This window comes from Spinacia oleracea, chromosome 4 (genome assembly GCF_020520425.1).
Source record: "Spinacia oleracea cultivar Varoflay chromosome 4, BTI_SOV_V1, whole genome shotgun sequence".
Classification (NCBI taxonomy): domain Eukaryota; kingdom Viridiplantae; phylum Streptophyta; class Magnoliopsida; order Caryophyllales; family Amaranthaceae; genus Spinacia; species Spinacia oleracea.
Window position 1 is genome coordinate 154305520 of NC_079490.1, and position 72089 is coordinate 154377608.

At 35.7% G+C, this 72089-nt stretch overlaps 1 protein-coding gene across 4 annotated transcripts; it reads right to left on the reverse strand.

Annotated features, from left to right (window-relative positions):
* Positions 1 to 9385: 9385 nt before the first annotated feature.
* LOC110784675 (serine/threonine-protein kinase STY46) lies at positions 9386 to 33845 on the reverse strand. Of its 4 annotated transcripts, none has more exons than XM_021989131.2 (17): positions 33631 to 33843; positions 33291 to 33519; positions 32474 to 32588; positions 29156 to 29226; positions 28938 to 29024; positions 26229 to 26304; positions 24628 to 24738; positions 23426 to 23476; positions 20184 to 20323; positions 20003 to 20110; positions 18616 to 18689; positions 17271 to 17446; positions 14430 to 14525; positions 10944 to 11024; positions 10798 to 10848; positions 9761 to 9901; positions 9386 to 9677 (listed from the first exon to the last, which is right to left on the reverse strand). In XM_021989131.2, the coding sequence occupies exons 2-17, from the start codon at positions 33485 to 33487 to the stop codon at positions 9627 to 9629; spliced, it is 1626 nt and encodes a 541-aa protein (XP_021844823.1). In that variant the 5' UTR covers positions 33488 to 33519; positions 33631 to 33843; the 3' UTR covers positions 9386 to 9626. The 4 variants fall into 4 exon arrangements, with proteins under 4 accessions (XP_021844823.1, XP_021844822.1, XP_056683696.1 ...); XM_021989130.2 differs by having other exon boundaries at positions 28938 to 29027; XM_056827718.1 differs by lacking the exon at positions 23426 to 23476 and having other exon boundaries at positions 33631 to 33845.
* Between the last annotated feature and the right edge of the window lie 38244 nt (positions 33846 to 72089).

The following is a 72089-nucleotide window of genomic DNA, read 5'->3' on the forward strand; positions in this document are numbered from 1 at the left end:
TACTGTGTTATCTGCGAATATTTGGAGACATTATCTTTCTAGGGCAACTTGTAAGATCCTTACCAAGCACAAAAGTCTGAAATTTTGGCAATAAGGTCCAGTTGAATCTTGGGGACAACATTGAAAAAGAGTATTTCTTTCCACCCTGCAATTGAAGGTCAGCCTGAGAGGACTAACCAAACTATGGAATATATGTTGAAAACCTGTGTTATTGACCACCTAGAGTCGATTGAATTTCTTGCAACAATAGTTACTATGCGAGCTTTAAGATGGCACCTTTTGAGGCATTGTATAGAAAGAAGTGTAGAAATCGCTCTTACTGGAATGACTTTCATGAAGATGTTGTATTGGGAACAGGATTCGTTGAATAAGAAATATCCAGAATTATTCCCTGAGATGAGTTACGAGGGCGTAACTCGTTTTCTTTAAGGGGGGTAGAATGCGATAGAAATTCGCGCTTTTTACCTATTTTTATAGCAATTTTATGCATTTTATGCTCATTTTTAGCAACTTATACATGTTGAGGCAAAGCAAATAGATTCTCCGCATAAGAAAAATGTGTTCATGAGTAACACAAGAAACTCTAAGTTGGCAAAAGAGTGCACATTAGTGGCACAAGTACTTCTCCGGTAACAATAAGTTGAAAACTTTTGAGAAATGGGTGAATTTTCGTGTCAAGTTTTGGGACGAAACTTATTCTAAGAGGGGTAGATTATAATCCCCTGTAATTTTATACATTTTATTAATATATTTTAACGTATAGTTAATTATATTTAAATAGAATTTACGAATTTTAGAAATAAATATATATAATTAACGTATATTTGTTTTATTACTTTTGAATGTTTTAACGATTTATGAAATCAAAAGTAATTTTAGAATTTTACGTTGAAAAGAAATCGAATTACGAAAACTGATTGAATTTAGAAAACGATCCTATTCGGTTTTGGATTCAAATCCTAAAACTAAATCCTAATCCTAGCCCAATTTGGTGAAGCCCAAAACAATAAACCCGCAACTCTCCCCTCCTCACCTCTCTTTCAATTTCACGTACAAACCAAAAAAAAAAAAACAAAACCAAAACCCTCTCCTTGCTCAATTTCACGTGAAGTGTTGATGCCCCTCTCCTTGCTTCAGCACCGCCGTCAACCACCATCGCCTGACCGCCGCCTGCACCACCCTCGCCGTCGGCGCCTCCTCCTTCGTCCGGTAATCCTCCCTCCTCTCTTATCTCTTTCGTTCTTCTTTCCCTTCTATCCCTGTTTCGTTCCTCATCCTTAACCGTTACTTTGGTTTTCGCACAGCAACCACCGCGAGTCTTCCTCGCCGCCAACACAGCCGCCGTGAAATGCACGGTAGTCTCCTCTCTTCTTTTCTCAATCGTTTTTCTTTTTCTTTTTCTCATTCGTTTTCTTCTTCTCACGTTATTCGTTTCTTGCCCACCTCCTCTTTCGGTTTTTGCACAGCCGCCACCAAGCCGCGCAACCACTCCCTCGCTGCCGCCGAGCAGTTCTTCCGCCGCCGGACGCACCTCACTGCCACCTCCGTCATCCCTTCTTTGTTGGTTAATTCTTGAAAACCTAAATCTAATCTAATTTTAATTATATGTTATTAATTTAATCTATGTTGGATTGAATTAAATTTATGACTTTTATGACTTGTTTATGAATTTTAAATTGTAACGTTGCATAATTAAATTATTGATTTTCAGATTTCACAAATTGATTGAAACGAGATTTTGAATTTATTAAAGCGGGAATTTTATGTTTTAATGGTTTTAAATTATAGTAAGAATGATTAGGAATGATTAAAACTATTATTTTTATGCTCTAAGCATGATAATTTGATCTTGGCAAAGTTTTTAAACGAGTTTATATTGCTGGAAATATAAGTATGATATTTGCGAAAAGTTTTCAACGAATTTCAAACATCGAATTCAATAATTATTATGCTAGGAAATCAAATACTCAAGTTTTGATATTGGCGAAGGTTCTAAATATGTTTAGGGTGTATTTAGAATGCTTTATTTTGGTTGCGAATGATTAGGAATTGATTGGGAATATTTGTTGGTTGTTTTAGGCGGAGAATTCTCTTTAGGCGACTTTTAAAAGTGTTAAATTGGCCTATCAGTTTGTTTACACAAGGTACGTACATACCTGTGAGTTTGGAGATGTGTGTTAGTTGTTGAAACCATGTTGAAATTGTTGATGAACTTGGTTATGTTGAAATTTACATGTTTAATATTGTTGGATGGACATGTTGAACATATATTTCGTTATGAGAATTATAACATGTTAGCATGGATGATTGATGCAAACATGTTGGTTGGGAACACTAGATTATATTATATTATATATATATATATATATATATATATATATATATATATATATATATATATATATATATATATATATATATATTGATTCAGATCTATTGATCGTTGTTCCCTTTTAGATTTTCACTACTTTATGAGGGCCGAGGACCTTGTTTAGTAAGTTGAAACCTTATACCCATATAGAGGGGTTGATCATTATTAAAGGAAAGGTTTAATTAATTGGAACGAGTCTTGACTGATACCTTTGTGATCACTTACTTAATTCCAAGATAAAAACAGTTGTGATTAATTGTTGATTGTATGGCTTATGTGATTGTTGAGTCATAACAAAGTATTAATCTGTAAATCATGTAAAGTGAAACTGAGTAGCAATAGCTTTAGACTGTGCACGTCTGAAGTGACGGACAATCAGGAGTTGGGGTCATAGGTCGCCTATGGCTTTTCCCGGGGCCGGATTGATCACTGGTTCTATTTCAGTCAAAAGTTCCTCGATATCGCAGGTCATTGGGGTTACGGAGTCGCGCCCGTACCTCGTCTTCCTTAGTGAAGGCTTCTAGTAGCAACTCGGTCCATTGACTATTTCAATTAAAATAATGTTAATGATACAAAGGTTTAGTTCAGTCAGTCATAGTCTTCAAGTCAATATGTTTTGGTTATCCTTACTTACGTTTATTAGTATCATGTTAGGGATGTTCGTTTAATAGAATCATGTTAGGATTATTATTGTTTTAGTATGTAGTACTCAGCTTTGCTGATTACGTGCTTTGTTTGTGTGTGTTGATCATGGCTATGCCTTATTGATCCTGTGATGACCCATTTTGGTGAGCAGTCTCTAAGGATCAATAAGCGTTGTCCATCTACATGTTTGAAGATGATGCATCATTGGGATCGGGATTAGAGAGCTTGTATTTATTTTGTTTTGCTAAGTGACTTGAGTTCGTTAATTTGGACTTTAAACTTGTCGTACTATTTACATTTCCTTATTTTCGTTAATTGGTTTTTGGGACTAAATCTGTAATCGTTAATTTATAAACCTAAAGTTAGTTTTATGTTTTCCGCTGCAAAATTCTGAATAAGCCGTTACGTTTTCACACAGGCGATAATACTTTGATAATTCTCTATAGTTATATTTATAAAAAGGTTATTTTAGAAAAAGGAGAATTGACGGGGTTTTACAGATTTAGTGCTGGTTGTATTATATGAGACCTTAAGCTATACTTTTATCATGTTATGGCTGATTCTCGATTGATCTGCTACTGCTCTACTTAATCTACTGATCTGTTGTGGCAGAGCCGTACAACAACAATAGCAGAGCCAACTACAGCAGCAACAACATCAGTTGTACAGAGCCAATTGCAGCAGCCACAACAGCAACAACAATATAGCAGAAGCAGTACAGAAGCAGTAGCAAAGAAACAACAGCAGCAAGACAGAAGCAGGGCCAACAACAGCAGCAGTACAGAAGCAGAGCCAACAACAACAGCAGAGCCATGGGTTGTTGCCGCTTCTACTGTTGTTGCTGCACGATGTTGTTGTTGTTGCATGATGTTTAAGGTGGAGGCATGGAATTACCATTGTATGCTTACCATTAATTGATTAAAAAAAATACAAGCTACAAGTTAATCGATTAAAAAAATATCTAAAGCTCGTTTGGGTCGTTATAGGTCATATGTAGCCTAAAATGACATTTACACTCTCAACTTTCACAATACGAACCTAAGTAAACATTCTAGACCATTTACATGTTTACTATGATTATTTTAAGGTTTTTTATACTCATTCCAAGCTATTTATGCACATCTAAGGCTCGTTTTGGTCGTTATAGGTCATATGTAGCCTAAAAAGGCATTTTTGCTCCTAACTTTCACAAAACGAACTTAAATAAACATTCTAAACCATTTACATGTTACATATGATTAGTTTAAGGTTTCTCGTACTCATTCCAAGCTAAGGTTTCTAAGACTCATTTCTACCTATTTATCCACATCTAAGGCTCGTTTTGGTCGTTATAGGTCATATGTAGCCTAAAATAGCATTTTCGCTCCCAACTTTCACAAAACGAACTTAAATAAACATTCTAAACCACTTACATGTTAAATATGATTATTTTAAGGTTTCTCATACTCATTCCAAGCTACTTATGCACATATAAAGCTCGTTTATGGTCGCTATAGGTCATATGTAGCCTAAAATGGTATTTTCGCTCCCAAGTTTCACAAAATGAACCTAAGTAAACATTCTAAACCATTAACATGTTAAATATGATTAGTTTAAGGTTTCTAAGACTCATTGCTACCTATTTATGCACATTTAAGGCTCACTTTGGTTGTTATAGGTCATATGTAGCCTAAAATGGCATTTTCGCTCCCAACTTTCACAAAACGAACTTAAATAAACATTCTAAACCACTTACATGTTAAATATGATTAGTTTAAGGTTTCTTATACTCATTCCAAGCTATTTATGCACATCTAAAGCTCGTTTATGGTCGTTATAGGTCCTATGTAGCCTAAAAAGGCATTTTCGCTCCCAACTTTCACAAAACGAACCTAAGTAAACATTCTAAACCATGTACATGTCAAATATGATTATTTTAAGGTTTTTAAGACTCACTCCAAGATATTTATGTGTGTAGGTGAGAGAATCGTGGTCCGGGATCGAGTTTCTAGGAGCAAGAAAAGTCAAATAAGACTTGGAGAACATTAAAACACACACATTAATTTTAGCCTACACCGCTCTATTATCCTATCCTACACCACAATACTACACCACCTCCATCCACCGAAGTCCCAACACTCCTGCTCCACACAACCACCGTCGAGTACAATACTTTTGATTTCCTAGTACGTGTTGCCAAACCAGAGTTCTTAGTTAGTACAAAGTATGTCAGATATGCTACAGTCGACCACAATCAAATCAAGGGGTCCATAGGAAGGACTGGTTGTACCACCACCTCAAAATCACTAAAGGTACAAGTTTCGAAGTAGCACGAAAATAATCCAACCCTGCCACTTCCAGTTCTGTAATCGATTTTACCCAAGTAAACTCAACATATGCATATTAAAATATAGAAAATTAAACCCTTGATGAAATGTTAACCATATGTCTCCCAACCAATAGGATTAACCTTAACCCTTCCTAGTTTATTTAATTATTTCATCACCATTTACTTGTACACAAGTTTAATCCAAAATTCAACACAATTCTAACACTCCGTAATTAGCAGTAATATCTCGTAGAATCATAAATCAAGCAGTGTTGCAGCTGGAAATAAAGGGCTTCACAAATTGTACAAAGTCAGATGCAGCAACATTTTTCTCCATTTAATAATGTCAGATTTAAAACATAACTTAACAGTAAGAGAGTATAATTAAACATGGTTGGTTCGTGTTCATCTGCATTTCACCAGGAAATAGGAAACCACAATTTAAACATAACTAACAACACAATTCGCCTGGATTTAACCCAGATTTTTCATTTATCATACTGGAGATGACTGGAGAGGTTGAAGAGAGAAGGAGTGCGGTGATCGAAGGTGGTTCAACGAGCGTTGAGTTCACCTCCGGCGGTCGGTCACTGGGCGAGTAAGAACATACACATTAGTTACCTGATAATTAGTTAATTTAACTAAAATTATGAAGCACTTAAACCTTAACCTTGGGACAGGAGACGAACTTAATTGAAGTCATTGTCGGTCGAGTGGAGAGTTGCACAGTGGCGGTTCTTGTCGAGGTCGTCATCGGTGGAGTGGAGTGAATTGTGAGGTCGATGCGAGTGTGTGACTTTGAATTGAAGAGAAAGTGAAGAGTGACCACAACAGAGAAGTGGAGAAGATGAAGAAGAAGATGGAGACGAAGATGGAGAGCTCGCGTGTTGCCGGTGAAGTTTAACAATTCTGGTGAAGTGAAGAAGTGAAGGGAAGCAGAGAGAGCAGCAAGAAGAAAGGAAGGGGGGAAACAAAAAATTTTGGTTTTAGGTTAAAAGATGCACTGGGAGGGAAGAGATTTTAGTTTTGAATTTTGTGTTTTTCTTTCATCAAAGGATGCACTTATTGTATAAGCGCCACCTTTGACTAGCCACCCTCGATGATTTTTTGTACTAGTGATACAAGAGATCGTTGATAGAAAGGAAATCGAGATATGCAAGGTTGGACGGACGACAACGTCGCACATCCATTGACTAAACTGTTTCCATAAGTAACACAACACACATGTAGCAACTATGGAAAACAAGCATGTTGGAAGCTAGTTTTGATATATTGTTCATACTATTTTAGAACATTTGTTAGACATAATATTTGAAACATTGGTTACCCATTTATATTTATGAAATAAAAAATTCATATTCATTTAGTTATGGTTTAGTATTAAATGATAAAGTCCAATCGATTCAAATCATTCAAATGGAATGTTAAGATTAGATTTTTTTTATTTTTATAAAGAAACACCCATAAGTGAATTTGAACATTGAATCGCAAAATGATCCATAATTCAGGTTGGACGAATAATGACTAAGGAAGATGAGATTGTAAGATGATTTATAGTTCAGTTTCTTGAACAAAACTGAACTAAATGGGACTTTAATGTCAGAAAATCTTTTGCATAGTTACTTATTGGAATTCGTATCGAATTGACCATGAGAACACTTTAAGAGATTAAAGTCACGTCATAAGTGGTTTTCATTAATAGGGATTAGAACCAATTCCTCAATACATGAGTATTTAAGATTGCTTGTTTGAGAATTAGTAATTTCTTTGAAGCTCGTCAAACGTCAAACTGTACAAAGAGACGATAAAAGCAGTATTCAGGCAACTATGAATCAAAGTAAGTGAATCATAAGTTACAAGAAGGGATTGTCTTCCTATCTATGTTGTTGTTTATACAAGGCTTCTCGTAGAGTTATATATTGTGAAAATGCATGACCATTCTCAGATGGATTATGGATTAATCATCTGTTATTTCACATTTGAACTAGTAATTCGAGAAACACTTCTCGACCTAATAAGGATGATAGGATCTTACCTTATTTTCAGTAAGTAACACTAAGTGACAAAGAAATGGGAATGCACACTTATCAAAAGCACAAGGTGGAGGCTAAAGGGAATGTGTCCTTCGGCCAAGGTACGTTTGTCTAATACTAAGGTTTCGATTAGTTACCAGAATAATTTATTCAGTAAGATCAAGTGATTGGAACAGCTTGCTAAAACAATGTTTCCGATCAGTGAGAACTCATCTTATTTGTCTGACAACTTACTTTTGACTGAACCTACAAAGTCACACACCAATAACATAAAAATGGATCGCTAGATTAAATGAATGAAAATTCATTTAATAGCTAACCGGAAAGTTTAGATCGTAAAATGATGAACGATGGACCTCGGAGCATCATCGTACAACGTAGCATCATAGCCATGGGCCATCGACCATGGGGATAAACGAGGCATGATGGCAACATGCGCGCTACAAACACCCACGAGGCATCGTTGCCAACCCACGAGCAAGCACGCAAGGCTAGCAACATGCCTACGCACAACATCGACCTATGACATGGGTGTGCGCACGGTGCAGCAACAACAACACAACAATGCTAGGCAGCGAGCATGGCTAGGCCCATGGCATGCTGGCCCATGCGCCTATGTTGTATGTAGGTGTGTGGCCGACCACAAGGGCCTTGTCCCTTGTCTGTTCTCTCCTTTGAGGTTCTAATCACCAAATTTTATTTCACCTCTCAATTTATTCATTTGTACTCAAATTTTATTCATCTAAATGTTATTCTTTATTTCACTTTTTTCTTCTCTTTTATATTTCACCTTCTTTTTCTTCCTTTGGCCTTTAATTACGAAAATGTCATGCAATTTACACTGGTCTCAAATCATTGTTATTAATCTAGACTTTCCCTTTTCAGTCTACTGAAACCTCGACTTTACAAAGATCAAATCTAAAGAAAACTTGAAACTATTAGGATGACTCAAACCATCTTATTGGGTTAGCTTTGTTGACAAAGTTTAACGACAATTACAGTTGTGCCTGTTAGCCTCGTTTGAGTCTTGAGTTTGGAGAAAAACCTCTGTATAGAACACAAAGGACAATCATTATTTGACGGCCCAAAAGAAAAAATGATAATAATTTAGGTATCGGGGAATATATATATTGTTTTTGTGCTAAGTGGTCCTTTAAGAACATAATGTTTAGCAAATTACAACCAACATACTCCAAAACTAGGATGCTCGGACTCGTTCCACCACCCCGCCGTGCCGATGTCGACACGACACGACGCGGGTGCGGAAACGGAATTCGGATCGGACCCACCAAGTGAAAACCCGACTCGTCATTTAGGGTTTTGAAAACCAAGATTTAAAAATTAGGGATCCAAACCAAGAATATAGAGAATGAAAACTAGGAGCTTTTGCTCTCCTGACAAATCCGATCCCAAATCACTCGCTTGAGAAACCTAAGGCTTTTGGTCGCCGGAATCTTCCACATTAGTCACCGGAACTACCATATCTAAACTGAAAAGGCGTTTTCAGCCTTTCATTTTTTTTTAAATAAGAGATTCACGTGGAAAGAGGTGGGGCTTGGGTAGGCAGGGAGAAGTCAAATATATTTAAAGGTTTACAGTTGTACAATACTGCAACATACATACACTTTTCAATGACATCTAATTTATTTTAAGCTAAAATAGTAAATGACTTATCTTTCCCCATAAAGTTACTGTAAAAATTTTAAACTCTTTTTTCACTTCCTCTGCCATTTAAATGCAAAGTAGGAATAAAATATTTATGAATATTTATATAATAAATAAATTATATCTGCCGTGTTAGCGAGTCCATGTCCGAATTTTGCACACTTCTAAAACGTGTTCCTGAGGCCTTCATTTTAGAATGTTTCGTGTCAGACTCTTAGACCCGTACCTGAGTCGGATACCCGTACCCGAGTTCGAGCATCCTAGCTCCAAAAGACACATTTTACAGCAATGTAATCTAGATAACCTCGCTAAATGTAATCTAGAAAACCTCGCTTCAAAGCGTTGGACTAATTACAAGACAAGTTGAACATCAACATAATTCATTGAGAAGATTCGTATTACTTTCCAGGGACTACTCTGTAGTTTTTACAAGGAAACTCCAAAGTATTTTCTTCAGAAAAAACCTCGCAGTCACTCTTTTTGTGCTTGTACACAAGTATCTATTTCTAGCACACTCAATTCCCAACCCGTCCTTAAAACAAATACAAAAGGAATAACCCAAAAAGGCTCTCGCGTAGTTTATCAGCTCAGCCATCTCTGTAATTCACAATATATTTCCCGATGCTAGATTGCCAGCTACTGTTGCAGAAGTTTCCTACAAATATTTTAAATGTTACATTTTGATGAACATACAATACAAGTACAGGGATGCAGAAACACAATGCTAAAATGTATTACCTGATCATTCTCTAGGAGATCTTCAAGCTCTACTCTTATAATGGAAAACGGTGGCCGGTTACTGGGAGCTGTATCCCAACATCTCTGCATCAAATTGCAAAGCTTTGGGTGTATTTCCTGTGGAATCTCAGGTCGGAGCCCCTGATGTTTGAAAACAAAAGTTTAAACCAAGAAAATATGACTTCGAACATTATTAAAATCCACAGTACAAAGCTACAAATACAAATCTTAGAAGTTGAAAATCGAGTTTAATCGTTGATAGATGCAATTCTTAACTGACCGAACAAAGAGTCAAAGGACGCTGTGATGAGACAGAAGATCATATATAATCATGTACTAAGTGTTAGCGAACTGCTGTCTTGTACAGGTGAGGATGGTTAGATGCAACCACACTCCCTTTAACGCCAATGCCAATTGTAAAGGAGGATACCCATATCCCTCTTCTTCTTCTTTCTCAAGGCGTTAACGCCAATGACAGTTGTAAAGGAGGATAGCCATATCCCTCTTCTTCTTTTTTCTCAAGGCGTTAACGCCAAAGACAGTTGTAAAGGAGAATAGCCATATCCCTCTTCTTCTTTTTTCTCAAGGCGTCTACATCTCTCATTTACATTCAGGGCCTTTGAGCACTCTCATTTAACTGGCAAACTATGTTCATGGCTCATTTACTACACACTTATATGGTAAGGTAATTAAAGATCCAAGCAGGGTCCTCAAAACTTTAAAACCTAGCAACTACACATCCAGCTAATACAATTTATTCTTAGGAAATTCTACGGAACAGTTATTTATGCTCATTTGAGTGTGGCAAATGTTTCAAAAAACATGTTACCAAAAACAGGCTAAATCAAGTAAGTGGGTATTTAAATTACAGTTGTACAGATTAATAGCATTCACCTTCAGGCACTTTGAGCTACAAAAGTTTCAACACGCCCATTATGCAGTGTTAAAAGATTATAGTGATCACATTCAAAGACGGCTTCTGCAATACTGCATACTGGTATTAGTACATGTAATATATAACAATCTTGGGAGCATACCTGTCTTACACCTAATGCAGCTTGCAGTGGCGTCATGTTCTCATATGGAATCTGCAGACCACAAACACCAGCTTTCACAGGACTGCCTCAACACAACTCGATTTCCACATCACAAAAGTGTTCACGGACAATGCTATTAAATATACCTTTGCTGTCAAAAGCTCCCATAGTACAATAGCAAAACTAAATATATCCGCTTTCTGGTCATAGGGCTGATGATTTATCACCTTGAAATAAAAAAGATGGTTAGCAGCTGTCCACAATCTATTGGCATGATAACGGAATCTCAGGTTAGCCAAACTAAAATAAATGAAGGATCTCCCACACTACCATGACTACAGAGTATATACACTATGCAGTATGCATGCTCAAAGAAAATATCATGTTAGTCAATTTGCTAAAGCAGGTAAATGTTCAGCATTGTCAACAGAACAGCTAAAGACTCCATATTCATAACTAACAAGCAACAAAAGCCACTTATTTAAACAAATGCAACACTCCCATCCTCAAAATAATTCAAGAAAATGTCTCTCGTTTTTTTTATTATTATTTCTTTTGTAGTCTGATATTAAATACTTTCCTTTCGAAGTGAATCTTTCATGTTCATTCCTAAACCCCACTCTCCTACAGGGCTATAAGTCATTTATGCATTTCATCCCTTTAAGAGTATCCAACCAGTGTTGGCACGTTGAGTTCATACAATGGAACTAAGAATATAGGCCGAGACCTGGTAGGCTGTGTTCTTCGACGCTCCTCTTTTGGGCTCATACCCGTGTCGACCCGATGCGACACTGATCCGGGTATGGAATCTGTACCGGATCCTTGGTCAGTCAGTCAGACATGGCTGGTCAGCCCCTGCTTTAAGAAAATTTCCAATCTAGTTTTAAGTAACCCTAGATCTGTTAATTAGGAATAAAAGTCACTTTGTTTTTTCTTTAAAGCATGGGTCTTCTTTAAGAGAACTTTTTCAATTCTTTTATTTCAAAAGAAATTTAATTCTTATTTTCTTTTTCTTTGATTTATTTATTTTTCTGTACCTTTTTTCCATGTCCCCATACCCCCCGTGTCTAAATTAGGATAGGGTCCCCGTGTCTTGAAATTACTTTACCGGGTCCGACACTCGGATCCATATCCGTGTCCGACACCCGTACCCGAGTCCGAGTAACATAGCTGGTGTGACACCTAGATGTAAAGGCGGATCAAGAAAGCTTTTAATTGAGGCATTAATATAAAAATTGTGGAAAATAGTACATAAAATAAAATGCAGTGAAGTAATACATTTTCCTCAAAGGCTATATCATAATAATTCAAACAAAGCTCACTGTTGATTAAAATGAAATCTGTTTTTACAATGGACCAAAACAGCTAGGCTCATCATATTTCCTACACTCTTTATTTATTGTGAAGTAGCAAGTAATTGTTGTATTTCAGATTAAGGGTCTAAATGGAATAGTACATGTCAAAGTTGTATACATACGACCCTGTTGCTCTCTCCTTGGCACAGCCTCTAAAGAGGTATAGGGAAAATACTGATGTTGAATAATTTTTGACGTGTCTGGAACTCTGGATAGATGTGAAAAAGGCTTTCAGTAATATACGCGTGCTTAACTATCATTTTATCTTCACGCTTACAACATACATTTGTTTCCTTAAGACATACTGAAAATGCTTATACCCCAGCATGTAAATCTAACGACATTTAATAAAAATTACAATTCTCATACAAAAAGGAAAGATATTGATTATAAAGAATGGCATTAACATATAGACTAGCATGGTGCTGTTAACAGTGTTAAAAAGTCCGTCATAAAAAATACGAAGTATACTTCATATTAGCTTTCTGAAGTTTTATACTTAGCTTTTTTTTTAAAATGCACCATTTTGACTTTGACACGATTCATATACTAAGTTTGACTAGAATTCTTTTACCAATATATAAACCAAATGTTATTATGTAAAATGTTGTTGGATTAGTGAAATACATATTTTCATAATATCATTTTTTTATTATTATTATTTTGACAAATAGAAAACCAGAGATATTTAATGGAAATGATGCATTGGCAAGTGTGCCAGTGCAAGTGATGCTTTTAAAAAAGAAACAGAGGACTATAAATTTCAGAGATTTGAAATGTAAAAAATAGATTAAAAAAATTATATCACAAATAAATAAATAAATAAATAAATAAATAAGGAGTATTACAGAAACAACATATAGGCTATTTATCTCAAATATTTTCCATAGGCAAATATGCCAAAAAGGACCTTTTATAACTCAAATTTTGCGAGAAAGGACCTTATATAATTTTTTTTGTGAAAACACACCTTAAAGTAATTTTTTTTGCGAGAAAGGATGTAAGGGAAGTTTCAAGCATTAACTTAGCTTTTCCGGCCATTGACTTGCACGTGAGCAGCACGTGTTGCTTACGTTGGCTAAAGACACTGATTTTCCCGAGTCTTGAATTTTCAAACTTGATTTTATTTCGATTTTTTTTTCAACTTTAGGTTTTAAAGCTTATCATTTTGGAGGAAAATTGGGTGTGATTAGCAAAATAAAGCCACACGTGCTTCTCACGTGCAAGTCAATGACCGAAAAATCTCAGTAAATGCCGAAATTTGACTTTTGGCTGTCTTTCGCAAAATAAAAATTACATTAAGGTGTGATTTCACAAAAAATAATTATATAAGGTCCTTTCTCGCAAAAGAATTTACATTAAGGTGCGATTTCACAAAAAAAATTATATAAGGTCCTTTCTCGCAAAATTCGGGTTATAAAAGGTCCTTTTTAACAAATTTGCCTTTTCCATAATACATTAAGGTGCACATGTATGGTCATGTTTTATTCGGCATTTTTTAACTTATTTCTGAAAAAAGAAGTTCAGATGAGTTCAAACAAAAAAAGTAAAAATATTTTTTTTATAGACAGTTGAACAAAAGCTATCTTTCACACTCAAGTTTAGTTCAGATAAATAAGTATTTTTGGGATAAAATTAGTTTTATAAAATATTTATTGACACGAATCTAACAAGACCCCACACGACTATGTTTTTTCTTAAGTGTATATTACAAAAGGAAGTCAGATGAGCTTATGTGAATAGTATCCAAAACTCAATTGTGTCATGTAAATAAGAATGGAGGAAGTATAATTTACGTACTAACTCTATGTAATTTCCTTCCTCCCCCCCCCCCCCCCCCCAAACCCACAAAAAGGAATGGTTAATGAAATTCCTTTCACCTGCACTAACCCGATCCTCATATGTAGCATTTAATTAGACTTTCTTATTTGCCAGTTTTCGTCAAAGTTTGTTACACGAAATAACCTGTGTAGTTGGTGGGGACTGGCAACTCATACGGTAAATTGTGATTTTTGTTCTCGTGGACTCTACAACTATTAAAATACCATTAGTTCATTTAGTTAGTTAAATTCATTCACAAACATCAAAAATGATGAGGAACATTTTCTTGTGGTGATAACACTTTCTACAGGAAATATTTTAGGGCCTTCAGTGTTGAACAAATACGTTCCCCCACAGGATCAATCAATTTAAATAAGAAACATTTAAAATGGCACATAAAATTCTTTGTATAAAAAAAAAAAAAAAAAGATCTGTGTTCATTTAGCTTTGACTAACCTCAGGTGCCATCCATCTGTACGTTCCAGTTTCTGCTGTCATAACTCCCTCCTGATGTAGAAAGCGAGCAACACCAAAGTCTGCAACTTTAACGACCTTGAGAAAGCAAGTTGAATTCAATTATAAAAATCTAGTCCATACAGAAATAGCCCACAGAGGAGACAGAAAGAAAACTGCCACTGAATATTAGTCAAATGTCAGGAGGAGCTAATCTAACCTATACGTTTTATACTATAAAAAGTTGAAATTTCTGGACAAAAAAACTGGCTTGTGAAAACGTAGACACTTAGGTTCCCAGATAACATTCACTTATTCTGTGTTTCTTTTGTGTGTTTTTACTTGATGTTCTAGGATCTTTCATTTGTTGACATATAGTTCATGTTTTATATTGCATTTACTGGGAAAAAGAAATCTTGGCTCTCCTCTAAGTAGAATCTTAAAGAAAGCCATAACTGTGTCAACCTCCCACCCGATCTGAGAAGCAAGAAAAAAGAATGGAACATATGACTTGTATTTGGTTAGGATAGTGTTACTAGGAGAGATGGTATCCAATTACAGAAACTCGAAATCCTTGGGAAAAATCCTTAAATATTTAAGGAAAACAATGGGGGGAGGCATGAGTAAGGGAAACTAGGATTTGTAATTGTGATATCTGAGCCCCTGGAAGTCTGGAACTGATGAAGTATGTTTGTATGATTTCTGTATCTATAAACAGAGAAAACAAAAGCCTTAGCTCACTAAGTAGGCTTAGATGAAGCAACAAATCTGCATAAAATAAGCCATACTTTAGGGCTTAGATGGATCCAAATACTACCTTTATAACCTTTATCTTGGTTGCAGCACGTAGAGCTAGGTAGAGACAACATAAGGAGTAAGGCTGCATTCTATTCACCTGATTTCCACTTATTTTTCCTGAACTTATCTTATCTGAACTTCACTGAACTTATCTGAACTTATCTGAACTTAACTGAACTTATCAAAACTTATTTTAGTTATAAATTGTACTTAGCCAACCCTTATTTTTCCGAAACTTATCTTATCTGAACTTATCTGAACTTAACTGAACTTATCTGAACTTATCTAAACTAATTTTTCCTGAAATAAGTGGAAATAAGGTGAACAGAGCAGGGCCTAAGGCATACAAAGGTCGTCAGACACAGATGCTTACGTTTAGTATTGAGACTGCTAAACCGGTGTACACTATAGGATGTACGGATCTATCCCCGGAATTTTCCCAAGGTGCGCATACGATCTTATGTAATAAGATCCAAAGGTATAACCGTGTAATACTGAAGGTGCACATCATAAAAGAGGGTTAAAATTTGGTTGCAAAACTCTAATAAAACCACAAAACAGGTTCATGAAGTAGATATGGCTAGCGATTCTAAAGGCTTCTAAAGCTCATCCTGCAAAAGCCAACAGCAGGATACATAATGGGCTGGGTTGATGTTGTCCAAGCTTGATAAGGTTTGAAGTGTACTCATACATTCGAATACTAGCTGTTTTCCTTTCAAGTCGGTATGGGAGTAAAGAACAGAAGCCAAAGGCTGCATTGGTCACCCATCACCTCAAATAAAAAACATACTTATCTACTGCACTTACATGTGATTACGTGAGGAAATCACTACTTCTAAGGGCAAAGAAACCCCTTCGATTTCCTCTGTCAAAAGCCACTGGAGCTCACGAGGACATCAGCTAGTAATGAACTATTGTGATGTGTACTCTTTCCTTGCATACGATTTAGAAGAACAAGTATCATTTTGGGTGAAATTCCTAACCTTCCAAAAACTTCGCCAATTTCGGGTCATTTCATGGTGAACATGATCTGCATCCTTTCGTCGAGTGCTCTTCCCGGTTCACTGGGCTGTTACCAAGCATAGCTTTAGCGTGTAAACAACCATAAGCTTCGGGTTTTGTTTTTTTATTAAGTAAATAAATGCCAAAGGCGTGGTCTTAAATTATGCGAACAACAGTTCTTTCTTCGAGAGCCTAACATGAAGAAAGAACCCAAACAGAAGTTTTGGTCTAAGTGTGGCCATGGGCGATGCACTAATGCAACAGAAAATTGTAATGATGTCTAATCATTGTTTTACCAACTACAATATGTCTGAATCCACAAACCACTAGTACCGTTAACTCCTCAACTTCTCGAGCTTGGTTCACTGCTTTAGAACTTTAAGAATATACAGCATACAAATGGAGATGGATATTTCAAATTTGCATGGAGACAGCCACAGGCACCATTTCAAGCAAATGGAAACTAGAACTGCCAAAACAAAACCGATGATCCATTTTAGGACATATAGCAATGATAAAAGTTCCAATACGCTTCAAGTACGTACGAAATGGGCCACCACTCGTCTCTCACGTTACCATCTGGTAAAAGTTTTTTCATTAAGTCTCAGGAATCCAATCACGGACCAGTAAATAAAACCAGAAAAGACTAGTGCTCATAAGAGCCAAAACGATCATCACCGTCAATCATAATAGCTCTATACAACAATAAGATGCAACACTGAGTGATGCCCATCTCCGCCAACAGATAAAACCATTATCTAAACTGTAGTTGTACTTACAAAATTGGTAATAAGCAATTGTAATAACGCAGATAAGAAATCATGAAAATCTAGCTACCAATTTTATCTTTCCTAACAATATACTCCTAAATATATCTAAATAGAACAAGCCACAATCTAAATGCTCAATGTTTTTATTCAAAATGGACTCCTCCAATCTCACCAAAAATCAAGTTGAGAAGCCAACTTCAACACATAGAGTATGGCACTGACTGCAACATTGGACACTAAAAACAACAGCAGCAATAAAGTTTCTAGAACGTACTTGAAGCGAATCCATAAGCAAATTTGCTGATTTCAGATCCCTATGGATTATGTCATTGTGATGCAAGTATTCCATCCCTTTGGAGACATCAATTGCAAATTTCAACAGCTCTGAAAACTTCAAAGCTCTTTTATTTTTGTGCAGGTAGTTATACAGACTCCCTCCAGGCATGTACTCTGCAAAAACATTAAAGAACGGCCAGCAAGATCATCAGATGGACACAAAGAAAAATTTGCAGGTCACCATACCAGCCAACAGAGGGAAACAATCAAAAATGGTTTGTTGGCTGGCAAAGCTTGAAAAATATGTGTCAAGCTTGGAAGGCAATGGCAAAGCTTGAAAAATATGTGTCACAGGTAATGCTAATAACAATCATAGAAGGCAGGTAGACAGGCAATCCCTGTAACGTGAACCCAAAGATAATCTACATGTACAAGAATCTGAAGTGAACAACATTGCCAGACAAAACGAGATTGACTTTTTATATTCCTCTGATTCAATATATTTAAGTAAACAGTGAAAGGAGTGAATCTCCGAAACTGGTGAACTTATTTGGTCACAGTCTCCACACCAGTGGATAATATGTAAGATTGATAATAATGAGATATTGAGACGTAACAAATCCACGTGATCCACAAAGCTAGTTGCAGGTTTTTTGGGTCCACAAAAGGCACAGATGTAGACATTTGATCCTTGAGCAACAGTCCCCCGAATATTTCCAAATGAGCTAGTTGGCATCCACCATCAGCACATAATTAAACAATTGATTATAAAAGAAAGGAAAAAAAATAAGCTAAATACTCCATACTTTAAGCTCTAGGATGTTCATAAGAACTGTCTACTTCCATTGTAAGGGTTATGCTTAATTTTATCATCTTGACTTTCACTCAAGCCACGTTTTTAGTAATCAATTCAATTGTACGAGCTTTATCGTGACCAAGCAAGCATTACGTCCAATTCTCATACATCAGAACAAATAGTGTAGTAAAGATGTTATTCGACAATACAAACTTTGCCAATAATTTGTGCAAAGTAGTACCTCAATTGACCACAGTCCTCCCAAGCCTATCAGATTTTAGGAAGGACACAAACAGGCAAAAAGCTCAAGACATCTCCAGGAAGCGAGATATCAATAAAATTCTAAATAATGCCTCAAATAAATTTCGGTTGACATGCAAGTTAAACTCAGTACTCATGAAAGATTTCCGTACAGTGGCCACTACTGAGCAAGCCACATGACCCAGCAAAATTCTTGAGAAATGAGAATATTCTTTAGACTACTAGACTGTAGATTACTTATTCATATACTGACTTCTTCCAGCTATTGAACAGACAAATATGATACCTGTTACAATGCATAAATCAGGAGACTTTGTACAAGCGCCAATAAAACGAACAACATTTTCATGTCGCACCTCCCTGCATATAAAACCAACTATTATTTGTAAAAAAAATTACATAAAGAGAAACAAAGGAAGAGGGAAAATGCTCCACGTATTTAGCTTATACTTACTTTTCTTTGAGAGTTGTGCAGAAATAAGTCTTTTTAATAGGATATAGATAGTGAAACGTCAACATGCTGCTAATACAATCCCTATACTAGGAATTTGTTCTCAGCTCTAGATTGACAAAAGAAAGTAAAGACAATGTTCACAATTGTAACATTGATTCCAACAAAACCTGAAAGAGAGGATAGATTTGAATTAATCTACATTCATTATTAGTTTAGTACTGTTTCATCTCCTTTAATCAACATCGTTAGATTGTCAACAAACCAGCTCAGAATTACCATCAATCCGTCCTTCTCCCTACCCCGCAGTACATGAGATCGGTACATAATAAATGGATACAACAAATACTTGAAAAACTCAATCCCATGTAACAAAGAACCCCACAACAACATACAATAAGGCAATATAAATTCTTATACCAGTAAAGGTTCAGTTGGCTTTAAAAAAAAAAAACAGTAATGCCTACTTTTGTGTCTGCAAATTGTCCAACTGTCCAGGGTACTTTCAATTCATTGTAACCTCTAAGTATTTCAAGTGTCTTCACATTCTTAGAGAGACCTTCCTTAGGTTCTCCTCCTTCCCTATAGAGTATGAGAATACCTCATACTGTTCGAAGTAGTACACTGAAAAAAGGCTGTTCCTGGACTCTTATTACTTGAAATAAATTACAGTAACCATGTGTTTTCTTATGAGAAAAACAACCACCTTGTTCCAAATCATTCAAAATTAAAGATGTTGATAGCTTGCCTTACTTTCAGTTACCATTCAACCTCAAAATCACACAGAATTATCTATACAATAAAATCTAATAAGACACCTGAAAGTTTCCACTTATTCCTGAAAATATAGACCTAGATAGGTTATCCAGTTTAAACGAGTAGTACATTGTCACATGATTATTGCTTAAAGAGAGGTTTAGTAGAACCGATTTCCTATTACACTATGGCACACGATCAACAGGCCACAGCAAACTCAATAGCAAGCTCTTGACAAAACTTATCTTCGCGTTCTTTCCCATTCAGGTTCAGTTTGCAATGACAGCCCACTACTTCTAATGGCATTCTACTCTCTTTTACCATCACAAAGACAGAAGTGGCAATATTGCAGAGAGCTGCAATATTAACTTTTGTTTCACTTCACTTAAACCAACCCCACATTTTTGAAGATACACAACTCATCATCAAATGTGTCACTTTGATACAAGAAACGTCAATCGCTCACCTTAAAATTGCCACTTCTTGAGCAAACTCATCCTCTGACGCTTCAGTTAGATGCTCAGATCTGAGAATCTTGACAGCCACATCCTGACCAAGGTACACACCTCGATACCTTTTCCAAAAATCAAAACAAGATAAGCAACAGTAGCGAAATACAACATGGTAGAAGAAGCAGTTACACTCACAGATCGCCACAAGATCCAGATGCAACTTTGTCCCCTATCTTCAACAATCTTCTATCTATTTCCCAATTTCCAGGTTCTCCTCGAGCAGCTAGTGCCTTCTTCACCGAAAACTTTGAATGTGATGAGCCAGACCACGAGCCCTATAGTTTTACAGAACTTCATTGAACTATATTCCCCATTTAGAAAATAAACAAAAGAAACAGGTTCTAAAATAAAACCCTGAGCGCTGAATCACACTCACTCCAAGAGAACTTCAAAAAAATAAAGCTGATTCAATTTTATTTTAATGTAAGATACCATACAAACGCGGCAATATTTATTTCCTAATGGCCTATATGACATTATAAACAAACCCCCCCCCCCCCCCCCCCCCCAAAAAAAAATAACAGATGTAGCTTTAGATAACTGACACTAAAATGTGCCCAGGCAAACAATAATGTAGAGAAGATTTAACAAACACAGCTCTGAATAAACATACCACTTATGTAAAAAAAAAATGTAGTTCTCAGATAGGTCGTTAGTCATGACAATATTCAATGCACAAAGGACACCATATTTAGACCTCCTTAAAAAGCTCGCATAGATGTATTTAATATGGAAAAGTTGAAGGAGCCGACTGGGAATTGTGAATCTCTTCCTGTCTTCCACTGGGAAGTTGACGTTCTGGTTAGAATTTGAACCTAGAGGAGAAACTGGAGGAGTCGTGGAACCATAGGTGAGTCTCTGCAGAGAAGAGCACTTAATTCAATAAGACTATTCACATTCAATGCTCATTTGGTAGGCTCGACTTTAGAGAAGAAGCTTCCGAAGAAGGTTGAGGGAACAATTCCTGATGTGGAAAGGGATGATGCTCATGACTTTGGAATTTTCAGTTCCTTAATGTTAAGCTGTTTTTCTACCAGGAAGGCCATGGAGGACAAGATTATTAAGTATAGAGAGGCACCAAATGCCTTCCCGTCTCCCCATCTTTCAAGCACAAAAGTTTTTTGAAAGGCACCAACGAATTTATATTGGAGGAGTCCTATTTAAACTAGGGAGAAGACTTGTGCAAATCATGTATATCAGATAAAGAAACACCAAAAAGATCTTTGAGGCTGAGCCCAAAAAGAAGTCGAGAAAACAAGGCTATCCCATGAACTCACCATAAAGAAACTTTACACTTGAAATGCTGTCATTCTTCTTTCAGAATAAAATCCATGCAGAATGCTTTCAGAATTTCCAACCATTATTCCCTCCAATAGCAATGTAACGAGAATGCATTGAGTTAAATACAGAACTCACGTTGGCCCTCGCCATCTCACAGAGCAGATGAAGGTTGCAATTTCAAACCACACAGAAAAGAAAAGAATATTCTTAAAGGGGGGGACTTCAAACCCCACCACAACACACACATACACATGTATGCGTAGCGGCATAGTGCACAATACAAACACATGGGGCGAAATGTCTTAATTAAGTTTACCCAAAAACACCTGGTCGTATAAAAGCATACACCTGTTTGTACCCCGCAAGAAGCGGGGTAAGGGGGGGTCGGACGTATGCAACCTTACCACTGCAATTACAGAGAGGTTTCCAATTGACCCAAAAGCGATAACAGGACGACAACGGGACGACCATCTTCTACTTCATAGAAAAGAAGCGAAGAGGTATTAAGAGCCATTTTGATTTAGTCCACTACATCCCACGGCCAAAAGAACAAATGAATCTTTGGCTCCATCGGAAATAGACATCCCGCCCACATTAACCAAAGACGCTAAAATAAGTTACTTGAAACTCGTGGCAAGTTGCTTGAAATTGGCTCCTTAAAAAATGTACGTGTTCTATTCTAACCATAACTATCACATAATTGCCATAAAATGTTGCCTCGTCCGTAACTATTTCCCCTTGGCCCCTACAAACATCAAAAATCATACTTTATATCCAAGACAGTAGAAGCGCCAACTCGTGAATTCTCAGGCATATTAAATAGCCTTCTCGATGATAATGCACACCCCAACAGTTAAGAAAGACAAGCGAGTGGGACTCATGCTCCACAAAGCATTCTGCAGCAAGAAAGCCAACCTTTGGTCTTCTCTTTTGAAACATATCATTAGGATTAATCCTACCCAGCACTACTATCCACATAAAAGCTCTTACCCTTAAATTTACTTACTACATAGCCACCCAATGAAATTGGCGGTCGTTAAGGAGGTAGTATTGAGGTAAGGTTAAGCTATACCAAGAAAGGACATGAACGAAAGATCCCTGATGAAAAGCCTCCTATATCTCACCCTCATGCAGTGGCCTGAAGATCACAGCATTATCAACAGAAAGTGGGAAAAGGAGCATCATGCAGCATAGATACAATAAATAAAGATCAGAAGCAGACACTAAAAGGCCATGCGCTATCTGAATATCCTCTTGGAACTGAATGCATTGATGATTGAGCTAACTTTTCGGTTTTTTCCATAGACCAGCATGCGATGAACTCATGATGTCAGCTCAGTGGACATCAAGCATCTCACCAAATTTTTGCTCAATCTATATTCCCTCTGGAAACACAGTCATACTGACTCAAGTTCAAAAGGAAAACCCTTACCCTTTCTTAATGGATCAATTCTTTTAGACATGGACCTCCTAAACCCCAAGCCTCCTTCCACTTTCTGCCAACACAACAGTCTCTTCTCTTTCCACAAATCTCAAACCTTAAAAAAACCCTCAAAATTTTCTCGACTATATTTAAAGCCATAAAACCTTAAAAAAGGGAAATATAGTAGAAAAATGCCTAGAAACGGAAACTAGATAAACAGAATTACAAGTCATAGCGGTGACAGGGATGGGTCATGATTTCTACCTGTCAGGCCATGTGGCGCTTCAGGCTGGCCCAGCCAATGCCATCTTTAAGCATCATACCGGGCACATAAACCAAAATGGTGAAAGGGAAAGCTGACAAAGACCCCTGCTGTAACCCCCGCAATGAGAAAACAACTCTCTTAGAACACCATTTTACCATCAGCTAACATGAGCACAAAACAAACTCTCACCACCAACCACCAAATTCTATCCTCTCCAACAATATAACTCATCCGAACAAAAACCTTCTAAAAATCTAACTCACAGATATTAACCAAGTGCCATGCCACTGCCAAATCAATTGACCATGCCAAACAAAAAGAATGTATTGCGTGAACCATTTTGTCACTTCCGTAATGAAAAAACACTGCATAAAATACAACAAATAATTCATTAAAGTAAGATTCTACCTCACTCTTATCAATTGCTTCTTCCATAGCTTTGCGCAAGCTATCAGCATCCTGATCATAACATCACAAAATCAACAACAGTTTGACTAAACGCAGACCTGCTGCATAAAAGTAGAATTGCAATATCCTATTAAAGAAAAGCCAAGAACACAAAGAAACTGTCTCCTCTATCATGGACTGGAAGCTAAAGGACAAGCAACTAGTTCTCAATTTCCCTATATTGCTTGATCCTGATCCGGGCATTATATCTTTTGGCATTCTGTTACAATCATAGCAAAGATAAAATAAATAAAAAATGAAAATGAAAACAGCAAAATTAAAATGTTTGCTTGTGACAGCGTTGGAACCAAAACACCCTATACTGAGCAAGTAATGAAATTCTCCATTACTACTGACAGAGAAGGAAGAAGAAAGCCACGGAGAGATAGGAGATAGAATAGGCAACTAAATAAGCCCCAAAAGCAAAACATTTTACAGATTCTTCTCAACACAAGCAATTCATGGAAAATAACTTGACAAACATTTGGTAGAGCAACTATGGTGGCTGGGAATTCTTTTGTGTTATGAAGATTGTTTTTATAAAACTTCTTATCCCAAAATGTGTATCTTAAGATTTTACTTATTACAACTAATTACCCCACGATGTGTTCTGGAAATATGTAACGTTTGCAACCTTTAAGGCTTCAAGTGAGTAGGCTGGGAGGCAAAAAAAAAAACTGAATGTACAAAAGAGATGAAAGGACGAGTAATCTACTATCAGACCCACAAGATATGAACCAGAACCAACCCATAACCACCTCACAGAAGGGTGGGTCCCAGGTTTCATTGTAGATCTCTGATAAACAAATCTTCCAAATTTATATACATGTACATACAAGAGCACACAAAAATACACAAACCCAGCCTCCCACGCATGCGGACACAGCCACACGCAAATACAGAACACAATGCAAAAGATTGATGAGCCAGCATAGGACGGAAATTTCAGATACAGATGCTCAGGAGTCAGGAGGAACATCTTACTTATCCGATACACATAATCCAGGCTAAAAATGGAAAAGATGTGAAATGTATTCGTTTAACAAATGAGAAAAAACTAGGTCCTCAAACTGCTCTAGAGATATTTGAAAATTTAATAAAAACAGATACCAAAACATATATTATGTAAAAAAGTATAACAATTGTTGATAAACAAAGAGTACCTCCACAGGCCATCCATCCACCACAAATACATCCAAGGAGTAGCCATCAGTGGTTGAGAATACATGTGCTTCACGAATGTTAAGCCCTACGTCAGATAGCAAAGCAGATAGCTGGAGGAAGATCACAGAATATTGGCAGTTAAAATAGACTTTCGGAACTGTCCAACAAAAGAAGAAAACTAGAAAAGGTCAAAGAAAATGAATGAAAGGGACAGGGGTCATATAGAGCACAATGGTTGATGATGAAGTCATTGCAGCTAACTTCTGAAATTGTACACATCATAACAAAAATGGAAACGGCAGTCTCCATAAGACAGTTACAATTTTAAGTTAACTGGAACAATAACTATGAACTACCACTTTCTAATTTCAAAAGTATTTACATTTTAAATGATTCTTAGAATTAACATATAAGCATGTCAATGATAATAAATACGGAGTAATAAATACTAACATACGAAAAAATCTAAATCTTTTTATCATACAACAAGCCCAGTACTTAGAGATAACTATAAGTATGCCTCTTGACAAGAAAGATTCCTACCAATTCAGCTTGACAAGAAATAATTATGCCTCTTGAGAAGAAATAATTCCTACACCCACATAATCTTGATCATAAAAAGAAGATACATATCGTCCTAATCAACTGCAAATAACGTCAATACATCACAGACAATGTAAAGCAATATAATGATTTCATAAGAGATACAGGTTCCTGCTTAATGCTCAAATTATCATTCTTCATCATCATCCTTCGGAAGCAAAACTCATCCATGAGTTGTTTTGGAAAAAGAAACTAAGAATATAAACCATGAAATGCACAGAAAAGTTGCAAGACTAAAGAATCAGATAAATGCTTTCTAGGATTTCTAGTACAAGTCCAAGTCTGGATTTAAATCAATATATCAGTCCTAAAGCTTTCCTCTATATGCTACCAACATCAGCAATTTGCATTTATACAAGTGATTTTATCTCTGTTAGTTTGGAAATGTTGGAGCTATGCAAAGGGCGATCTAGCATTCAAGCCAATCGCTAACAAGTAGCAACTGGCAGCACAAACATAGATTTAGCACTATGGCTATGGTTCAGAAACCATGGATCTGATACAAAATTGATGTAGAACACTCTGCATACTGCCTATCTAAAATCCCATCATTTAAAAATCTATATACATTCAGAGATTTAAACCCCAACCTCAAGGCGCTAATTTAAAAAATATGCCAAACATCTGCAAATATTAAGCATTACCCTTTTTTTATTCTTGATGACTTATTAAGCCCCACTCTCAACACGGTAAGGGGTAGGATGACAATGCCTTAACTTAGAGATTATAAAGAGGGAAGATTTTTGGACATCTAATTGGCCATTAGAATGGTACGCAACTCCGGTTACTGTTCCAAAAATTTATAAAAAGTGCAGACAGTTTAATAGCACAGAATCAAGGAGAAACTAAAAGGTCTGATTGTATCAGTAACATCCTTCAAATAATATGAAGGACAGGAACTTTCACCAAATATAATAAAACTACAAGCTCGTAAAACAAAGGAATAAATAGCTGAGGATCAAGAAAAATCAACACCCAAGTCTCTTTTCTATTTTACCTGACTGAGAAGCTTGGGTTTATCTGGTGTAGAACATATTACTTCGTGAGTTGGAACATGGGAAGAAATTTCCTGGCTGCCACATAAAATCTCGCATTAGATCATCACAGAAAGATATACCACAAAGATCAATGCACAACTTGACATCCAAATACAAACATTTCACCAATTAGGTGAAAGGAATGATAGATTTATAATATGTTAAATAACTTAGTAAAGTTTCATTGTTTAGCAATCAGCTATTGGCTGTTGGCATAGCCGTTGCCTGACTGATTCACTTGGCTTGTTTAACCAGTTATTCAGTGTTGGTTGTTTTAGCAGTATTAGCTATTTATGAAGTATATTTTACACAGCTGTTTGTGCGAAACCAAACCGCCTGACATCTTATACAGCTGCACTTCCAAGCGGTAAACCGATCTTCCCAAGTCCATGGAAAGAATACTGGAAACTTTGTTGCTTCTTGTCTATTTATATATGAAACAACAAACTCTTGGGAAAAACAGCCAAAAGCCAATGTTTCTCATATGATTCATCTTGCTACTCAAAACAGCCAAAAGCCAATGTTTCTCACTTGCTTTTTGCTGATGACATCCTTCTTTTTGAGTAAGTTAATGATAAGACCATTATTTCTCTTCAAGATATCCTAGAGTGTTTTTGTCACCTTTCAGGCCAATCAATCAATGTGGCTAAGAGTAGAGTTCTATTTTCTGGGAACACCCCTCCGAGCCAACATGCTCTCCTGACTAAGGAAGCGGCAGATTTGAAGCCTTAGCTTGACTTTCCCATTTCAGGTACCAGACCAACTAAGACCTCAGGCCAGTTTATCATGTCTAAGATTATGGGCCGGTTATCCTCTTGGAAAACCAACTTCTAAACTAAACCAGGTCGTCTGTGTCTTATTTCTTCTGTGATTAATACCACGCCTAGCTACAATATGCAGCGTCTCCTTTTACCAGAAGCTATCCTTAAGGAAATGAATAGTACCAAATTCTTGTGGGGTAAGGGTAAGAATCAAAGAGGAATCCACTTGATTAATTGGGAGAGTATTTCTACTCCAAAAGATGAACGGGTTCTTGGTTTAAGATGTGTGAGAGCTCTTAATAAGGCCTTTATTCTGAAATAGTGGTGGCGTATGCTCCACCAAGAGGATAACCTTGCGATTAGAGTTTTGAAAGATAAGTATTCCAAATCAAATGACATGTTTCGTTCCTTCTCTTATGGTTCTCACTTGTAGAAAGCTATGGGTAAAGTGTGGGCCGATTTTAAGAAGAGTGTGGTATGGGGAGTTGGGAATGGGGAGTCCATCAATCTATGGGAGGATAATGGGTTAGGGGAGTGTGGAGACACCTTGTCCATGGGCCATGGAATGAAGGAGAGGATAATCTCACTGTCAAGCATGTTTTAAATGGAGATAACTGAGATTTTTCTTGTCCATGGCCTTTGATGACTCCTTGGACAATCAATAAAATTCCACAATCAAACAGCAACTCCTTGGACTCACTGCTGTTGATGACTATATGCAATTCTGAGAGGATAAAAGTGACAGTAACATAGCTTACAATGTAAACAACTCACAGCTGAAAAATGATCGGTAGTTTAAGAGCCAATGATATAAGTGTTTGCTTAACTAGAGGTCTTTGGAAATCTACATTATGATATATACAAATAGACATATTTCTTGTTTAAGAAGATTATTTTGACGTAATATACTGACATGTAATGTCATAACGTCTCAATAAAATTACCCTAGCTAATCAGTCATATAACTCCTACTCCCTCCGTTCCATAATGATTGCTTCATTTTCTACTTTTCACGTTTGTCAGTGCACATTTTATATTATTTTTAACTCTAATTATACATTAGTAAAAACTATAAAATTTTGATATTCTTAAAGTACTGAATTACTGATTGAAACGAATCAAACAAGACTCCACGTGAATATGTTTTTTCTTATACATTGTACGGAATTTAGAAGATTCTAGTCGATTGTGAATCGTGTCAAAATTTTAAAACTCTGAATTGGAACATCATTATGGCACGGAGGGAGTAAGATTTTTATTTTATTGCAGCCCTTAAAGTAACTTTCACCCGTTAATGGCCATCCTTCAGATGTGAAGAAACTTATTGAGGAGTAATTAATGAACATGCAAAGGTACCCGGGAGCTTCGACTATGTCAAATATAAAGCATGGTAACCAGCATATGTTCAAGAGGAATCGCCAAATATTTTCCCTTATCATATTATATTATTAAGTATTCCCCTCCATCCTACCACATAAGAAAAGGAAAAGACATGCATTTTAAAAATTCACGAGTCCTGCTCGTGCATAAAAAAAATAAAAATAAAAACTAACTCCAACACCAATTCTACTTGTCACACTAAATATTAGTAGTTGCAATTATTGTATGAAGGGTAAAAAAAAAATTAACTACTTGATTGCACTGAAGTAAGAGACTCAAGATTTCACTGAATTCCATAACAAGTTTTTTGTGATCCGACAGTAGGACAGTAGGACCATCAGTCCATCACTTACAACTCATAAGATTTTTTATTTTATTTTTTATAAAAGAAGACAGGTTGTTGACGGCAAGCATGCGATTTTTAGCAAGAGACTCAAACTTTCACTGAACTCCATAATCAAACCTCACCCACCACATCACACACAAAACTTCTCCAAAGGCATAATTTACTGAGATTGGATTAGTTACCTCTTTTTCATCATTCCAGAATTCTGTCTAACCTCTAAATTAAGATCTTCAAGCTTGGAACAGGGTTCAAATTCCCTTCCTTCTTCCCTGCTTCAAAATAGATAAGAACCACACTGGAATTGTTGTAAACTGTGGAAAATGATAACGGTGGGATGGATGAAAAAAACATAAAATCAGCAAAAACAATTTAAGTCAAAGGTTTGAAAGAATCAGATTACTTGTTCTGCACACGTTCTCCATGATTATTAACTAGAGCCAGATGTTCTTCGCTATCCTCTGATTTGAAGTTCTACAAAGAAGCAAAAGTTAGCAAATGTTAAACGGACAAAACAATACAGAATAACAGAAATTTACCACGTTGCATCACCAAAAAGGCCTGAATTGGGAAAAAAGATAATCTGAAAGGAAATGATTTATATAAAAACTTTCTACAAGTTTGATGCACAGACAAATAGTCTGAACTCTGAAGAACAGAAGAGTTTTTCAACTGCAAATCTCCAATGTAAATAAAAAAAAAATTAACTGCCAAACAATTACACTTCTATGAAAGCAGCTCCATAACAGATGAGTTTATTACCAAAATCCATTGGATACTCTGCATAAGAGGCTTAAATGTATACAAAACATAGCAAGTTAGCAACAGAAAATATCAACACATTATTAGTAAGACAATATCCATTTGGAAATGCAAAGTATAAAGAAAAAATTAACCATCTCATACACTCAATGACTTGGAAATTCTAGTACTCCATTTACATTAATGTTTTCAACAACAATGCCAACAGCCGAAAAACAAGCATCAGGCAAATATTCTCATGGGGTTAGTCATAATAAAGATGAAAAGGGGCTTTAATAATCATCATGGTATTTCTTACAACTAGCTTAGGGTGTTACACTCAAATGACAACAGTGTATAACTGGTCAACAGTTCCAGACTTAGCTTAAAGTTGTCGGACCACACACAAACTAATTTAACTTTAAGTAAATATGAAAAATTGTCAAGAAAAAACTAATAGTTAGTATGCATTACATTGAAAACATCTAACACATAATGTGTTTAAACAACTACCCTAAGAAAAACATTTTTCACATTTGGGCTACCTTTTAGCTAATACTTCCTCCGTTCTTATTTACATGACACGATTGGGTTTTTGACACTATTCACACAAGCTCCTTTAACTTCCTTTTGTGATTTATACTTAAGAAAAAACATAGTCGTGTGGAGTCTTATTAGATTCATCTCATTAAATATTTTTTAAACATCAACTTTTTATAATTTTTTCTTATCCATAATAGAAGATATTAACGTTTGAAATCGTGCATTGACAAACGTGCCTAAATATTTGTGTCGTTTAAAAAAGAACAGAGGAAGTATATGACACAATCAACTCATTTTCTAATCAATTTCTCAACAAACGGAAAATCGGTGATGATTACTAGCCTTGTGAGCAATTTAGAGTCTAATGACGACGAATTGAGGGTCGAATTGGATAATCTATGAACTTAAAGGTTTTTAAAAAGTTGTTTAAAAAGGTAGATTTTGCAATAAAAGAAAATTATACATGGTAGTTTCTCAGGAAAAAAAATATTATAATTAAAAGAGATGTTGGCAAATAATCCTTCTATAATATTTTCTTCTTTTCGAACTTATCCATTCAAAAGTCACACATGACACCCAAATAACAACTTCCTTCGTCCCATACTTAACTTCATGCTTGGTAGAATAAAACACTAGAAGTAGGCAGAGAGAGAAAAAAAATATGGGAAAGTATTGGTAAAGCTGTAAAGAGAGAAAAGAAAGAACTAGTGTAAAATCTAAGCATAAATTTTTTATTGGGACACCCCAAAATGAAAAGTGAAAAGTTCATCCGTACTAGAACAGGAATATTGGTGGACAATCGACATACATCTAACACAATATAAGAAGCACGTAACAGATGCCAACAAATATTTAATATACTCACCTCTCTAATTTTTATCAAAGTTAAATCACACAAGTCAAAGCCTAAGATAGAAATTGAATTTTAGATTTCTACAATCATCCCATCATTAGCATGTTGCCTACATCTCACTCAATCCGATTCCAAAATTGCTAACCCAATCCATCAATGTTGGACAATCACCCGTTACTAGCAAAAGATAGCAACATTTTTCGCCTTTTCGGAGATAATATAGTATAAGTCTCATATTTTTTTTCCAGGAGGGGATCGATTTTTCTTTATATTTTGACATGATTAAGAAAATTTAATTAGACATGTGCACTTCGGATCTTGGTGACACTGTGACAAGCAAAATGGTCTAGAAGAACCAAACTTTTCCAGTTTGTGCTCTGTTCTTTCATTTCTTACTTTCTCCACATCTTTACCATAATCCAAACAAGGAACAGGGTTTTGCATCCAAAAAAAGTAGGAAACCGTCATTAATGGGTGGAATTCTAAGAGTTTCCACTAGTAATTCTCCATGCTCGGGACATTCTTAAAGAAGCTTGATTTTCATATCTTTGTTGGTTTTATCTTCAGGAACTTCATTTCTATAAGAGTCATCCTTGTTGCATGAACAGGAATACGTAAGACTAGTCAGAAGAGGTCAACTATATAGATAAAGAAACACTAAAAAGTGTAGAGAACATTTCTTTCCTACCAGAAGTTTCAATAATCAACAAATATTTCACTTCTAAAGTTTAAACTCCACAACTTCTTCAGATCAAATTTTCCTCATGGGAGAATACTTGTGGCATACGGCGACAATTACATGTATAGAAGTCAAGATGGTGCAGTGCCAGGGAGGTTGGCGACCAGCAGAGAGCTTACCTCCCCTCACTTTTACTTAATTCGCTAGTTCGCCTGCAAACCATGAATCGTACAAGGGGAACCAGTGTAAGGAACTGATACATTTTGGCCTAATTTACAAAAATAAGGTAATTAATTATGTTCTTGTTACCAATCTTAGTATTAGAGAAATAAGAACAATGGCTCCACTAACGCTTCTTTCTTAGACACAGAGTGTAACTTCCCACCAGAGCTGAAAGGAAACTCAAAGTGCATGGTGGAAGCAGATTAGGGGATTATGCACAGTAACATATTTTAGGCAAAGAAAACATTTGCCTTCAGTCAGAATTTTAGATAATACTGTAGATCGAATAGAATAAGCAGCATGATTAATATAACAACTCAGAGGACTTGATCAAATGACACTAACACATGTAAAGAATCTTATAAGAAAAGTGTATACGGAGCATTTCACATTAATTATGTTTGGTCTGAACAGCAATCCAATACAGAACACAAAAATAGATGGAAGTTTCAATAAGATACTGCATCTACAGAAAGAGACTTATCATTTAGATGAGATTATCATTTAGAAAAACATACATCATTACTTTTCGCATGACATTCCTTTTCGTTAAGTCCCTCCTACTACAGAACTCAAAGTTTAAATATCAAAAAAGACATTTATAAGACGAATATTATTTATATTTCTCCTTCTCAATTTCCAAGAACGGAAGACGGTTCCAATATTGACTGCAAATTCAATACCTCCAAACAACGGACATGGAAAACAGGTCTCTTTTCAGGGTCCTTCGCCAATGCAAGAAGCTTTCGATGTAACAAAACGTCTTCTGCTCTATCTATATTTATATCCAAACCATAACTGTAGCAAGAAGGAATTGCAACAAAGTTAGCAAATTGCCAACATGCCCGATCCTGGTATAGTGGTATCTACACACTAACTCAGTTTATCAAGTGAAAACAAGAACCCACAGCAGAGAGCAATACACTAAGAAACTAGCAACAAAAGATCCCTTCTATAAGCTGGGAATAACAGTGAAGAATAACAAAGGAGGAGAAAAAACATAACCTGCCATTCTTTAACTGAGCACAGACAAAACAGCAGTAAAACACATTTCCACATTGAATTAGACCTCACTAGCAGGAATAAAATGCAAGCCAGACGGACAAAAAATGCTAAATACTCTCTCCGTCTGAATTTAAGTAAATGCGAAGACAGTATCAAATTCAACGGCAAACCATCAAGAAAAATCAAGTTCAAATTTCTCAACTTACAAAAAATAACTAGGATTATTCAGATTACATAGGTGACGCTATCGGCGTGACTATTAGTTCTGGACAGACCGAGTAAACCAAAGACTATCGAATTCTACTGCAAACTATCAAGAAAAACTCATCTAGAGAAGATTCGTTCAAGTTCGGTCAGAATTCAGCTATCACATTCCTAGTTCAAATGCAACATCAGCATGATAATTCCAGAAATTATTACATACAACCGCAAAACATCAAGAAAAGAGCTCGCAGTCAAAACAAAAAAGGAAAGAGAGACTTGAGAGAGTAATACCTAGGAGGCAATTTATTGAAATGAACATCCAAGATCTCACGGAAGTCAGGATTAGAAACAACTTCTTCAATTCCATTTTCTATCAACCGATTATATACATCGTCCCGTATATCAAGCAATACGCTGCCGCCTATTCCACCACCGCCAAAACTCCGAGGTGGCGAAGAACTCTCACCTACTCCTTCAATCAACTCCATTGTAACGCCCAAAAAAATTCAACAAAATCACACTGCAATCATCAAAACAAAGAATATACTATAGGAAAAAAAAAATATCAAAGTAATTGTCTCAAATTCAGGAAATACGGAGAAAAAAAGATAGAGAAAATCAGAAAACTGACGAAAGATTATGTCCGCCATCGATAAGCGAAGGAGAAACTTCGAGCAAAATGATCGTTTTTTAGGAGCGAGAGAGTGGCAGAGTGCGAAATTCTGGGTTAAGACAAAAGAAAATTATCTGCAGAAATGGAGAAGACGGAAGAGAGAAAAATTCTACGGGAGTAGGAGAGAGAAAGGACAGACGGCAGGCCGTTGGGAAATTTCTTTTTTATAAATGGAATAGAAAAGGGCCCCGGCACATTGGAGTGGATAAGGCCATAAGGGGGGGAGGGGGGGAATGAATGAGCAGGTCTATTTTTTGGTTGTGAATTGATTCCAAGTCTTCCAACTGCCAAATTTGGTCAATTTGACATTTTTTGTACTATTTTTGTTTTTCCTTTTATTTCTAATCAATACCTAATATTTAAAAGGAAAAATTACTTCTAATAATCCAACCTTTTAGGCATTTACTTTTAAAAATCCAACCTTTCAATTATTTCTCAATAATCCAACCTATATACCCCATTAATTTTTATTGCACCAATTTAACGGGTAACCGGGAAAGAAGGTCAACCTTAATTGATTTTAATTTAATTTTTTATTTTCTAAACTCTCCCTTCCCTAAACTCCTTCTTTCTTCTTCTTTCCTCCAGCAAGTGTGTCGTCCTTCACCTTCCCTCCACCTTGCCAAATTCTAGCTCTAACAACTGCATCATCCACAACAATCAACATCAAGATGACCACACCCTCCTTTCCTGCTATTCTCTCCACCGCATCCAACACTCCTGCTACACTTCACCATAATCAGCCGCACATCACCACCTCCATCAACCAAATCAACCGAGCCACAATTTCTACCTCGCTGCCCTTACACTATTAGATACAATATACAACCCTATAACCTTTCTGCTAAGTACTAAATTGCATCGACTTTCCAAACCCAAAAAATTGATCAATACCATCAAAATATCAAGTGATTGAGAATTTGAGATCCTTCCAATTCAACTAAAAAGTTACGCTCATGCCTATAAGTAATTTAAATTGATAGCAAATCAACCATGGTGGATATAATGGAATTGTTGTAGTACAAAAATCAGCAGGGGTATATAATTCAGAATTTCGGTTATTATATATCCTACAATCAAAATATCAAATTGATATTAAGCAACCCAAAACTAAGAACAAAAAAGGGGTGGAAATAATCAAATTGACATATTTGTATGATCTCCATAATAAGTAAGGAGGAGAGAGAAAGGCCTGAAATCTGGGGTCATTATCGGCAGGATAAGGTGGAGGCGCCATTACTCGCCGACCTTAAAGCATCAAATTAGACTTTAATAAACTAGGAGGAGAGAGAAAGTGAAGTAAGTTCATAAGATGGAGGAAGAGGAGTCGGGATCGAGTCACCAATTCCGTCGTTCAACCAGTAGTGTACTACTCTACTGTATAGATGGGAAGGAAGAGAAAAGTAAAACTAGAGGAAGAAGAAAACAAAAAAAAAACAAAAAACAAATTAATTTTCTATTAAAAATTTGCAACAAATGGCTACATGACACGTGTACATGTTACATGCTATATCAGGTTGGTGACCGGTTAGGGGCAATGAAAGTTAATGGGGTGCAAAGGTTAGATTATTAGATAATAATCGAAAGGTTGGATTATTAACGGAAAATCGTCAAAAGGTTGGATTATTTAAAACAATTTTTCCTATTTAAAAAGCATAACCATCACCATTTCTATAACACATAGGCAATACTATTTTGATGACACGTGTCTCAATCTTATTAATATTTCTATTTACTTTTTGTTATAAAAATAATAATGGTCATTCATTATTCTACTTTATTGTCATTAGTTATTACGTAGTATACTACTGATCTCCGTCTCTTTAATTTACTAGAATTGTACTGCATCCATCCCATATTTATATTATTATTTGACTAAAAACACGGGTTTTAAGAAAAGTGTAATATAGTACACGGAAATTTATAATATAGTACATTGATAATTGATTTGTATGAGAAAGTGAAATAGAATACATGGATAAAGGAATATACTACATGAAGAAATTGTGTTGGATTTTCAGTGTATTTTTAATTAATATAGTACATGGGAAAATGGAAAACTTAATTGCCAGAAATAGAAACATGATTATAATTTTGGGACGCTTAAAATAGAATCAGGACTACAAAAACGAGATGGAGGGATTACCAAAAATTAGGATCGATAATCAACTTGATTATGCCTAAACTACCATCCCCTACTTCTTTTTCCCCATTCTTCACCTTCCTTTTAACTCTCCAAGCTTAATTATTTTCAATGTCAATTTAATTCAATCCCCAAATCTTCTCCCTTTCTCCTGTAGCATTAATTCAAAATTTAACCTCACTAATAGACTTTTTGACTGATCCGTTTTGAAACGGTAGGAGATTATAGGGTGCTTTAATTCAACATTCCTATTCACTACTACATTTCTTATCAGATGCAACGCCTAAAAACGTTGCATTAGGCATCAAATTCCGTCGCATTAGACCTAATGCGACGACAAATGACCCTTACATCCGGTGGCGTTGCATTAGGCCTAATGCGACGATCAGTGACCTAATGCAACGGTAAAATTAATACCGTCGCATTAGATAAACATCTAATGCGACGATCCTTAGATGGGTGTCGCATTAGTTCTTTAGCTAATGCGACGGTTTGTTTTAGCTAATGCGACGGTTATTTTAGCTAATGCGACGGATATCTACAATGGCTTAAAGAAATAATGCAACACGTTTTAGCCTAATGCAACGGTAATTTATTGTCAAAATAAATCGATTTGTTGAGCACCTAATGCAACGGGTTCATTTATTCATAATAATAAATAATAATAATTAAAGTTATTATTCTAAATTAAGAAAGGATGTCAATAATAAAAGATTTTCATTGACTTAAAGAGTAATATTACAATATTAGTGCCCATAGGACACATGCATTACAAAATAATCGTTCACTAATTAATTTAGTGTTTTTAATGACAAAATGCATAAAATTAAAATCCACATAAACAAATTCAATGTACATTACTAGAAATCACAAAATGACTCAAAAACAAACAAGAGCCTCCACCGTGTCATTGCTAGATCTACATTTCTTCTCCATTTCTTCTCCATTTAGCTCACCTTGCTTAACCTGAGGATGCTTTTGTTTGGGTTTATTATTCTTCACAAAATCACCCATAGTCGGGGACTAAGCCAAAACCTGTAGTATAAAGATCAGGTATACAACAGTATGTCAGCATCCATCTCAATTTAGCATTTTTTTTTGGCAAATAAAGTATTATTACCTAAAGGAAAAAGCGGTTAATACAAAGCAGTTACCTTATGTCCAATATCAGATATTATCACTGTATTTAGTTGATAATTTTCTTTCTGAAATTCAAAATAAGAATATTGTGCAGAGTTTCGAGCTCCAAAATTCACAAAAGGGTACATTACCACAAGAAAGAATGCGAGCTAACAGCAAAGAAATTTAAATGCAGTAGAATACTCCATACTAACATTCTACAGCAAAGAAGTTGGAGCATTTTTACACTCATCATTTATGTTGCAGTATTGTAGATTTGTCCTAAATCACATGTATAATCAGTTGATAATTCCATGAAAAATAATTGTGCCAATTTTAGACAAATTATACTCCGTATTGTGCAGCTTGGCTGCAGCAGGACCATACATGCTGCCACACCTGCTCTTGTGTGAAAGGACAGCAAGAATCGAAAGTGCTCATAGGAGATAAACAAAATTCTGTCAAATTTCTGAAAAACAGATTGGTCCGAACATTTATGAATCCAAACAACCTGAATACATACCAAGATTGTACCTTTAACCAATTCAGTGAGTTCATTCCGTTTTAGTATAGTTGGTAAACAATCTGAATCCAAGCCAAGATTTGTATCTTTAACCAAAAGGGATTCATGAAGGCCACCCTCATCATCACTAACAGCTACGACAGAACCAGGATTCCAGCAAAAGAAAAAGAAAATCCCTGAGATGACATATAGGATATCTTACCCTAAAACTAGAAAGTTATAATGTTGGAGATCTCCATAATCTCCCAAATGAATCAACTTTGTTACAAGGGAATAACTGGAAACAGCAAAGTAAACCCCCCACCAAGTTGTCAGAAGTAAGGGAAACCTCACACTGTTACTGCTACTGCTGCATTGAAAGTAAACACAAACAAGGAACCAAGCAAGTGACCTTATCCCAAAATCGTATAGGGTTACCCTAATAACATGATCATCAGAAGTAGAAGGTTAATTCCTTTATGACTTAAAATTTGTATTAAGCCAAGTATATAATGAACTATCCTATGTGACAGTCAGGGGTGCAGGGCATGAGGTTCCGTTGACTCGCCCTCGACTTGCATGGCTTCTGTTTCAACAATTCTTAAGGAATCAGCCCATGCCCCAGATAGCACTTACAGATTAAACTTTGGTGCACTAGCTAAAACATGATAAATAATATAATAAATTTCATGTTTATTCAAATAAAAGCATGAAATCTCACCTAGATACGACTATTTTTAAATGAAAATCTCAAATCCTTAAAATGACTCCAATCATAACATAGTACTTAAAAGCATAGTCCTTAGTATTTAAAAAGCATAACCATCACCATTTCAATGACACATAGGCAATACTATTTTGATGACACGTGTCTCAATCTTATTAATATTTCTATTTACTTTTTGTTATAAAAAAAATAATGGTCATTCATTATTCTACTTTATTGTCATTAGTTATTACGTAGTATACTACTGATCTCCGTCTCTTTAATTTACTAGAATTGTACTGCATCCATCCCATATTTTTATTATTATTTGACTAAAAACACGGGTTTTAAGAAAAGTGTAATATAGTACACGGAAATTTAGAATATAGTACATTGTTAATTGATTTGTATGAGAGTGAAATAGAATACATGGATAAAGGAATATACTACATGAAGAAGTTGTGTAGGATTTTCAGTGTATTTTTAATTAATATAGTACATGGGAAAATGGAAAACTTAATGGCCAGAAATAGAAACATGATTATAATTTTGGGACGCTTAAAATAGAATCAGGACTACAAAAACGAGATGGAGGGATTACCAAAAATTAGGATCGATAATCAACTTGATTATGCCTAAACTACCATCCCCTACTTCTTTTTCCCCATTCTTCACCTTCCTTTTAACTCTCCAAGCTTAATTATTTTCAATGTCAATTTAATTCAATCCCCAAATCTTCTCCCTTTCTCCTGTAGCATTAATTCAAAATTTAACCTCACTAATAGACTTTTTGACTGATCCGTTTTGAAACGGTAGGAGATTATAGGGTGCTTTAATTCAACATTTCTATTCACTACTACATTTCTTATCAGATGCAACGCCTAAAAACGTTGCATTTTACATCCGGTGGCGTTGCATTAGGCCTAATGCGACGATCAGTGACCTAATGCAACGGTAAAATTAATACCGTCGCATTAGATAAACATCTAATGCGACGATCCTTAGATGGGTGTCGCATTAGTTCTTTAGCTAATGCGACGGTTTGTTTTAGCTAATGCGACGGTTATTTTAGCTAATGCGACGGATATCTACAATGGCTTAAAGAAATAATGCAACACGTTTTAGCCTAATGCAACGGTAATTTATTGTCAAAATAAATCGATTTGTTGAGCACCTAATGCAACGGGTTCATTTATTCATAATAATAAATAATAATAATTAAAGTTATTATTCTAAATTAAGAAAGGATGTCAATAATAAAAGATTTTCATTGACTTAAAGAGTAATATTACAATATTAGTGCCCATAGGACACATGCATTACAAAATAATCGTTCACTAATTAATTTAGTGTTTTTAATGACAAAATGCATAAAATTAAAATCCACATAAACAAATTCAATGTACATTACTAGAAATCACAAAATGACTCAAAAACAAACAAGAGCCTCCACCGTGTCATTGCTAGATCTACATTTCTTCTCCATTTCTTCTCCATTTAGCTCACCTTGCTTAACTTGAGGATGCTTTTGTTTGGGATTATTATTCTTCACAAAATCACCCATAGTCGGGGACTAAGCCAAAACCAGTAGTATAAAGATCAGGTATACAACAGTATGTCAACATCCATCTCAAGTTAGCATATGTTTTTGGCAAATAAAGTATTATTACCTAAAGGAAAAAGCGGTTAATACAAAGCAGTTACCTTATGTCCAATATCAGATATTATCACTGTATTTAGTTGATAATTTTCTTTCTGAAATTCAAAATAAGAATATTGTGCAGAGTTTCGAGCTCCAAAATTCACAAAAGGGTACATTACCACAAGAAAGAATGCGAGCTAACAGCAAAGAAATTTAAATGCAGTAGAATACTCCATACTAACATTCTACAGCAAAGAAGTTGGAGCATTTTTACACTCATCATTTATGTTGCAGTATTGTAGATTTGTCCTAAATCACGTGTATAATCAGTTGATAATTCCATGAAAAATGATTGTGCCAAGTTTAGACAAATTATACTCCGTATTGTGCAGCTTGGCTGCAGCAGGACAATACATGCTGCCACACCTGCTCTCGTGTGAAAGGACAGCAAGAATCGAAAGTGCTCATAGGAGATAAACAAAATTCTGTCAAATTTCTGAAAAACAGATTGGTCCGAACATTTATGAATCCAAACAACCTGAATACATACGAAGACTGTACCTTTAACCAATTCAGTGAGTTCATTCCGTTTTAGTATAGTTGGTAAACAATCTGAATCCAAGCCAAGATTTGTATCTTTAACCAAAAGGGATTCATGAAGGCCACCCTCATCATCACTAACAGCTACGACAGAACCAGGATTCCAGCAAAAGAAAAAGAAAATCCCTGAGATGACATATAGGATATCTTACCCTAAAACTAGAAAGTTATAATGTTGGAGATCTCCATAATCTCCCAAATGAATCAACTTTGTTACAAGGGAATAACTGGAAACAGCAAAGTAAACCCCCCACCAAGTTGTCAGAAGTAAGGGAAACCTCACACTGTTACTGCTACTGCTGCATTGAAAGTAAACACAAACAAGGAACCAAGCAAGTGACCTTATCCCAAAATCGTATAGGGTTACCCTAATAACATGATCATCAGAAGTAGAAGGTTAATTCCTTTATGACTTAAAATTTGTATTAAGCCAAGTATATAATGAACTATCCTATGTGACAGTCAGGGGTGCAGGGCATGAGGTTCCGTTGACTCGCCCTCGACTTGCATGGCTTCTGTTTCAACAATTCTTAAGGAATCAGCCCATGCCCCAGATAGCACTTACAGATTAAACTTTGGTGCACTAGCTAAAACATGATAAATAATATAATAAATTTCATGTTTATTCAAATAAAAGCATGAAATCTCACCTAGATACGACTATTTTTAAATGAAAATCTCAAATCCTTAAAATGACTCCAATCATAACATAGTACTTAAAAGCATAGTCCTTAGTATTTAAAAAGCATAACCATCACCATTTCAATGACACATAGGCAATACTATTTTGATGACACGTGTCTCAATCTTATTAATATTTCTATTTACTTTTTGTTATAAAAAAAATAATGGTCATTCATTATTCTACTTTATTGTCATTAGTTATTACGTAGTATACTACTGATCTCCGTCTCTTTAATTTACTAGAATTGTACTGCATCCATCCCATATTTTTATTATTATTTGACTAAAAACACGGGTTTTAAGAAAAGTGTAATATAGTACACGGAAATTTAGAATATAGTACATTGTTAATTGATTTGTATGAGAGTGAAATAGAATACATGGATAAAGGAATATACTACATGAAGAAGTTGTGTTGGATTTTCAGTGTATTTTTAATTAATATAGTACATGGGAAAATGGAAAACTTAATGGCCAGAAATAGATACATGATTATAATTTTGGGACGCTTAAAATAGAATCAGGACTACAAAAACGAGATGGAGGGATTATCAAAAATTAGGATCGATAATCAACTTGATTATGCATAAACTACCATCCCCTACTTCATTTTCCCCATTCTTCACCTTCCTTTTAACTCTCCAAGCTTAATTATTTTCAATGTCAATTTAATTCAATCCCCAAATCTTCTCCCCTTCTCCTGTAGCATTAATTCAAAATTTAACCTCACTAATAGACTTTTTGACTGATTCGTTTTGAAACGGTAGGAGATTATAGGGTGCTTTAATTCAACATTTCTATTCACTACTACATTTCTTATCAGATGCAACGCCTAAAAACGTTGCATTTTACATCCGGTGGCGTTGCATTAGGCCTAATGCGGCGATCAGTGACCTAATGCAACGGTAAAATTAATACCGTCGCATTAGATAAACATCTAATGCGACGGTCCTTAGATGGGTGTCGCATTAGTTCTTTAGCTAATGCGACGAACATTTAAGCTAATGCGACGGTTTGTTTTAGCTAATGCGACGGTTATTTTAGCTAATGCGACGGATATCTACAATGGCTTAAAGAAATAATGCAACACGTTTTAGCCTAATGCAACGGTAATTTATTGTCAAAATAAATCGATTTGTTGAGCACCTAATGCAACGGGTTCATTTATTCATAATAATAAATAATAATAATTAAAGTTATTATTCTAAATTAAGAAAGGATGTCAATAATAAAAGATTTGCATTGACTTAAAGAGTAATATTACAATATTAGTGCCCATAGGACACATGCATTACAAAATAATCGTTCACTAATTAATTTAGTGTTTTTAATGACAAAATGCATAAAATTAAAATCCACATAAACAAATTCAATGTACATTACTAGAAATCACAAAATGACTCAAAAACAAACAAGAGCCTCCACCGTGTCATTGCTAGATCTACATTTCTTCTCCATTTCTTCTCCATTTAGCTCACCTTGCTTAACTTGAGGATGCTTTTGTTTGGGATTATTATTCTTCACAAATCACCCATAGTCGGGGACTAAGCCAAAACCTGTAGTATAAAGATCAAGTATACAACAGTATGTCAGCATCCATCTCAAGTTAGCATTTTTTTGGCAAATAAAGTATTATTACCTAAAGGAAAAAGCGGTTAATACAAAGCAGTTACCTTATGTCCAATATCAGATATTATCACTGTATTTAGTTGATAATTTTCTTTCTGAAATTCAAAATAAGAATATTGTGCAGAGTTTCGAGCTCCAAAATTCACAAAAGGGTACATTACCACAAGAAAGAATGCGAGCTAACAACAAAGAAATTTAAATGCAGTAGAATACTCCATACTAACATTCTACAGCAAAGAAGTTGGAGCATTTTTACACTCATCAGTTATGTTGCAGTATTGTAGATTTGTCCTAAATCACATGTATAATCAGTTGATAATTCCATGAAAAATAATTGTGCCAAGTTTAGACAAATTATACTCCGTATTGTGCAGCTTGGCTGCAGCAGGACCATACATGATGCCACGCCTGCTCTTGTGTGAAAGGATAGCAAGAATCGAAAGTGCTCATAGGAGATAAACAAAATTATGTCAAATTTCTGAAAAACAGATTGGTCCGAACATTTATGAATCCAAACAACCTGAATACATACCAAGATTGTACCTTTAACCAATTCAGTGAGTTCATTCCGTTTTAGTATAGTTGGTAAACAATCTGAATCCAAGCCAAGATTTGTATCTTTAACCAAAAGGGATTCATGAAGGCCACCCTCATCATCACTAACAGCTACGACAGAACCAGGATTCCAGCAAAAGAAAAAGAAAATCCCTGAGATGACATATAGGATATCTTACCCTAAAACTAGAAAGTTATAATGTTGGAGATCTCCATAATCTCCCAAATGAATCAACTTTGTTACAAGGGAATAACTGGAAACAGCAAAGTAAACCCCCCCACCAAGTTGTCAGAAGTAAGGGAAACCTCAAATTGTTACTGCTACTGCTGCATTGAAAGTAAACACAAACAAGGAACCAAGCAAGTGAGCTTATCCCAAAATCGTATAGGGTTACCCTAATAACATGATCATCAGAAGTAGAAGGTTAATCCCTTTATGACTTAAAATTTGTATTGAGCCAAGTATATAATGAACTATCCTATGTGACAGTCAGGGGTGCAGGGTATGAGGTTCCGTTGACTCGCCCTCGACTTGCATGGCTTCTGTTTCAACAATTCTTAAGGAATATACTACATGAAGAAATTGTGTTGGATTTTCAGTGTATTTTTAATTAATATAGTACATGGGAAAATGGAAAACTTAATTGCCAGAAATAGAAACATGATTATAATTTTGGGACGCTTAAAATAGAATCAGGACTACAAAAACGAGATGGAGGGATTACCAAAAATTAGGATCGATAATCAACTTGATTATGCCTAAACTACCATCCCCTACTTCTTTTTCCCCATTCTTCACCTTCCTTTTAACTCTCCAAGCTTAATTATTTTCAATGTCAATTTAATTCAATCCCCAAATCTTCTCCCTTTCTCCTGTAGCATTAATTCAAAATTTAACCTCACTAATAGACTTTTTGACTGATCCGTTTTGAAACGGTAGGAGATTATAGGGTGCTTTAATTCAACATTACTATTCACTACTACATTTCTTATCAGATGCAACGCCTAAAAACGTTGCATTTTACATCCGGTGGCGTTGCATTAGGCCTAATGCGACGATCAGTGACCTAATGCAACGGTAAAATTAATACCGTCGCATTAGATAAACATCTAATGCGACGATCCTTAGATGGGTGTCGCTTTAGTTCTTTAGCTAATGCGACGGTTTGTTTTAGCTAATGCGACGGTTATTTTAGCTAATGCGACGGATATCTACAATGGCTTAAAAAAATAATGCAACACGTTTTAGCCTAATGCAACGATAATATATTGTCAAAATAAATCGATTTGTTGAGCACCTAATGCAACGGGTTCATTTATTCATAATAATAAATAATAATAATTAAATTTATTATTCTAAATTAAGAAAGGATGTCAATAATAAAAGATTTTCATTGACTTAAAGAGTAATATTACAATATTAGTGCCCATAGGACACATGCATTACAAAATAATCGTTCACTAATTAATTTAGTGTTTTTAATGACAAAATGCATAAAATTAAAATCCACATAAACAAATTCAATGTACATTACTAGAAATCACAAAATGACTCAAAAACAAACAAGAGCCTCCACCGTGTCATTGCTAGATCTACATTTCTTCTCCATTTCTTCTCCATTTAGCTCACCTTGCTTAACCTGAGGATGCTTTTGTTTGGGTTTATTATTCTTCACAAAATCACCCATAGTCGGGGACTAAGCCAAAACCTGTAGTATAAAGATCAGGTATACAACAGTATGTCAGCATCCATCTCAAGTTAGCATTTTTTTTGGCAAATAAAGTATTATTACCTAAAGGAAAAAGCGGTTAATACAAAGCAGTTACCTTATGTCCAATATCAGATATTATCACTGTATTTAGTTGATAATTTTCTTTCTGAAATTCAAAATAAGAATATTGTGCAGAGTTTCGAGCTCCAAAATTCACAAAAGGGTACATTACCACAAGAAAGAATGCGAGCTAACAGCAAAGAAATTTAAATGCAGTAGAATACTCCATACTAACATTCTACAGCAAAGAAGTTGGAGCATTTTTACACTCATCATTTATGTTGCAGTATTGTAGATTTGTCCTAAATCACATGTATAATCAGTTGATAATTCCATGAAAAATAATTGTGCCAAGTTTAGACAAATTATACTCCGTATTGTGCAGCTTGGCTGCAGCAGGACCATACATGCTGCCACACCTGCTCTTGTGTGAAAGGACAACAAGAATCGAAAGTGCTCATAGGAGATAAACAAAATTCTGTCAAATTTCTGAAAAACAGATTGGTCCGAACATTTATGAATCCAAACAACCTGAATACATACCAAGATTGTACCTTTAACCAATTCAGTGAGTTCATTCCGTTTTAGTATAGTTGGTAAACAATCTGAATCCAAGCCAAGATTTGTATCTTTAACCAAAAGGGATTCATGAAGGCCACCCTCATCATCACTAACAGCTACGACAGAACCAGGATTCCAGCAAAAGAAAAAGAAAATCCCTGAGATGACATATAGGATATCTTACCCTAAAACTAGAAAATTATAATGTTGGAGATCTTCATAATCTCCCAAATGAATCAACTTTGTTACAAGGGAATAACTGGAAACAGCAAAGTAAACCCCCCACCAAGTTGTCAGAAGTAAGGGAAACCTCACACTGTTACTGCTACTGCTGCATTGAAAGTAAACACAAACAAGGAACCAAGCAAGTGACCTTATCCCAAAATCGGATAGGGTTACCCTAATAACATGATCATCAGAAGTAGAAGGTTAATTCCTTTATGACTTAAAATTTGTATTAAGCCAAGTATATAATGAACTATCCTATGTGACAGTCAGGGGTGCAGGGCATGAGGTTCCGTTGACTCGCCCTCGACTTGCATGGCTTCTGTTTCAACAATTCTTAAGGAATCAGCCCATGCCCCAGATAGCACTTACAGATTAAACTTTGGTGCACTAGCTAAAACATGATAAATAATATAATAAATTTCATGTTTATTCAAATAAAAGCATGAAATCTCACCTAGATACGACTATTTTTAAATGAAAATCTCAAATCCTTAAAATGACTCCAATCATAACATAGTACTTAAAAGCATAGTCCTTAGTATTTAAAAAGCATAACCATCACCATTTCAATGACACATAGGCAATACTATTTTGATGACACATGTCTCAATCTTATTAATATTTCTATTTACTTTTTGTTATAAAAAAAATAATGGTCATTCATTATTCTACTTTATTGTCATTAGTTATTACGTAGTATACTACTGATCTCCGTCTCTTTAATTTACTAGAATTGTACTGCATCCATCCCATATTTTTATTATTATTTGACTAAAAACACGGGTTTTAAGAAAAGTGTAATATAGTACACGGAAATTTAGAATACAGTACATTGTTAATTGATTTGTATGAGAGTGAAATAGAATACATGGATAAAGGAATATACTACATGAAGAAGTTGTGTTGGATTTTCAGTGTATTTTTAATTAATATAGTACATGGGAAAATGGAAAACTTAATGGCCAGAAATAGAAACATGATTATAATTTTGGGACGCTTAAAATAGAATTAGGACTACAAAAACGAGATGGAGGGATTACCAAAAATTAGGATCGATAATCAACTTGATTATGCATAAACTACCATCCCCTACTTCATTTTCCCCATTCTTCACCTTCCTTTTAACTCTCCAAGCTTAATTATTTTCAATGTCAATTTAATTCAATCCCCAAATCTTCTCCCCTTCTCCTGTAGCATTAATTCAAAATTTAACCTCACTAATAGACTTTTTGACTGATTCGTTTTGAAACGGTAGGAGATTATAGGGTGCTTTAATTCAACATTTCTATTCACTACTACATTTCTTATCAGATGCAACGCCTAAAAACGTTGCATTTTACATCCGGTGGCGTTGCATTAGGCCTAATGCGACGATCAGTGACCTAATGCAACGGTAAAATTAATACCGTCGCATTAGATAAACATCTAATGCGACGGTCCTTAGATGGGTGTCGCATTAGTTCTTTAGCTAATGCGACGGACATTTAAGCTAATGCGACGGTTTGTTTTAGCTAATGCGACGGTTATTTTAGCTAATGCGACGGATATCTACAATGGCTTAAAGAAATAATGCAACACGTTTTAGCCTAATGCAACGGTAATTTATTGTCAAAATAAATCGATTTGTTGAGCACCTAATGCAACGGGTTCATTTATTCATAATAATAAATAATAATAATTAAAGTTATTATTCTAAATTAAGAAAGGATGTCAATAATAAAAGATTTTCATTGACTTAAAGAGTAATATTACAATATTAGTGCCCATAGGACACATGCATTACAAAATAATCGTTCACTAATTAATTTAGTGTTTTTAATGACAAAATGCATAAAATTAAAATCCACATAAACAAATTCAATGTACATTACTAGAAATCACAAAATGACTCAAAAACAAACAAGAGCCTCCACCGTGTCATTGCTAGATCTACATTTCTTCTCCATTTCTTCTCCATTTAGCTCACCTTGCTTAACCTGAGGATGCTTTTGTTTGGGATTATTATTCTTCACAAATCACCCATAGTCGGGGACTAAGCCAAAACCTGTAGTATAAAGATCAGGTATACAACAGTATGTCAGCATCCATCTCAAGTTAGCATTTTTTTGGCAAATAAAGTATTATTACCTAAAGGAAAAAGCGGTTAATACAAAGCAGTTACCTTATGTCCAATATCAGATATTATCACTGTATTTAGTTGATAATTTTCTTTCTGAAATTCAAAATAAGAATATTGTGCAGAGTTTCGAGCTCCAAAATTCACAAAAGGGTACATTACCACAAGAAAGAATGCGAGCTAACAACAAAGAAATTTAAATGCAGTAGAATACTCCATACTAACATTCTACAGCAAAGAAGTTGGAGCATTTTTACACTCATCAGTTATGTTGCAGTATTGTAGATTTGTCCTAAATCACATGTATAATCAGTTGATAATTCCATGAAAAATAATTGTGCCAAGTTTAGACAAATTATACTCCGTATTGTGCAGCTTGGCTGCAGCAGGACCATACATGATGCCACGCCTGCTCTTGTGTGAAAGGATAGCAAGAATTGAAAGTGCTCATAGGAGATAAACAAAATTCTGTCAAATTTATGAAAAACAGATTGGTCCGAACATTTATGAATCCAAACAACCTGAATACATACCAAGATTGTACCTTTAACCAATTCAGTGAGTTCATTCCGTTTTAGTATAGTTGGTAAACAATCTGAATCCAAGCCAAGATTTGTATCTTTAACCAAAAGGGATTCATGAAGGCCACCCTCATCATCACTAACAGCTACGACAGAACCAGGATTCCAGCAAAAGAAAAAGAAAATCCCTGAGATGACATATAGGATATCTTACCCTAAAACTAGAAAGTTATAATGTTGGAGATCTCCATAATCTCCCAAATGAATCAACTTTGTTACAAGGGAATAACTGGAAACAGCAAAGTAAACCCCCCCACCAAGTTGTCAGAAGTAAGGGAAACCTCAAATTGTTACTGCTACTGCTGCATTGAAAGTAAACACAAACAAGGAACCAAGCAAGTGAGCTTATCCCAAAATCGTATAGGGTTACCCTAATAACATGATCATCAGAAGTAGAAGGTTAATCCCTTTATGACTTAAAATTTGTATTGAGCCAAGTATATAATGAACTATCCTATGTGACAGTCAGGGGTGCAGGGCATGAGGTTCCGTTGACTCGCCCTCGACTTGCATGGCTTTTGTTTCAACAATTCTTAAGGAATATACTACATGAAGAAATTGTGTTGGATTTTCAGTGTATTTTTAATTAATATAGTACATGGGAAAATGGAAAACTTAATGGCCAGAAATAGAAACATGATTATAATTTTGGGACGCTTAAAATAGAATCAGGACTACAAAAACGAGATGGAGGGATTACCAAAAATTAGGATCGATAATCAACTTGATTATGCATAAACTACCATCCCCTACTTCATTTTCCCCATTCTTCACCTTCCTTTTAACTCTCCAAGCTTAATTATTTTCAATGTCAATTTAATTCAATCCCCAAATCTTCTCCCCTTCTCCTGTAGCATTAATTCAAAATTTAACCTCACTAATAGACTTTTTGACTGATTCGTTTTGAAACGGTAGGAGATTATAGGGTGCTTTAATTCAACATTTCTATTCACTACTACATTTCTTATCAGATGCAACGCCTAAAAACGTTGCATTTTACATCCGGTGGCGTTGCATTAGGCCTAATGCGACGATCAGTGACCTAATGCAACGGTAAAATTAATACCGTCGCATTAGATAAACATCTAATGCGACGATCCTTAGATGGGTGTCGCATTAGTTCTTTAGCTAATGCGACGGACATTTAAGCTAATGCGACGGTTTGTTTTAGCTAATGCGACGGTTATTTTAGCTAATGCGACGGATATCTACAATGGCTTAAAGAAATAATGCAACACGTTTTAGCCTAATGCAACGGTAATTTATTGTCAAAATAAATCGATTTGTTGAGCACCTAATGCAACGGGTTCATTTATTCATAATAATAAATAATAATAATTAAAGTTATTATTCTAAATTAAGAAAGGATGTCAATAATAAAAGATTTTCATTGACTTAAAGAGTAATATTACAATATTAGTGCCCATAGGACACATGCATTACAAAATAATCGTTCACTAATTAATTTAGTGTTTTTAATGACAAAATGCATAAAATTAAAATCCACATAAACAAATTCAATGTACATTACTAGAAATCACAAAATGACTCAAAAACAAACAAGAGCCTCCACCGTGTCATTGCTAGATCTACATTTCTTCTCCATTTCTTCTCCATTTAGCTTTTGTTTGGGATTATTGTTCTTCACAAAATCACCCATAGTCGGGGACTAAGCCAAAACCTGTAGTATAAAGATCAGGTATACAACAGTATGTCAGCATCCATCTCAAGTTAGCATTTTTTTTGGCAAATAAAGTATTATTACCTAAAGGAAAAAGCGGTTAATACAAAGCAGTTACCTTATGTCCAATATCAGATATTATCACTGTATTTAGTTGATAATTTTCTTTCTGAAATTCAAAATAAGAATATTGTGCAGAGTTTCGAGCTCCAAAATTCACAAAAGGGTACATTACCACAAGAAAGAATGCGAGCTAACAGCAAAGAAATTTAAATGCAGTAGAATACTCCATACTAACATTCTACAGCAAAGAAGTTGGAGCATTTTTACACTCATCATTTATGTTGCAGTATTGTAGATTTGTCCTAAATCACATGTATAATCAGTTGATAATTCCATGAAAAATAATTGTGCCAAGTTTAGACAAATTATACTCCGTATTGTGCAGCTTGGCTGCAGCAGGACCATACATGCTGCCACACCTGCTCTTGTGTGAAAGGACAGCAAGAATCGAAAGTGCTCATAGGAGATAAACAAAATTCTGTCAAATTTCTGAAAAACAGATTGGTCCGAACATTTATGAATCCAAACAACCTGAATACATACCAAGATTGTACCTTTAACCAATTCAGTGAGTTCATTCCGTTTTAGTATAGTTGGTAAACAATCTGAATCCAAGCCAAGATTTGTATCTTTAACCAAAAGGGATTCATGAAGGCCACCCTCATCATCACTAACAGCTACGACAGAACCAGGATTCCAGCAAAAGAAAAAGAAAATCCCTGAGATGACATATAGGATATCTTACCCTAAAACTAGAAAGTTATAATGTTGGAGATCTCCATAATCTCCCAAATGAATCAACTTTGTTACAAGGGAATAACTGGAAACAGCAAAGTAAACCCCCCACCAAGTTGTCAGAAGTAAGGGAAACCTCACACTGTTACTGCTACTGCTGCATTGAAAGTAGACACAAACAAGGAACCAAGCAAGTGACCTTATCCCAAAATCGTATAGGGTTACCCTAATAACATGATCATCAGAAGTAGAAGGTTAATTCCTTTATGACTTAAAATTTGTATTAAGCCAAGTATATAATGAACTATCCTATGTGACAGTCAGGGGTGCAGGGCATGAGGTTCCGTTGACTCGCCCTCGACTTGCATGGCTTCTGTTTCAACAATTCTTAAGGAATCAGCCCATGCCCCAGATAGCACTTACAGATTAAACTTTGGTGCACTAGCTAAAACATGATAAATAATATAATAAATTTCATGTTTATTCAAATAAAAGCATGAAATCTCACCTAGATACGACTATTTTTAAATGAAAATCTCAAATCCTTAAAATGACTCCAATCATAACATAGTACTTAAAAGCATAGTCCTTAGTATTTAAAAAGCATAACCATCACCATTTCAATGACACATAAGCAATACTATTTTGATGACACGTGTCTCAATCTTATTAATATTTCTATTTACTTTTTGTTATAAAAAAAATAATGGTCATTCATTATTCTACTTTATTGTCATTAGTTATTACGTAGTATACTACTGATCTCCGTCTCTTTAATTTACTAGAATTGTACTGCATCCATCCCATATTTTTATTATTATTTGACTAAAAACACGGGTTTTAAGAAAAGTGTAATATAGTACACGGAAATTTAGAATACAGTACATTGTTAATTGATTTGTATGAGAGTGAAATAGAATACATGGATAAAGGAATATACTACATGAAGAAATTGTGTTGGATTTTCAGTGTATTTTTAATTAATATAGTACATGGGAAAATGGAAAACTTAATGTCCAGAAATAGAAACATGATTATAATTTTGGGACGCTTAAAATAGAATCTGGACTACAAAAACGAGATGGAGGGATTACCAAAAATTAGGATCGATAATCAACTTGATTATGCATAAACTACCATCCCCTACTTCATTTTCCCCATTCTTCACCTTCCTTTTAACTCTCCAAGCTTAATTATTTTCAATGTCAATTTAATTCAATCCCCAAATCTTCTCCCCTTCTCCTGTAGCATTAATTCAAAATTTAACCTCACTAATAGACTTTTTGACTGATTCGTTTTGAAACGGTAGGAGATTATAGGGTTCTTTAATTCAACATTTCTATTCACTACTACATTTCTTATCAGATGCAACGCCTAAAAACGTTGCATTTTACATCCGGTGGCGTTGCATTAGGCCTAATGCGACGATCAGTGACCTAATGCAACGGTAAAATTAATACCGTCGCATTAGATAAACATCTAATGCGACGGTCCTTAGATGGGTGTCGCATTAGTTCTTTAGCTAATGCGACGGACATTTAAGCTAATGCGACGGTTTGTTTAAGCTAATGCGACGGTTATTTTAGCTAATGCGACGGATATCTACAATGGCTTAAAGAAATAATGCAACACGTTTTAGCCTAATGCAACGGTAATTTATTGTCAAAATAAATCGATTTGTTGAGCACCTAATGCAACGGGTTCATTTATTCATAATAATAAATAATAATAATTAAAGTTATTATTCTAAATTAAGAAAGGATGTCAATAATAAAAGATTTTCATTGACTTAAAGAGTAATATTACAATATTAGTGCCCATAGGACACATGCATTACAAAATAATCGTTCACTAATTAATTTAGTGTTTTTAATGACAAAATGCATAAAATTAAAATCCACATAAACAAATTCAATGTACATTACTAGAAATCACAAAATGACTCAAAAACAAACAAGAGCCTCCACCGTGTCATTGCTAGATCTACATTTCTTCTCCATTTCTTCTCCATTTAGCTCACCTTGCTTAACCTGAGGATGCTTTTGTTTGGGATTATTATTCTTCACAATATCACCCATAGTCGGGGACTAAGCCAAAACCTGTAGTATAAAGATCAGGTATACAACAGTATGTCAGCATCCATCTCAAGTTAGCATTTTTTTTGGCAAATAAAGTATTATTACCTAAAGGAAAAAGCGGTTAATACAAAGCAGTTACCTTATGTCCAATATCAGATATTATCACTGTATTTAGTTGATAATTTTCTTTCTGAAATTCAAAATAAGAATATTGTGCAGAGTTTCGAGCTCCAAAATTCACAAAAGGGTACATTACCACAAGAAAGAATGCGAGCTAACAGCAAAGAAATTTAAATGCAGTAGAATACTCCATACTAACATTCTACAGCAAAGAAGTTGGAGCATTTTTACACTCATCATTTATGTTGCAGTATTGTAGATTTGTCCTAAATCACATGTATAATCAGTTGATAATTCCATGAAAAATAATTGTGCCAAGTTTAGACAAATTATACTCCGTATTGTGCAGCTTGGCTGCAGCAGGACCATACATGCTGCCACACCTGCTCTTGTGTGAAAGGACAGCAAGAATCGAAAGTGCTCATAGGAGATAAACAAAATTCTGTCAAATTTCTGAAAAACAGATTGGTCCGAACATTTATGAATCCAAACAACCTGAATACATACCAAGATTGTACCTTTAACCAATTCAGTGAGTTCATTCCGTTTTAGTATAGTTGGTAAACAATCTGAATCCAAGCCAAGATTTGTATCTTTAACCAAAAGGGATTCATGAAGGCCACCCTCATCATCACTAACAGCTACGACAGAACCAGGATTCCAGCAAAAGAAAAAGAAAATCCCTGAGATGACATATAGGATATCTTACCCTAAAACTAGAAAGTTATAATGTTGGAGATCTCCATAATCTCCCAAATGAATCAACTTTGTTACAAGGGAATAACTGGAAACAGCAAAGTAAACCCCCCCACCAAGTTGTCAGAAGTAAGGGAAACCTCAAATTGTTACTGCTACTGCTGCATTGAAAGTAAACACAAACAAGGAACCAAGCAAGTGAGCTTATCCCAAAATCGTATAGGGTTACCCTAATAACATGATCATCAGAAGTAGAAGGTTAATCCCTTTATGACTTAAAATTTGTATTGAGCCAAGTATATAATGAACTATCCTATGTGACAGTCAGGGGTGCAGGGCATGAGGTTCCGTTGACTCGCCCTCGACTTGCATGGCTTCTGTTTCAACAATTCTTAAGGAATATACTACATGAAGAAATTGTGTTGGATTTTCAGTGTATTTTTAATTAATATAGTACATGGGAAAATGGAAAACTTAATTGCCAGAAATAGAAACATGATTATAATTTTGGGACGCTTAAAATAGAATCTGGACTACAAAAACGAGATGGAGGGATTATCAAAAATTAGGATCGATAATCAACTTGATTATGCATAAACTACCATCCCCTACTTCATTTTCCCCATTCTTCACCTTCCTTTTAACTCTCCAAGCTTAATTATTTTCAATGTCAATTTAATTCAATCCCCAAATCTTCTCCCCTTCTCCTGTAGCATTAATTCAAAATTTAACCTCACTAATAGACTTTTTGACTGATTCGTTTTGAAACGGTAGGAGATTATAGGGTGCTTTAATTCAACATTTCTATTCACTACTACATTTCTTATCAGATGCAACGCCTAAAAACGTTGCATTTTACATCCGGTGGCGTTGCATTAGGCCTAATGCGACGATCAGTGACCTAATGCAACGGTAAAATTAATACCGTCGCATTAGATAAACATCTAATGCGACGGTCCTTAGATGGGTGTCGCATTAGTTCTTTAGCTAATGCGACGGACATTTAAGCTAATGCGACGGTTTGTTTTAGCTAATGCGACGGTTATTTTAGCTAATGCGAGGGATATCTACAATGGCTTAAAGAAATAATGCAACACGTTTTAGCCTAATGCAACGGTAATTTATTGTCAAAATAAATCGATTTGTTGAGCACCTAATGCAACGGGTTCATTTATTCATAATAATAAATAATAATAATTAAAGTTATTATTCTAAATTAAGAAAGGATGTCAATAATAAAAGATTTTCATTGACTTAAAGAGTAATATTACAATATTAGTGCCCATAGGACACATGCATTACAAAATAATCGTTCACTAATTAATTTAGTGTTTTTAATGACAAAATGCATAAAATTAAAATCCACATAAACAAATTCAATGTACATTACTAGAAATCACAAAATGACTCAAAAACAAACAAGAGCCTCCACCGTGTCATTGCTAGATCTACATTTCTTCTCCATTTCTTCTCCATTTAGCTCACCTTGCTTAACCTGAGGATGCTTTTGTTTGGGATTATTATTCTTCACAAAATCACCCATAGTCGGGGACTAAGCCAAAACCTGTAGTATAAAGATCAGGTATACAACAGTATGTCAGCATCCATCTCAAGTTAGCATTTTTTTTGGCAAATAAAGTATTATTACCTAAAGGAAAAAGCGGTTAATACAAAGCAGTTACCTTATGTCCAATATCAGATATTATCACTGTATTTAGTTGATAATTTTCTTTCTGAAATTCAAAATAAGAATATTGTGCAGAGTTTCGAGCTCCAAAATTCACAAAAGGGTACATTACCACAAGAAAGAATGCGAGCTAACAGCAAAGAAATTTAAATGCAGTAGAATACTCCATACTAACATTCTACAGCAAAGAAGTTGGAGCATTTTTACACTCATCATTTATGTTGCAGTATTGTAGATTTGTCCTAAATCACATGTATAATCAGTTGATAATTCCATGAAAAATAATTGTGCCAAGTTTAGACAAATTATACTCCGTATTGTGCAGCTTGGCTGCAGCAGGACCATACATGCTGCCACACCTGCTCTTGTGTGAAAGGACAGCAAGAATCGAAAGTGCTCATAGGAGATAAACAAAATTCTGTCAAATTTCTGAAAAACAGATTGGTCCGAACATTTATGAATCCAAACAACCTGAATACATACCAAGATTGTACCTTTAACCAATTCAGTGAGTTCATTCCGTTTTAGTATAGTTGGTAAACAATCTGAATCCAAGCCAAGATTTGTATCTTTAACCAAAAGGGATTCATGAAGGCCACCCTCATCATCACTAACAGCTACGACAGAACCAGGATTCCAGCAAAAGAAAAAGAAAATCCCTGAGATGACATATAGGATATCTTACCCTAAAACTAGAAAGTTATAATGTTGGAGATCTCCATAATCTCCCAAATGAATCAACTTTGTTACAAGGGAATAACTGGAAACAGCAAAGTAAACCCCCCACCAAGTTGTCAGAAGTAAGGGAAACCTCACACTGTTACTGCTACTGCTGCATTGAAAGTAGACACAAACAAGGAACCAAGCAAGTGACCTTATCCCAAAATCGTATAGGGTTACCCTAATAACATGATCATCAGAAGTAGAAGGTTAATTCCTTTATGACTTAAAATTTGTATTAAGCCAAGTATATAATGAACTATCCTATGTGACAGTCAGGGGTGCAGGGCATGAGGTTCCGTTGACTCGCCCTCGACTTGCATGGCTTCTGTTTCAACAATTCTTAAGGAATCAGCCCATGCCCCAGATAGCACTTACAGATTAAACTTTGGTGCACTAGCTAAAACATGATAAATAATATAATAAATTTCATGTTTATTCAAATAAAAGCATGAAATCTCACCTAGATACGACTATTTTTAAATGAAAATCTCAAATCCTTAAAATGACTCCAATCATAACATAGTACTTAAAAGCATAGTCCTTAGTATTTAAAAAGCATAACCATCACCATTTCAATGACACATAGGCAATACTATTTTGATGACACGTGTCTCAATCTTATTAATATTTCTATTTACTTTTTGTTATAAAAAAAATAATGGTCATTCATTATTCTACTTTATTGTCATTAGTTATTACGTAGTATACTACTGATCTCCGTCTCTTTAATTTACTAGAATTGTACTGCATCCATCCCATATTTTTATTATTATTTGACTAAAAACACGGGTTTTAAGAAAAGTGTAATATAGTACACGGAAATTTAGAATATAGTACATTGTTAATTGATTTGTATGAGAGTGAAATAGAATACATGGATAAAGGAATATACTACATGAAGAAGTTGTGTTGGATTTTCAGTGTATTTTTAATTAATATAGTACATGGGAAAATGGAAAACTTAATGGCCAGAAATAGAAACATGATTATAATTTTGGGACGCTTAAAATAGAATCAGGACTACAAAAACGAGATGGAGGGATTACCAAAAATTAGGATCGATAATCAACTTGATTATGCCTAAACTACCATCCCCTACTTCATTTTCCCCATTCTTCACCTTCCTTTTAACTCTCCAAGCTTAATTATTTTCAATGTCAATTTAATTCAATCCCCAAATCTTCTCCCCTTCTCCTGTAGCATTAATTCAAAATTTAACCTCACTAATAGAATTTTTGACTGATTCGTTTTGAAACGGTAGGAGATTATAGGGTGCTTTAATTCAACATTTCTATTCACTACTACAATTCTTATCAGATGCAACGCCTAAAAACGTTTCATTAGGCATCAAAATCCGTCGCATTAGACCTAATGCGACGACAAATGACCCTTACATCCGGTGGCGTTGCATTAGGCCTAATGCGACGATCAGTGACCTAATGCAACGGTAAAATTAATACCGTCGCATTAGATAAACATCTAATGCGACGGTCCTTAGATGGGTGTCGCATTAGTTCTTTAGCTAATGCGACGGACATTTAAGCTAATGCGACGGTAGATTTTAGCTAATGCGACGGTTATTTTAGCTAATGCGACGGATATCTACAATGGCTTAAAGAAATAATGCAACACGTTTTAGCCTAATGCAACGGTAATTTATTGTCAAAATAAATCGATTTGTTGAGAACCTAATGCAACGGGTTCATTTATTCATAATAATAAATAATAATAATTAAAGTTATTATTCTAAATTAAGAAAGGATGTCAATAATAAAAGATTTTCATTGACTTAAAGAGTAATATTACAATATTAGTGCCCATAGGACACATGCATTACAAAATAATCGTTCACTAATTAATTTAGTGTTTTTAATGACAAAATGCATAAAATTAAAATCCACATAAATAAATTCAATGTACATTACTAGAAATCACAAAATGACTCAAAAACAAACAAGAGCCTCCAACGTGTCATTGCTAGATCTACATTTCTTCTCCATTTCTTCTCCATTTAGCTCACCTTGCTTAACCTGAGGATGCTTTTGTTTGGGATTATTATTCTTCACAAAATCACCCATAGTCGGGGACTGAGCCAAAACCTGTAGTATAAAGATCAGGTATACAACAGTATGTCAGCATCCATTTCAAGTTAGCATTTTTTTGGCAAATAAAGTATTATTACCTAAAGGAAAAAGCGGTTAATACAAAGCAGTTACCTAATGTCCAATATCAGATATTATCACTGTATTTAGTTGATAATTTTCTTTCTGAAATTCAAAATAAGAATATTGTGCAGAGTTTCGAGCTCCAAAATTCACAAAAGGGTACATTACCACAAGATAGAATGCGAGCTTGTTGGAAACAATGCAAAGAAAGAGTTTTTTCATATTATGAAAAAGTCCCACATTGGTGGAAATGAAAAGTGGCATTTTCAAGTGGAGTATTTAAAGGAAAGGGTTTTGTCCCACATGGAAAGAAAATGAACTTTTCTCCTTCTTTAAACAAAGGGAAGTGTTGTTTACTTCTTGAAGTGCTTCCCCTAGTGGTTTGGGCTAGGAAGGGAATCCCCACACGCGCGCCGCCGCCGTCCGTCCGACCGGTTCGTGTTCGTGGCACGTGCGTGGTGTGGTGGGGCCTTCTTTTTGGGCCAAGTCGTAACTGACGGTCCAGTTATTATGAGACCGTTCAGTTACGTAGCTCACTCCACATTCTTAAATTAAAACCGTAACGGTCGCATTTATTATGAAAACGGTTCCATGATTTCCGTTTTAATTCAGATTTTCGGTTTTAATTTTGAATATCTGATTTTATTCACCAATCAATTCTGATTTTAATCACTAGTTATTTCCGATTTTATTCCTAATTAAAACTCTGAATTTCGGTTACAGTTTTGGACTCCCTATAAAATCAGTTGGGCAGTTCAGTTTTGAGACACCGGAAAATTATTCTACCCTCTATCTTATTCTGAGCATATTATGAGTTCCTAATTCGTTTTATTCGAGTGCACGTTAAAATGAGTTGCTGTGTAAAATCTTGGGGGGCAACGCCTATTACGATTGCACCATAGTCGGAGTGAATTTTGCTTCTAAGACAGTGTTTTGTAACACGTCACAACTTTATTCACATCAAATATTCGGCCCACATTTTATTCCCATTTTCGGATTTTACAGTATCATTTCCTACAATTTAGAAGCAAAATTGTTCAACTGTGAAATCTGATTATGGATTCTTCTCTAATAAAAACTCTTTCTGATCTCTCCAAATCGGAACCTCTTGACGGTACCAATTACAAACGATGGGCACAAAAATTACTGATCTTTTTCGAACAATTGGAGGTGGACTACGTTCTGATTCAAGACTGTCCTCAACGTCCTCTCACCGAGACATCTGATGCTGCCACTGCCATACCAAATGTTGATGAACGGATCGCCAAGTATGAGAAGCACAACAAGTTCATTAGAGGTCACCTTCTTAGTCATATGGGTAACTCTCTTTTTGATCTTTTCATCAATAACAAATCTGCTAAATCTGTTTGGGAGACCTTGGAAAAGAAATATGGTACAGATGATGATGGCAAAAAGAAGTATGCTACGGGAAAGTGGCTATAGTTCAAGATCGTTGATGACAAGCCAATCATGGATCAAGTCCATCAGTACGAGAATCTGGTTGCTGACATTCTGGCAGAAGGTATGAAGATGTGTGAGGTGCTGCAAGCCAATGTTCTGATCGAGAAGCTTCCTGATTCATGGTCCAATTACCGCAATCATCTCAAGCACAAGAAGAAAGATATGTTCCTTGAAGAATTGGTCAGCCACATGAAGATCGAAGAAGCCAACCGATTGAAGGATAAGGATTCTTCTCCTTATGAACTTTCTGTTAAAGCTAACATTGTGGAATCTTCTTTCCCAAAATCTGACAGGTTTAATAAACAAAACAAGAATTCTGGAAACTTCAAAAAGAAGAATCAGAATTCAAAACAACTTGGTGTTGAAGGCAAGAAAGGTGGAGACTTCAAGAAAAATGGGAAGTCAGAGAAAGGATCCGGTGGTTGTTATGTTTGTGGTAAGTCAGGCCATAAGGCTTGGCAATGCTACAACCGTAAGGATGTTACAAGCAATGGCCAGAAACCGGATCAAACCAAGAATCAAGCTCATGTTGCAGAAGATACTAATGAAATTATTGCTGCTGTAATTTCTGAGATTAATTTAGTTGATAACAAAACTGAATGGATTGTTGATACAGGTTCAACTAAGCACTTCTGTTCAGATAAGGAACTGTTTGCAGAATTCAAAAAAGCTACGGGAGGTGAACAGGTCTTTATGGGAAATTCAAGCAGTTCTGAGGTGCTTGGCAAAGGGAAAATTCTCCTAAAGCTGAATTCTGAAAAATCTTTATCTTTGCAAATTGTACTGTATGTCCCTTCTCTTCGCAGGAACTTAATTTCTGGTGCTCTCCTAAACAAAGCTGGTTGGAAACTTGTTTTTGAGGGTGACAAACTTGTTTTATCTCGTAATGGGGAATTTTTGGGGAAGGGATATTTGTCTGGTGGTTTGTTTATTTTAGAGACTGTATCTGTTATTGATTTTATGAATAAGACTACTTCTTTTGCTTACTTGCTTGAGTCTGTTGATCTTTGGCATGGTAGATTAGGACATGTCAATTATGGCTCTTTAAAACGTTTGCAAACAATGTCTCTAATTCCTAATCTGAATAGTAATGGTCATAATAAGTGTGAAATTTGTGTTGAAGCTAAGCATTCTAGAACTCACTTTAGACCAGTTACTTCTAGACAAACTGAATTGCTTGAATTAATTCACTCAGACTTAGCTGATTTTAAGAATACCGAAAGCAGAGGCGGCAAACGGTATTATATCACCTTTGTAGATGACCATTCTAGATATACCAAAGTGTATCTTTTAAGGACCAAAGATGAGGCAGAACAAAAGTTCTTAATTTATAAGGCAGAAGTTGAAAATCAATTAGACCGTAAGATTAAAAGGTTTAGGTCTGATAGAGGTGGTGAGTATGGTACAACCTTTTTAAAGGAACTTTGTGAGCAAAATGGAATTATACATGAATTAAGTGCTCCGTATACTCCTCAACAAAACGGCATTGCTGAAAGGAAAAATAGAACCCTTAAGGAAATGATGAATGCAATGCTAATTAGTTCTGGCTTACTTGATAACATGTGGGGGGAGGCCGTACTTTCTGCTAATTATGTGTTGAACAAAGTACCCCATAAGAAGTTAGACAAAACCCCTTATGAATTGTGGAAAGGTCATGGACCCAACCTAAAATACTTGAAAGTGTGGGGCTGTTTAGCTAAAGTTGGTTTACCTTCCTTTAAACGGGAAAACATTGGTCCAAAAACTTTTGATGCAGTGTTTGTTGGTTATGCTGAAAATAGTGCAGCTTATAGGTTCATGTGTTTGAGTGATAGGTCAATGTGTGAATCTAGAGATGCTGAATTTTTTGAGCATATTTTCCCTTTAAAGAATAATGTTGTTTCACACAACAATTCCCATGATGCTTCACATGATGTTTCTATTTCTGTTCCATCTTCTTCCTCTATACCTTCATCTTCTCCTATTGTTCAAACTGATGTTGTAGAACCTAGGAAAAGTAAACAACGTCGAACTGAAACTAGCTATGGTCCTGATTTTTTGACTGTGTTTTTGTCTGAACTCAATAATGTGGATGAAATAGATGAGTTAGTTGTATTTCTTCACTTGTTTGATGATGAGCCTAAAACTTTTGATGAGGCCATGAGTTCAACTGATGCTAGTTTTTGGAAAGAGGCGGTTAATAGTGAAATAGAGTCCATTATGTCTAATCATACATGGGAATTAGTTGAATTACCTAAAGGTAGTAAAGCCATTGGTTGTAAATGGATCTTTAAAAGGAAAAGGAAAACTGATGGTGCAGTTGACAGGTACAAAGCAAGACTTGTAATTAAAGGTTTCACACAGAAATTTGGTGTTGATTTCTTTTATACTTACTCACCAGTAACTAAGATCGCCACTATTCGTGCTTTACTTGCTTTAGCTTCAAGTTATAAGTTAATTGTGCATCAAATGGATGTAAAAACTGCTTTCTTGAATGGCGACTTAGAAGAAGATATTTATATGGTTCAACCTCCTGGTTTTGTAGTTCCAGGACAGGAACATAAAGTTTGTAAGTTAAAGAAGTCTTTATATGGTTTGAAACAAGCTCCAAAACAATGGTACGAAAAGTTTCATAAAACTATTTTAAGTTTTGGATTTATTGTGAACCGTGCTGATGCTTGTGTGTACTAAAAAATGTTTGGTTCTGATTGTGTTATTGTCTGCTTATATGTAGATGATAAGTTGATTTTTGGTACACATATTGATGCTATTAATGAAACCAAAAGGTTTCTATCCTCTCAATTTGAAATGAAAGACATGGGTGAAACTGATGTGATCTTGGGTGTTAAAGTCACCAAAACTAGTAATGGTTTATCTTTGTCTCAGTCACACTATGTGGAAAAAGTGTTAAAGAAATTTAACAGTTTTGATGTTGTGCCAGTTAAAACTCCTTATGATGCTAGCATACACTTGAAAAAGAATAAGGCAATAGTGTGTCTCAATCTGAATATGCTAAAATAATTGGGAGTTTAATGTTTCTCATGAATTACACTCGGCCTGTGTTGTTCCTAAGTTTTGGTTGATGACACACACATATAGCAAACTTCCTGATTATGGTTGCTAAATGACTTTGAACAGGTAAATGCCCAAGTTTCTATTAGGATAGGAACTTGAATCAGATGGTGAAGTTCCTGATGTACACTTGGAACAGTCACTGGAGTTCCAGAGCTGGAAGTTGTATTTGTTCCAGTTTGAAGTTACAAGAGGAGCAACACAGTTACATAACAAGAGTTCCGAATATTCACAAGAACTATTACAGACTCATGGCCACGAGTTCCTATTTAAACATAAGAGGAACTCATTAATGTTCCTGAGCTGGAACAAGTGAAGCTTCAGAGTTGAATGCCTCACCAAAGGAAAGACATATATGTCTAGGTAGTTTATCTTGCTTAGATTATATGTAATATGTTAATATGTTAAGTAGTATATAAGGAACTAGAGGAACTTGGATTACTCGTGTGTTTTTGTCAAAATATCAAGCAACACAGTTTTAAGGAAAATACTTTAAATAAAATATCTTTTCCTGTTTAATAAAAATAAGATTTTCATCACATTCTGTTACTTAAATAAAAACAGTTTTTATCTTCCTAAAACTTCTCCTAAATATTTTGACAAAATAAATAAACATTTTTCAGTGATTGACATAGTCTTAAACACGTCCAGCAGTTGAGGAAGTTGTGTGGGAAGTGGTCTCCCCTTGTTCCTCAAGACTAGGGACGTGAAAATCAAAGTGTCAGTTGTTGGCAGTTGAGTTTTTGAAGGGAACAAACCCTAAGGACAAAACTCTATATAAGGCCAAGAAGTTTTCTGAAAAAAATACACAAACTTTCTAAGAGTTCTTGCTTTCCTAAAAACGCATTGTCAAAGATTTTTCTAAAAACAGTTTGTGTCCTAGTTAATCCTAAGTTCCTAAGTGACATATATACACCAAAGCATCATTAATATCTAGAGTTATCCAAACACGAATTGTATTTGGTATTAGTAAGGATAGAGTTATCTTGTTGAGACTTAGAGTTTAAGTCTGAGAGAGAGAAGTGAAAGAGCTGTAATCAGAGTAGATTACTGTGAGGAACACAAGTTTGAGAGGAACTTGTGTTGGAGAGATTATTGTAATCGAGGCATTACTATAATAAAAGAATTCTCTTCTTGATTAGTGTCAAGAAGTTTTCACAATTGTTGTTATTGTCTTCTCTATTCTCAGTTCCTTGATTGTTTCTTAAGTTCCGCAAGAAACTTTATCAAAGTTCTAATTACAATTCACCCCCCCCCTCTTGTGCGTGTTCCTACTGGAATAACAGTTGGTATCAGAGCCAGTACTCACTAAAACACAGGAAACCCTGTTTGAGTCAAGTTCCTGAAAGTATGAACTCACAAGAGAAACTGGAAGAAGGTTACTCGACACAAAGGCCACCTATGTTCAATGGCAAGTTCTACTCATACTGGAAGAATAGAATGGAGATATTCATCAAAGCTGAAAATTACCAAGTTTGGCGTGTAATTGAAGTTGGAGACTTCGAGGTAACAAAGACCAATGCTGAAAACGAGGTAGTTCCTAAACCAATGTCTGAATTTTCTAAAGAAGACTTTGATAAATATGAGATGAATGCCATGGCTGTCAAAATCTTGCATTGTGGGCTTGGACCTCATGAACACAACAGAGTCATGGGGTGCAAGAACGCAAAACAGATTTGGGAACTACTTCAAGTAACCCACGAAGGAACTAATGAAGTTAAGCGTTCCAAAATTGACCTTTTGATGTCTAAATATGAAAGATTTGAAATGCTTCCAAAAGAAACTATTCAAGAAATGTTCACTAGATTTACTAACATAACCAATGAATTAGTTTCTCTTGGTAGAATCATTCCCACAGATGAACAGGTAAGAAAAATACTAAGAAGCATGCCACAAGATGATCGTTGGAGAACAAAGGTCACTGCACTGTTTGAGACCAAGGACTTTACCAAGTTCAACATTGAACAACTTGCTGGTTCCTTGATGACACACGAATTGCATCTTGGAGCTGCTGTTCCTGAGAGCTCAAGAAGTCGAGGACTTGCTCTAAAGGCTGAGGAACTCGATGAATCTGAACCAGATGAAGAAGAGGCTGCCATGCTGGTCAGAAGAATGAGAAAGCTCTATAGGAACTTCAAACCAGGAAACCAGAAAGGAAGGAACTTTGCCAAGAAAATCACTAGTTCCAAAACTGAGCAAGGTTGCTTCAAATGTGGAGAAACTGATCATCAAATTCGTGAATGCCCTCTGTGGGAGAACGACAAGACCAGAGGAAAAGGGAAGGAACAGGTCAAAGATCGCTTTAACAAGTCTACCTTCAACAGACCAAACTTTAAGAAGGCCATGATAGCTGCATGGGGCGAAGCAACAGACTCAGAAGACGATGAGGAACAACCAAATGAAGAAACTGCAAATCTCTGCCTTATGGCTAGAACAGAAGGAACTGATCAAGTTCCATCAGAAGAAGTAAGTTCCTCCACTCTTCAGTGTCTCTCAAAGTCAAAACTAATTGAACTGTTGCTAGAAACTCTAGATGATTACAAAAAGCTAAGTATATTAAAAGCACAAAGTGATAGAGCCTTGGAACTCAGTAAAGACCACATAAATTATCTGAACAATATTAGATCTGATGTCCAAGGCAGGTTCTTTGAATTACTAGATAGAAATACCTCTATTAATGAGTCATTCGAAAAAATTAGAAATGAAAACATCCTTCTACAAGTTCAACTCAGTCAATATAAGATGTTTAATCTAAGTTTAGATCCTACAAAATCCTTGGAGATCAACATGGGAGTTTTTAACATCGACTTAGAAAATTTAAACAAAGATCTGATCACCACAAAGGAACAAAAAGAGAAACTGGAAAGGGAACTATCCATGGCCAGGGCACAGAGACAACCACCTAAAGTTCCTCCCAAATGGATTGAGAATGCTCAATCTAAGAAAACAGAAGGATTGGGCTTTAACCATAAAACTAGTCATAAGAAAAAGTATGTGGATCTTCCTAGTGTAAAAGTCTGTTTCTCATGTGGAAGTGGAAGTCATATAAGTACTGAGCGTTCCAAGATGAAGGAACAGGATCAAAGAAACATAAATTATGTAAAGCAAAAATGGGTCAAGAAGTCTGAAGTTATAGTTGAAAAGGAACTCGAGGAAACCCGAGTTCCTGTAACTAACCTTTGATCTCTTTAGAGATTCTAGTGAAGGGGAATAGCTCGTGGTATCTCGACAGCGGGTGTTCCAAACACATGACAGGAGACAAATCTAAATTCCTCTCACTAGAAGCCTACAATGGAGGAACTGTGACCTTTGGAGACAACATGAAAGGAGAAATTGTTGGAATTGGAAAAGTTGGAAGGTCAAGTTCCTACGCCATTGAAAATGTATTTTTAGTCGAGGGTTTGATGCACAGTCTACTAAGCATCTCTCAATTCTGTGACAAAGGAAACTCTGTAAGTTTTACTTCTGAAAACTGTCAAATCATAAACAATAACACTGGGAAGGTTATTTTGGAAGGAACTCGCAAAGGGAACACATATTCTGTGGATCTCAATACAGTTCCCAGGAACAATCTAACCTGCCTCAGTGCCCTTGAAGAAAATTCCCTACTATGGCACAGGAGGTTTGGACATGCTAGTTTCTCTCTGCTTGACAAACTAAGATCAAAGGAACTGGTTCGAGGACTCCCCTCAATCAAGTTCCTAACTGATAAAGTGTGTGATGCATGTGCAAAAGGCAAGCATGTCCGAAGTTCCTTTAAATCTAAGAAATTGGTAAGCACCACAAAACCATTGGAACTCATCCATATGGACTTATGTGGACCAATGAGAATTCAAAGCAGAAGTGGGAAAAAATATGTATTAGTTATTGTTGATGATTACTCTCGCTTTACTTGGGTCATATTTCTAACAAGCAAGGATGAAACGTTTGATGAGTTTGTTACATTTTCAAAGAAAATTCAGAAAACCACAGGTCATCAACTGATCCATATAAGATCAGATCATGGAACAGAATTTGAAAATTACAAATTCGATGAATACTGCAAGGAACAAGGTATGGACCACAATTTCTCAGCTCCCAGAACTCCACAAAAAAATGGAGTTGTTGAGAGGAAAAATAGAACCTTAGAGGACATGGCAAGAACCATGTTAATAGCCAGTTCCCTGCCTAGGAACTTCTAGGCTGAAGCAGTCAATACTGCTTGTTATATTATAAATAGAGTTATGATTCGAGCAATCCTAAACAAAACCCCCTATGAGCTACTAAAAGGTATAAAACCCAACATCTCTTACTTTAGAGCCTTTGGTAGCAAATGTTTTGTCCACAACAATGGAAAAAGGAACTTGGGGAAGTTTGATGAAAGAAGCGATGAGGCAGTGTTCCTAGGATATGCCTTGAATAGCAAGGCTTATAGAGTTTATAACAAAAGATCTATGTGTGTTGAGGAAAGTGTACATATAATATTTGATGAATCTAACAAAACTGATATAGTACAGGAACAAGAATTTTTCGAGATTGGTTTATCTCGTGCTGCAGAAAATGATGAGGAGTTCCAACCAAGCAAACACACAGCCAGAGGAACTGCTCAACAAAATCAAGAAGTTCCCGTACTAGAGGAACAAGCAGAAAACCAAGAAGATCCAGAAACAACACCAGAGGAACCCCACAATGACCAACAGGAAACTCAGGTCATAGAAGGAACTGACGAAAATGCCACAACACCAGTAGCTCAATTTCAACCTAAACCTTGGAAGCATCAAAAGTCCCACCCAATGGAACTCATTGTGAGTGACATCAGAAAAGGAACTCAGACAAGGGCACAACTAAGGAACTTTTGCGCATTCCACGCGTTCCTCTCCATATTTGAGCCAAGAAATCACACTGAGGCTCTGGAGGATGCTGACTGGATCATAGCCATGCAAGAAGAATTAAATGAATTCAAAAGAAACAAGGTATGGCACTTGGAACCCAAACCAAAGCACCAGAAGGTGATAGGGCTGAAATGGGTGTTCCGGAACAAGAAAGATGAACATGCAACAATCATAAGGAACAAAGCAAGGTTAGTGGTCAAAGGTTATAACCAACAGGAAGGTATTGACTTTGAAGAAACATTTGCACCTGTTGCTAGATTAGAAGCCATTAGAATCTTAATTGCTTTTGCTGCTTTCATGGGCTTTAAACTTTATCAAATGGATGTCAAATGTGCTTTCTTAAACGGTTTCTTAGAGGAAGATGTTTATGTGGAACAGCCCCCTGGATTTGAAAATCCCGAATTTCCAAATCATATTTACAAATTAGATAAGGCTCTCTATGGACTAAAACAAGCCCCTAGATCTTGGTACGAGAGATTATCAAAGTTCCTCCTTCAAAATGATTTTAAAAGAGGTAGAATAGACAAAACCTTATTCTTAAAATCTAGAGGAACTGACTTGTTAGTAGTTCAAATTTATGTTGATGATATATTATTTGGAGCAACTAATGAAAATTTGTGCAAGGATTTTGCAAGCTTGATGAGCAGTGAATTTGAAATGAGTATGATGGGGGAACTCAATTTCTTCCTTGGTTTACAAATCAAGCAAACCGAGGAAGGAATCATGATACACCAACAAAAGTATGTGAAGGAACTCCTAAAGAAATATGAGCTAGAATCAGCCAAAGTAAATCACACTCCCATGGGAACTGCTACCAGATTAGACACTGATCCAAATGGGAAAAGTGTGAATCAAACGAAATACAGAGGTATGATTGGATCACTATTGTATTTAACAGCCAGTAGACCTGACATTTCTTTTAGTGTAGGACTATGTGCAAGATTTCAATCAAATCCAAAGGAGTCCCATCTAACTGCGGTGAAAAGAATACTAAGATATCTCAAAGGAACTGATGACCTATGCCTATACTATCCAAGAAGTGGATCTTTCGAGCTAAGAGGATATGCGGATGCTGATTATGCAGGTGACTTAGTGAATAGAAAAAGCACATCAGGTTTGGTACAGTTCCTAGGTCCATGCATGGTTTCTTGGGGTTCCAAGAAACAGAACACTGTTGCTCTATCCACAGCTGAAGCTGAGTATGTAGCTGCTGCAGCTTGTTGCTCACAAATTCTATGGATAAAACAACAGCTAAGAGATTTTGGTATTATCTATGATTGTGTTCCTATCTATTGTGATAACACTAGTGCTATTTGTATTTCAAAAGATCCGGTTCATCATTCCCGGGTCAAACACATCCACATTAGACACCATTTCCTTAAAGATAATGTTGAGAAAGGCTTGATCAAATTAGATTTTTGCCAAACTGATCACCAAATTGCTGATATTTTAACTAAGCCTTTGAACAGAGAGAAACATGAGAAAATGAGAATGGAACTCGGAATGATCAAGCTAAGGTAATTGCTAAGTTGAAGTTCCTCTAAGGCAAAAGCAAAAATCATGGTACATATAGACTATTACAAACACAAAATCTTGTGTGCAAACATAGTTGAAGCTTACCATCGTGGCAAATTCACTCACACTCCAAATGAGCAAGGTAAGCAGTTCCTTTCAAACTAGTTAAGTCAGAGATACGAAATTAAGCAAGTCAAAGTCAAACACAATTTTTTTTCTACATTTTCCTTTTATTTTTATTTATTTATTTTTTAAAATTCAAAACCGAATACCCATATTCAAAGAATGTTTGGAACGGTTCCATTGGCAATAAATAGGAGAAACTCTTCCCTTTCCACATTCAATCCATGCAACCCCGGCCCTTTCTCTCTCTCCCACACGCCTTCTCCACTGACATCACCTCTCCTTTCACCTATAAAAACCTTCACCATGGTTCTCACAAGCAACAACACTGATCTCACTTCCCTCAAACGAAAGAGAAACCCTTCATCTCCAGTTCCCATGGATACCTCACCCATTCAATCGCCAATTCCTCTTCGATCCCACAATCCAATGCTCGCAATCACTCAGGGGGAACAAACCGACACTGACATCGAAATGAAATCCCCAATCTCAAACCCTAGATCCTCCACAAGAAAATCCAAAAAACGACGAGTGGAAGCTTCTGGTGAAAACATCGAGGAAACAGAGGAAAATGCTCAAACTCAGGGGGAAGCAAAAGGGTCCAAGAAACTCACTGCAAAGGAAAACAACCTGGTCGAGGGGTTCGCAATCAATTCAACATGGTGTGAAGCCACGAAATTTAAAGAGTTGATGGAAATCCTTGAACAACAAAAATGGGTAAGTCTGTTGAGTACCTATGCCAAATCCCCCTTAATTCCTGAAGCTATGAAAGAATTCTGCAAGAACTTTGCATGTGTTGATAATGTATGTTCAAGTAAAGTGAATGGAACTCGCATCGAATTTGATGCCTCTTATCTGGAACAGCTGTTTGGTACACCCAATAGGGGTTTTGATATGTGGCTCAAAGGTCAAATCACAGTGACCATAGATAATGTAGATGAGAAAGATATAGTTGGTTCCATTGGAGGAGATTCTAAAGTATCCACCTCCACCTCACACAACTGCTTTTCACCTCTTCAAAAATTACTGTTTAATATTGTGTGGAGAGGTGTAGTTCCTCGAACTCAGAAAAGGAACATAGCAAGTCTGTTTGATGCATGTCTCATGTATTGTCTTGAAAGGAAAATTCCCATAAACTTTCCTGCAATCATGATCAAACACTTATCCACCTGTATCCCCAAATTCAAAATTCCATACTCCTCCCTTCTTACAGAAATCTTCAAAAGCTTCTCAGTTGACCTTAGCCCATACTTTGTGATTCCCTTAAAATCCACCCAAATCCTTCAACTTGAAATGCTCCATCTATTAAATCTTAAAGTGGTTCAGGGTAAAGTCATTAGGGCTGGAAAGGAAGAGAAACAAGATGAGGAAGATCAGGAAGGAACTGTAGTTAAAGAAGAAGTGGAGGAGGAGGAGGAACTCGAACAAATAGAGGTCCCTTTATCTCGAGGGAACAGGAAGAGTGTAGGATCCCAAGGAAAAAGAAAGAGCTTGAGGGTGGCAATGAAGGAGAACAAGAAAAGAGGGCCTGTCTTCATGGAAATAAATGAGGAAGGGGATGTCAAGGAGATGCCCATAGAGGAGTATGCTGTTCCACTGAATCAAGAGGAACTGCCTGAAACTGTTGGGCCAAGAAAAAGGACACCCAGATCCTCCAAAAAGTCCAAAGCTCGTCGTGTTCCATCTGAACAGGAACATGTTCAAGATCATGGGGGTGCCTGGAACACAAAGGATGATCAGATATTGGAGCTGAAGGCAACAGTTGCTCGTCTGGTGGAACTGCAGGAGGGAACAGATCACAGGATTAGCTCAATGCAGGCCCACATAGGTGCATTGGTTACCAGTGTCAAGACTCTCCAAACCACTCTTCACCACTACTCAGAACAAGCCAATGCAACTCGTGCCACAATCCTCACCAAGATCAACAATCTGGAATCTTTTGAGGAGACTGTGATAGAAGAAACTGCTGGTTCTGGTTCCCCATCCCAAGCCTAATCACCCTATCCCATGTTTCTTTTATCTTTTGCCATGGAACAATCTTTTTAATTTGCTTTTGGTTTGTATAATTTTCAAACTTGGGTATTTGTTCCATCTTATTTTGACTTGCTTGGTTACACCTATCTGTGCTTTCTAGTTTTGATCATTACTGCTTGCTTTCAATTTATTGTATGAGTTTGTTTAATACTTTGAGGCTAGCTTAACTTGCCAAACGTTGATCGTGGGGCACTGTGTTTGGAATGGCTATATTTCGTGCTATGCTTTTTGTTGATGTCAACAGGGGGAAGTCAAGGGTGCAAACTTCCAAGGCACACTCAATCCCAGTTCCTGCATCAATCTCTCTGAATCTCTCTGTAAGTTTATTTTTCTTTCTTTCTTTCTTCTCTTTAATCTTTCTCTTTTGTTTTTCAATTTTTATGTTCTGTTTCACAATAGTCTGTATAAGTTCCTGTTTGTACTTACTCTCTTTGTAAAAAGTTTGCAAGTGTTGTCATCACCAAAAAGGGGGAATATTGTTGTTCCTAAGTTTTGGTTGATGACACACACATATTGCAAACTTCCTGATTATGGTTGCTAAATGACTTTGAACAGGTAAATGCCCAAGTTTCTATT

Excerpts from the sequence above, each read along its gene's own strand:
- LOC110784675 (XM_021989130.2), bottom strand. The coding sequence starts at position 33,487 with ATGGAGTTGATTGAAGGAGTAGGTGAGAGTTCTTCGCCACCTCGGAGT. Across the intron at positions 23,477-24,627 it reads TGGATGGATGGCCTGTGGAG|GATGCTGATAGCTTGCGCAA; the intron begins GTACTCTTTGTT and ends TGTTATGATCAG. Across the intron at positions 14,526-17,270 it reads TGCTTATGGATTCGCTTCAA|GTCGTTAAAGTTGCAGACTT; the intron begins GTACGTTCTAGA and ends TGCTTTCTCAAG.